This window comes from Orcinus orca, chromosome 17 (assembly GCF_937001465.1).
Source record: "Orcinus orca chromosome 17, mOrcOrc1.1, whole genome shotgun sequence".
Lineage (NCBI taxonomy): Eukaryota > Metazoa > Chordata > Mammalia > Artiodactyla > Delphinidae > Orcinus > Orcinus orca.
This window is the reverse complement of record NC_064575.1, coordinates 41,849,339-41,912,813: the sequence shown is the minus strand read 5'-3', so window position 1 is coordinate 41,912,813 and position 63,475 is coordinate 41,849,339. Positions and strand designations below refer to the sequence as shown.

The 63,475-nt window shown below is 38.6% G+C and overlaps 1 protein-coding gene, 1 long non-coding RNA gene and 1 pseudogene across 10 annotated transcripts; 1 reads left to right on the top strand and 2 right to left on the bottom strand.

Moving 5' to 3' along the window:
- Positions 1-5,804: 5,804 nt before the first annotated feature.
- On the bottom strand, positions 5,805-10,286 carry LOC101275969 (vascular cell adhesion protein 1-like; annotated as a pseudogene).
- Positions 10,287-19,315: 9,029 nt separating this feature from the next.
- Positions 19,316-49,347, bottom strand: LOC125961595 (endoplasmic reticulum transmembrane helix translocase-like). 9 transcript variants are annotated; one of them, XR_007472475.1, is made up of 4 exons: positions 48,879-49,009; positions 33,192-33,326; positions 23,676-24,948; positions 19,316-20,453 (listed from the first exon to the last, which is right to left on the bottom strand). XR_007472475.1 is itself a non-coding variant. In XM_049700300.1 (3 exons), exons 1-2 carry the CDS (start codon positions 49,345-49,347, stop codon positions 33,307-33,309), a joined length of 489 nt encoding a protein of 162 aa, XP_049556257.1. In that variant the 3' UTR covers positions 19,316-20,453; positions 33,192-33,306. The 9 variants fall into 9 exon arrangements, 3 of the variants coding, with proteins under 3 accessions (XP_049556257.1, XP_049556256.1, XP_049556255.1); XR_007472473.1 differs by having other exon boundaries at positions 19,316-23,913; positions 24,748-24,948; XR_007472474.1 differs by having other exon boundaries at positions 19,316-23,856; positions 24,748-24,948.
- On the top strand, positions 48,911-50,249 carry LOC125961602 (uncharacterized). The gene is made up of 2 exons (XR_007472492.1): positions 48,911-49,033; positions 49,069-50,249. It is a non-coding gene; the product is annotated as an uncharacterized LOC125961602 (long non-coding RNA).
- Positions 50,250-63,475: the final 13,226 nt, after the last annotated feature.

Below are 63,475 nucleotides of genomic sequence, written 5' to 3'. Positions count from 1 at the left end.
AACATTTAGCTAGAGTCAACAACAACCAAAAAAGATTCAAATAAATAAAAATCAAAAATGAAAAAGGAGATATTATAACTGATACCACAGAAGTACAGAGGATCATGAGACCAATATGAACAATTATATGCCAAAAAACTGGACAACCTAGAAAAAAATGGATAAATCCCTAGAAACATACAACCTACCAAAACCAAATTATGATGAAATAGAAAATCTAAACTGAACAATAACTAACAAGGAGATTGAATCAGTAATCAAAAACTTCCCAACAAACAAAAGTCAAGAACCGTATGGCTTCCTGGTGAAATTTCACCAAATATTCAAAGAAGAATTAATACCAATTCTCCTCAAACTCTTCCAAAAAATAGAATAGTGGGTAACTCTTCCAAACACATTTTACAAGGCCAGTATAACCTGATGCCAAAACCAGACGAGTTTGCCATACACACACACACACACACACACACAAAGAGAAAATTACAAGCCATTCCTAATGAATATAGATGCAAAAATTCTCAACAAAATATCAGCAAATCAAATTTAACAACACATTAAATGGATCATACATCATGATCAAATGGGATTATTCCCCAGATGCAAGAATAGTTCAACAGCTGCAAATCAATCAGCGTGATACACCACTTTACACCATTAGTAAAGTGAAGGATAAAAATGATATGATCATCTCAATAGATGCAGAAAAAGAATTTGACAAAATTCAACACCCATGTATGATAAAAACTCTCAACAAAGCATGTATAGAGGAAGCATACCTCAATATAATAAAAGCTGAAAGCTTTTCCTCTAAGATTAGGAACAAGACAAGATGTCCACTCTCACCACTTTTATTTAACATAGCATTGAAAGTCCTAGCCAGAGGAATTAGGCAAGAAAAAAAAGGAATTCAAATTGGAAAGTAAGAAGAAACCTGCAGATGACATGATATTATATACACAAAACCCTAAAGACTCCATCAAAACACTATTAGAACTAATAAAGAAATTCAGTAAAGTTTCAGGATACAAAATCAATATACAAAAATATGCTGTGTATGCTTATTAGTGCATGAGCTATCATAAAGAGAAATTAATAATCCCATTTATAATTGCATCAAAAAGAACAAAATACCTAGGAGCAAAGTTAATCAAGGAGGTGAAAGACCTGTATATTAAAAACTAAAAGACATTAATGAAAGAAATTGAAGAAGACACAAATAAATACAAAGATATTCCACGTTCATAGGCTAGAGAAATTAGTTTTGTTAAAATATCCATACTATCCAAAACAATATACAGATTCAGTGTAATTCTTATCAAAATTCCAGTGGTATTTTTCATAGAAAGAGAACAAACAATCCTAAAACTTATATGGAACCACAAAAACCCCAAAGAGCCAAAACAATTTTGAGAAAGAATAAAGCTGAAAGCATCACACTTTCAGATTTCAAACTATATTTTGAAGTTATAGTAATTAAAACAATATAATTTTTGGAATAAAAACAGACACACAGATCAATGGAACAGACTATAGAGCATTTACAACAAAGGAACCAAGAATACACACTGGGAAAGGAGAAGTCTCTTCAATAGATAGTGTTGGGAAAATTGGACAGCCACATGTAAAAGAATGAAACTGGACAGCTATCTTACACAATACACAAAAATTAACTCAAAATGGATTAAAGGCTTGAACATGAGACCTGAAACAATAAAACTCCTAGAAGAAAACATAGTCAGTAAGCTCCTTGACATGGGTCTTGGCAATGATTTTTTTGTATCTGACACCAAAAGTAAAGCAAAAACGCAAAAATAAACAATTGGGAATACACCAAACTAAAAGGTTTCTGCACAGCAAAGGAAAATATCAACAAAATGAAAAGTAAAACTACTGAATGGGAGAAAATAATTGCAAATCATATATCTGATAAGGGGCTAATATCCAAAATATACAAAAAACTCACACAACTCAACAGCAAAAAACAATCCAATTTAAAAAATGGGAAGAACACCTGAATAGACATTTTTCCAAAAAAGACATACAGATGGCCAAAAGGTACATGAAAGATACTCGTCATCATTAATCATCAAGGAACTGCAAATCAAAACCACAATGAGATGCCACATCACACATTTCAGAATGGCTATTATCAAAAAAATAAGAAATAACAAGTGTTGGCAAGGATGTGAAGAAAAGGGAACTCTTGTGTACTGTGGTGGGAATGTAAACTGGTGAAACCACTATGAGAAATGGTATGGAGGTCCCTCAAGTAATTAAAAACCGAACTAGCATATGATCTTGCAATTCCACTTCTGGGTATTTATCCAAAGGGGAAAAAAATCACTACCTTAAAAAGATATATACATGTCCATGTTCACTGCAGCATTATTTACAATAACCAAGATATGGAAACAGCCTAAGTGTCCATTGATGGTGACTAGGTAAAGAAATTGTGGTATATATCTACAATGGAATATTATTCAGCCATAAAAATAATGCAACGTTGCCATTTGCAACAACATGGATGGATCTTGACAGCATTATGCTAAGTGAAATAAGTCAGGCAGGGAAAGACAAATACCATATGATGTCTCTTACATGTGGAATCTTAAAAAAGAATGCTCATAGATACAGAGAACAGACTGGTGGTTGCAAGAGGCCATGGGTGGGTGAATTGTTTTTGTTTTGTTATTTTAGTTTAAATAAATCTAATTTAAATTCTTTAAAAGAATTACAAACAGTATTAGTTAGCAATAATAATTTTAAAAAGAAAATGAAAATAGGCAAGTCAGAACAGATTTGTTTACAACTAAAGACATGTCTCAGGGGAAAAAAATGGTGAAGTTTGCCAGTGAAGCCATCTGGTCCTGGGGTTTTCTGTAGGGAGTTTTGGGGCTTTTTTTATATATATAAGAAAATAATAGATACCACAGAAATTTTACCCAGTATCTCCCAGTGGTAGCATCTTGCATAAGTATAGTACAGTATCAAAACTGGGGATATCACAACTATTGCTACAGTCAAGATATACTACAGTTCTATCACCACAAGGATCCCTCATTTTCCTTTTTCACAGCAACACCCACTTCTCTCCTGTCCCCACCCCCTACTTAATCCTGGCAACCATTAATCTGGTCTTCATTACTATAATTTTGTCATTTCCTTTTTTGGCCGTGCCACACGCCATGTGAGATCATCTTTCCTGACCAGGGATCAAACATACAGTGTTTGATCCCTGCAGTGTTTCAAAAATATTATATAACTCATAGCATTCTGCATGGTGCCCAACTTCAGGAAAGACTGAGACGCCATCCTTGTGGGGAAACACAAGTAAGGCCGGATCCAGGGCTCAAACCAAAGCCTCAGGCAGGGGGTCCACAGCCTGCTTTCTGAACCCCCCAAAATTATGCCCTAGACTCTCAGGAGGCCTGCCATGCAGAAGGCCATGAGTTAGAAGCTGGGGGAAGGAGGGCTTAGAGATGCTTGAGGGACGTCCTTAACCTACGTGAAATGTTGGAAGTTGAGGTGAAAAATATGGCTTTGATATCTTCATGGAAAACTGCATTATTTCAATCCTGAATCTGGTTCAGTTCCCTTACTGACTTATTATTATATTAAAAATATTTATTTAGCAGTGATTGTAAAATGAAAGTAATTAACATGCAATGTTTTTTGTGGGGAGACTAAGGGGAAACAGGTGGTCAGCCTAGAAAAACATTTCTCATTGGATTTCCTGTGAAGTCAGTGTGTCTTGGGTTTAACTTTGAAACAAATTAAAAATTTTTAAAAGTTTAAAAAAAAAGTTATATAAATGAAGCCATACAATATGTAATCTTTTGGCAATGGCTCTATTTCACTCAGAATAATTCTCTGGAGATTCACGCAGACTGTAAATAATTTGAAAAGAATTCAATCTAGTAATGAAGAAAATATAAATGAAGATGATGGTGATACTATTTTGTTAAACCGCCAAAGCTTAAAAAACAAACACACAAACATCCAACATATGTAACATTGCAGGGAAATATACACTTTCGTGAAAAACAACTAAAATAGCTAACATTGATTGAATGCCTATTACTCAGGCAAGGTTCTAAGTATTTTTCTGTTTTAATTTACTAATTCTTACACAACGCTACGAAGTAAGTGCTGCCATTATCTCCATTGTATATATGAGCAAACCAAGCACTGAGATGTTAATTTGCCCAAGGTCATAGAACTAGTAAAGGTCAGAGCCATGACTCAAACATTTATTTCCTGGTTATTTTCAAATAACAGATAAGCATTATTGTAACATCAAAAATTCATCTGCTCACAATTAAAAATCATCACCAAGTGTTCTGGCATCATAATTATTTCAATGCTTCACTTTATCGCCTATGTCCTACAGTGCTAAGCACCAGAGCAACAAATAAAAATTGGTATTATTATCTCTAATACAAATAATAACCAAGTTATTTCTATATTTATAATTTTTTAAATATTTTTTTCTTTTTGACTGTGTCCAAAAGCTCTGAAATCATGATTATCAATACCTAATTTAATAAAATGCTACAACAGTAAGGTGTATTAACATTTTACTCGGTGTTATTTCCAAAGTTCTAAAATATCTGAGGCATCTACAAAAAAATGAAATTTATTTCTTAAAAGGGGGAATTTATTTTAGACATACAGACACAGATATTTAGAAATGAAGGGGAAAGAAATCAATTACCCTGAAAATATCATCACCTAATATAGTGTTTTAAAACTGTAAGCATTCTTTATGGAACCAGAAATCCACATTAACTCAATGGGTTGCAAATAATCAAAGCTATTATGTTTATCTAAATGATTTCTGAGTGTATATAAGTGAAACATAGTAATAATTTACATAGATTATGTTAATCATTTAAATATTGTCTGTCTACTTTTTTTTTTTTTTTGCGGTACGCGGGCCTCTCACTATTGTGGCCTCTCCAGTTGCGGAGCACAGGCTCTGGACGCGCAGGCTCAGCGGCCATGGCTCACGGGCCTAGCCGCTCCCCGGCATGTGGGATCTTCCCGGACCGGGGCACGAACCCGTGCCCCCTGCATCGGCAGGCGGACTCCCAACCACTGCGCAGCCAGGGAAGCCCTGTCTGTCTACTTTTGTAATAAAAAGCTATTTACCATTTTTTCCTCTGATATTTGTTCCACTCTAAAAGTGCTGTTACCATTTTTCAATTTTAAAACTATTCTTTATAAATATATGTACATATACATTAATCAGAGAAAGAAAATTACATAATTATCTTAACATTACTCAGTTAAAAATAAACTATTTTTCTAAACTTAAAACTACCATATTATGATTACTGTGGCTTGTTGCATTTAAGTGGTGATTAAAATTACAACAAAGCATTTATGCTTTCAGGCAAAAGTGTTATATATATGATCAGCTTATTGTCATCATTATACATGTAACTGTGAAGGTATATAGACAATCTACCCAATATTAACACACCAAAACCAAAACAAAACAAATAAAAAGTAGTCACTGAAATGTCTGTGAGCCAGAGCACATTTGCATGTGAAATCCCTTACTTCAGATACACAGACTTATTCTTGTCACTAGAAATAATAACAATAAATGTATCTTTCTTTTGACCCCTGCTCCATTATAAATCAAGGTTGAAAATGTGTTCATTTTGGGGCTTCCCTGGCTGCGCAGTGGTTGGGAGTCCGCCTGCCGATGCAGGGGGCACGGGTTCGTGCCCCGGTCCGGGAAGATCCCACATGCTGGGGAGCCTGTGCTCCACAACGGGAGAGGCCACAACAATGAATGTGTTTATCTTGGATTTTCTCCTTTTTTATGCTTCTTGAGAGTATAAAATACTATCCCATACAAAATTATTGTGTAATTTTGTACAGAGATTCCTTGTAGCAAATTCTCCATAGGTGAAAATATAGAGAACTCAAAATAACTCTCAACAGATTTCAGATATTAATTATATGTTTTAGTGGGAAAAAAGTACCCATTAAATTTGCCCTTCTGCCACGGAACATAAGAATTGGCTAAATGAGATGCTAATTACATGAATGAGATAGAATCTCTGAGAATTAAATTCTATTTAATATTTAAGTATTAACTCTCCTTTCATATTAACAACTATTCAGTTTGATTCACATATTTTGGCTCTTATCAAGGTAAGTAAAATTACTTCTTGACTTCATGAAATTCACATTCAATTTTATAAAGTTTTCAGATAATAATACTTATGCAAAACCCATATTATCTTAGGTTCTTAATGCTCACAATAAGTAATTTAAATGATATTTTCTTTAATGTAGAAAATAGTTTCATTTCTGAAATGGGACTCTGTGTTTAAAATACTGTAAATTAGATCATGTTTGCCCATTGAATTCTACTGTATATCTAGAATTATTCTTTGGGAAAATGTAAGCCACAATCTAGTTTAGATGTGACATGGCTCTTAAGGGCAGAGCATGAAGATTTTGATGGTTATAATGTAGCACTAGCTCTAGTGACCCATTCATCTTATGGGAAGTTTGTGTACCTCTTTACTCCATATGATCTGGCTTACTCATATTCGGATAGTACCAAAGTTTGAGTACAAGGTAACAGCTAACTTTTTTTGAGCTCCTACTGTGTATCAGACATAATTCCAATCACTTTCAGGGATGATCTAACTCTGTGCAGTAGAATTGATTAGCCCCCTTTACAGGTGAGGAAAATGAAAGTCAGAGAGCTCTCATGGCTAAGAAGGGCTTGAGAACACAGTTTGATTTCAGAGATGAGTTTAGGACCACTATGCTATGCTGCCTTCCCATTTTCAAGACTAGAACTTCTCAATCATGAATCGGTAACAAATATGTTCAGATATGGGCCCTCTCAGCCCTTGGGATTGATGGACAGGACCTGGAGCCCAGAACCCTGGTCTGTTCCCATGTCTGTGAGCAGCTTCATTTACTTACACCGGTGCACTACACAAAGATGATTTTCTACATGTGCTATAGTGTGAAAAAGTTTGACAAGCATGCTGCCCTAGAGCAAGGAAAACATTTAGAGATAAATATATTAACTGTGTTCCTAATTTGTAACTGACATTAAATTTTCAGAGTCAGCAATCTTCTGACAAGGGATAATTTATATACCTTATATAATTCTACTTTATGTTGCTTTGCTAATAATTTCCTCCACTGATATTTTGTTATGCTTCATATTAATTCTTAACTGGCAACATTTATCCTGACTAGAGTTACCATGAATTCTTTTTTTTTCAATTCCAGAAATTATCACTTTACTATACAAAAAAACCTAAACATTTACAAAAGAAAATCAAAAGAAGTTGCATTTTTAGACCTCATTGGGAAAGTTACACAAGAGTCTGATGAAAAAACAATATCATAAAACATCTCCGTACCATGTCAGTACCATCCAGAGAAATCCAATCAACCATTATACCATAAATTGAAGTGTTCAGTACCTGAAAGTCAACCCAGTGCCCTCTTAGTTTATCATTTGCCTATAACAATATAAAACTCTAGCATCTTTACAAAACATGGAATTGTTGTCTATGAACTTTATAGGAATAAAATTTTGTTAAAGGAAATAATATAGTACAAAGATGACATGGTTCAGCTGCCAATAAATATTAACAGGAATTAAGTTATAACAGTCAGTCCAAGCAACATTTTAATAATTTTAGAAATGTGACTATAGTGTGCTGATATTCCAAGCAATCTTGCTCTGACATAGTTTTATTTTACATATATACAAGTCATGTTATTGCGTATACACATCAAGAAACTACTCCAGTTATCACATCTCAAAGGTAGTGCCTATTTTTTAGGCCAAAATTTTCCTTTGGCTTCTGGTCACAACAAGGGGCATAGGCAGCCATTTCTTTCCAAGAGTTTACTACATTCAAGGAAGTCTGGACTCCTAGCTTGTTTTCCTCATGGAATGATGAGAAGTACTGAAGATTTGAACATCGTGTCTCTGAGCATTTCAAACATTAGCTACACTTTTGATTTCCTTGCTTCTACAAGACTGTATGACCCTTTCATGTTAGCTTTTCTAGCAAAGTAAATAATCATTCCAATGGCAGGTATTATTAAGGAGGATGCACAATAGAGCATGAGAAGTTCAGGAGAAAAATAGTCCTTGTTACTTTCTCTTCCTTTAACATCAAGTGTTATGCTTGTTAATTGAAAGCCAACTTCATTTTTAGATTCACATTCATATACTCCAGCATCCTCTAACTGGGCCCTGTGGATGGTATATTCACCATCTGTAGACTTAGGCACTATGTAGCCTGACTCTGCTTTTTTCTTCAGGATTATCAAAGTTTGGGGAACATTTCCACATGTACAGGAGATAATGACAGTGTCTCCTTCCTTGACATTCTCAGAAGGAAAAGCTGTTAAGTTGTATATCTTTTGGAGCAACTTGGATAATTAATTTGACTTCTTTTCTGCTTATTCCAACCTGTTTAATGCCTTCACAGACATAAATACCAGAATCTCCCATTTTTGTAGACGTTAAGGTGAGAGTGATATTCTAAGAAAGAGGCTATAGATCCCCATTACTTAGCAGCCTGCTCCACAGAATTTTCAAAGCTGGAAGGCCATCGCTAGAGCATGTCATATTCACAGACCTACCTTCCTCCAGGATGGAGGAGGGGCTGACCAAGAGGGTTGTATCACCAGGAGCAACATTAACATATAGTACCTGTGTACTCTGCCTTTGTTTAGGTTCAAATTCCATTTCATCAATAGGTAACTTAGTCAGACAAACAAGAACTTTTCCAGTATCTTCAGTGGTGGGGATGAAGATCATTTCCAATCTCTTTGTCTCTAGGGATTTCTTACTTACATCTTCCAAAAAGATTTTATTTTTCATAATACTCTCCCCTTTAAGTAATTCAATCTCCAGCCGGTCAAAAGGATACACAACAGGAACCTTGCAGCTTACAGTGACCAGGTTTCCACTCACTAACAGACCACTCATCTCAATTTCTGGATCTCTAGGGAAGGAGTAGAGCTCCACCTGGATTACCTTTTCCAGTTTCTTATGTCCACATGTCACGGTGCACAGGTAAAAATGTTCGTTCTCAAATCTCACAGGGCTCAGGATCAATGTGTACTTGGACCCCTTGCTCCTCACCTTCCCATTCAGAGGGCTGTCTATCTGGGTTCTCCAAGAGAAAGATGGGGACTCGCAACACATGACATCACAGGTCAACACAACTGTGTCGCCAATCTGAGCAGCAATCTGGGATCAAGGAGAGATCTCTACAGTAAACATTTTCTCTTGAACAATTAATTTCACCTCTTTTCTGTCTTTCCCAACCAGGTTAACTCCTTCACACACATAAATTCCAGAATCTTCCATCCTCATAGCAATTAAAGTGAGAGTTGCATTCTCAGAAAGGAGCTGTAGATTCCCATTGTCTAATTTCTTGCTCCAGAAAAATCTGTGGAGCTGGTAGACCTTCACTGGTACATGTCATTGTCATGGAGTCAGCTTCTTGCAGGCTTGTGGAGGGATTCACAGATGTAACTGTGTCCTTGGGTGAGACGTAGACTTGCAGTTTTTTTGTAGTCCCCCGTACTTGGGGTTGAGAATCAATTTCATTAATGTGTACTGTAGCTTGACAAACAAGAGCTTTCCCAATATCCTCATAAACAGGAGTGAAGGTTACTTCCAAACTCTTTGTTTCCTGGGACTTCATTTCTGAAGGCTCCAGAAAGTTCTGTGTCTTCACTGTACGGTTGCCCTTCAGTAATTCTATCTCCAGCTTTTCAAATGGGTAAACAGCAGGGACCAAACACGTGACTGTGACTGGCTTCCCAACTTCCAGGGAGCCACACAAATGAATCTCTGGGTCCTTAGGGAAAGAGTAGATCTCCACTAGGATTCCTTCTTCCAGTTTCTGGGACTCACAAATCACTGTGCACAAGTAATAGTGTTCATTCCCCAGACTAACAGGATCCATGGTCAGCGTGGATTCTGTCCCCTCATTTCTCACCTTCCCTTTCAGTGGACTGTCTGTCTGAGTTTTCCAGGAGAATGATGGGGACTCGCAGTCTGTTGTGCTGCAAGTCAGTGAGATGGAGTCACCAATCTGAGCAATAATTTTGGATTCAGGGAAGATGTTGATTTTAAAAGCTTGAGCTGCTAGTATTGGAGGGTCTCCTGCAGAGGTGGAGGGTGGCTGTGGCTTACCACAGGGACAAGGACACTGGCAGCAGAAGCTCTGGGAACTACTCCTTGGTGTGAGCCCTCCCAGAGTCCGCCATTAGCCCACCAAAGAGCTGGGGAGGCTTCAGTGCTGGGTTTCATCAAGCCAAACAACCACCATGATTTCTTGAAATCATTAAAATGGAATTTTAATTATTCTTGATAAATTATTTTTTACAGTTCATATGGACTGCCTACTTCTCAATCAGAATTGGCAAATATTTTGGCTTGAATGCTGGAGTACCACAAAGTACATGAGGGTGAATAAAGTATTGATAAATAAGGGAATGCTTTCTTCCTTTCTTTTTTTTTTAAGATGGGGGGCAGGCTCCCCAAATCCAAGGAGAAGAGTTGCTCAGGGACTTCGAGGTCCAGGCTTTCTTTCTTGCCACTGAGGATTTCTACTGTGGTCCCCCCACGCTTCTGCAGTCCCAGGCTCGGCTCCATGCCACTTCCCACACCTCAGCCACTGTTCACCTTGACCCACCACTGACCGCCACCTTGACCGGCCCAGATGCCGGGAATGCTTTCTAAAGAAGTGATGCTTGAAAGTTAAAAAAAATATATGGAGAGTCTGTTTCTGTTTTGTAAATAAGTTCATTTGTATCATTTCTTTTTAGATTCTGCATATAAGTGGCATCATACGATATTTCTCTTTCTCTGATTTACTTCACTCTGTATGACAGACTCTAGGTCCATCCACCTTACTACAAATAACTCAGTTTCATTTCTTTTTAAGGCTGAGTAATATTCCATTGTATTTATGTACCACATTTTCTTTATCCATTCCTCTGTCAATGGACATTTAGGTTGCTTCCATGTCTTGGCTGTTGTAAACAGTGGTGCAATGAACACTGGGATGCATGTATCCTTTCAGACCATGTTTTTCTCTGGATATATGTCCAGACTTAGAGAATGACTTATGGTTACCAGAGGGGAAGGATTGGGGGAAGGGATAGTTAGGGAAAGTGGGATTGACATGTACACATTGCTATATTTAAAATGGATAACCAACAAGCGTCTACTGTATAACACAGGGAACTCTGCTCAATATTATGTAACAACCTAAATAGGAAAAGAATTTGAAAAAGAACTGATACATGTATGTGTATAACGGAATCACTTTGCTGTACACCTGAAACTATCACAACATTGTTAACGAACTATACTCCAATATAAAATAAAAAGTTAAAAAATAATGGAGAGAATAGGAGTGCTGTCTTAAAGAGGAAAGCTTGAGCTGTTTAGAAGGCCTTGCACAGCACTGAAGTGAATTTTGAGACTTCACATCACTTCAATGTCAGGATAAAATTAAGACAGAATAGCTTAGAATCCCTGGGACCCTTAGAAACAGCACAGGGAAACCCAACTGGCAATCCCAACTGTCTTAAGTCAACGTGTAGTGATGCATAAACACTTGCACTCAAGTGTTTTCACTGTGTTTAAAATTATTTGTTCAGAACGCATTAACCATGGAAGCTCATCTGGAAGTGTGGTTTGTGGTTTTCCAGATTTTACCTCCATAAAAGTTTTCAGGTAAAGATAAATGTTGCAGGTGAGTCAAAAAGGAAAAAAAATAATTTCCTATTGGTTGCAATAGCCAGAGAATGATTGCCCAATTACACATGTTTCTTCTGGCTTAGAACTTTGGTGGGGGCCATCCTTGGAATTTGGACAGTTTGCCATCTGGTTTAAGTATGTGATTACACGTGAGATACCAGGGAGGGGGAAGGAAAGGTGACTCCAAAGTTGTAAGCCTCACTGATTCAGTAATAATGGGCCATTGTCAAGGAAAGTATTACCAAGAAGAGGAGCTGGTTGGGTGTGTTTGGGGTGGAGAGGATGATGAATTCTTTGGAGAACATGTAGATCTGAAGGAATGAGGAGGAAATCCAAGTGGAGGTTTCATGAAAGCAATTGAAAATGCTTGCCTGGAGTTGTGTGGAGAGATTAGGACTGACGGTTTGTGTTGGAAGTCATCCATTCATAGCCTTAGGAGTGAAAGAGATCTTCTCTCCAAGGAAAAAAGGAAAAAGATAAACTAAAGGGCACATTGCATGGATAACCACCTTCACAGGGGGAGAAAGGTGGAAACAAAGGAGACAGGCCACACTGGCCTCCGTGGTGTCCTTGAACCCACAAAGCATAGCCCCCTGAGAGCTTGCACCTTCCATCCTCAGCCTGGAATACTCTTCCCACAGAGGCAGAGGTGCTTCCTCTGTGCGCCATAATACTCTAAATGTTTCTGATGCTACATTCACCACAGATTATGACTTCTGTTTGTGTTGTCTCACCTGATACATAATAAATATTCAGAGAATGAATGAATGAATGGGAGAAGTGGAATGAGAAGAGATTGCGTTCAGGGCCATATTTCAGAAATGAAGATCTTGGAGTTCTCATAAGTTGGTCAGACAATATGTTATTTCAAGGAAAATATAATCCAGTGCTTATTGTGTGCCAGGCATTCCTGGAACAAAAGCCAGATGTTTTGGGACTTCCCTGGTGGCGCAGTGGTTAAGAATCCACCTGCCACTGCAGGGGATACAGGTTTGATCCCTGGTCCAGGAAGATCCCAAAAGCTGCAGAGCAACTAACCCCGTATGCCACAACTACTGAGCCCGTGTGCTGCAACTACTGAAGCCCATATGCCTAGAGCCCATGCTCCACAAGAAAAGCCACTTCAATGAGACGCCCACACACCGCAACGAAGAGTAGCCCCCGCTTGCTGCAACTAGAGAAAGCCCGCGAGCAGGAATGAAGACCCAATGCAGCCATAAATAAATAAATAAAAGCCAGATATTTTAAAGTAGCGTCAAGACAACTCTCTCCATTTCTTGGCTCTGGTTTTTCTAAGTACCGGCCTCATCTTCAGGCAGGTTCTTTTGAATTGGCAGCAAAGTCAACACTCACTCCTTCAAAATGATTCTGTCTCTGCTGGAGTCATTTGCCTACCTTTGTGAAACTAGGGGAGGTTGGGCCCCTGATGGATTACCCAGGCCAGAGGGGGGACAGTTTTGAGAGCAGAGTATGATATGAGGGCAAAATCAAAAAGTAACAAGTCCATTCTTGAAATCAAAAAAGAGGCCATCTAGTGGCACTGTGATCTGAAACAACAGTAGGGAACAGAAGGGGAAAGAATAAATTCACTCTCCCCCTCCTCCATCTTATTGTCAAAATTACACTGTACTGTCAGAAACAAGGATGGATGCTGTTCCCTGAGATTGCCTCTGTTGTGTGTTTAAAGTTCTGTAGATGAAGGAGAGTTGAAAAAGCATCACCTGAGAATAAAGCCACTTGTTAGTGTTAGAACACTGAGCTTTGATGTTTTTATTTATATAAATCTTGCCTTTGGTATGATATGAAAATATAAATCTAATATAAAAGTTTTATATAAACTTTAAAAAGTTCTCTAAAGTCCCATATATATAATGTTGTATGTATATCATGTGCTTTGTAAATAGACCCAGGTTCAAAGTCTGCTATACCATTTACTATTTGTGTGAAGCCTAGACATATGAATTAAGCTTTTGTGTCTCATTCTCTCTGGTACTTACCTTAAGGGTTAACTAAGAGAGTGCATGAAAAGCATTTAGCACATTGTCCAGTGCACTAGTCAATACTGGTAGGTATTATTGGCATTATTGCTGTGGCTTAAGAATTTTTTATTATGGTAAATAAAATATGCATAAAACATACCATTTTAACCATATGCAGCTAAGTGGCATAAAGTACATTCACATCATTGTACCACCATTACAAATATCCATCTCCAGAATTTTTTCTTCTTCCCAAACTGGAACTCTGTATCTATTAAATAATAACTCCCCATCTCTCCTCTCCTCCCAGACTCTGATAACTACCAAACTTTCTGTCTCTCTGAGTTTGTCTATTCTAGGTTCTTCATGTAAGTGGAATCAGATAAGATTTCTCCTATTGTGTCTGGCTTAATTAAGATTTTTTTTTTAATAACAAAAGCTAAATCCAGACTTTTTAGTCATTGATTCCTAGGGTTCCTGTACTACATAGGCCCCAATAGATGAGCCTAAATTCCACCATCTTGGTGATAGTATCTACTAATTATAGGCACAATCTTAGTAGGTGAGAAATAGTCTCTACAGTGCAGGCTTTAGATACCCAATCTATTTCCACAGCATCACAGAAGCAGAGTTTTTTAGTGTCTATAGAATCTGAAAATATTTCTGAAAGGTAGCTGAAATGCTTGGGTGCTTTAACTGTGGATAAGGATAAAAGTTTTCACAGTTTTTTAGTAATCAGCCTCAGGACCCCTGTCCCAAAGTGACTGTAAATTGTGCAATCAGTAAGCAAAATAGATGACAACGAGGCATAAAACTTTATTATTAAACAATGATATAAGCCTAAATAAGACTGTTCAGAAAAAACTCTATATAAAAATTTTCTCTCACAATCTGTTTCTTTTTATCATATTATGAGCTTAATGAGTTATTTCCCTGCCTGGCAAATCTGCATTCCTTCAGTTTTGCATTTCCTGGACAAAAAGCAAGAACTGTTCAGCCTGTAACCATCAAGTACCAAGCAAGTTGCTTCTGTAGCAACAAATCACCCACATGAAGTCTCTTAGGGTTTTTATCTCTTTACTTCAATGACTTTTCAATGCAAATTTGGCTATTATCAGTCAAGTGGAAGATCCTAAAACTGCTGCTTAAAAATCTGGGAGCAGACTTTCTCCATAGCTCAGCTCCTTTGAGCCTGGTCTCTCTAATGTCCCTGACCCATATTACGATAATCATCACTACAAACAACACATGCCACCACTGACTGTAATTTCTATTTTCTTTGTATAATCTTGGGCAAGCAATTTATAATCTCTGAACTTTAGGGTTTCATCTATAAAATAGGCAGATAAAGACAGTTTGTGAAAATGCCTAGCATGGCATGTGGCATGTGATAATGTACACAGGCAAATATTTAGGAAAGAAGCATGTGTGTATATTGTACTTTCCAGCCCTCTTTCTCCTTGAGACTATTTCTCATTTCTCTCCTAACAACCGTCTCACAGCTTCTTGCTCTAGTATTTAGGAACTGAAATTATCACCTCATTTGCCCTTCTACTAGCAAGACCTGTCCTAGCATAAGCTAAGACTGCCTTAATCATTGCCCTTCCCACTTAATTATGTTTATCTCTTCCACATCCTGGGCCCTCAGCACTCTGCCTGCTGCTTTGCAGAAAGCAAGTTTGATAGCCTGCTATTTCTAGTTTTTAATCTAAATGAAATGGCATTGATTCAGACATTTGAAAGTACACTGTGATAATTAGAAAATCAAAATTTTGTAAGAACAAAAGCTTAAAAAGTGTTTATATTTTATGTTAACCCTGGGCTTTTTGTCAGAAAAGGTGATGCTATGTTCATTGTATACTTCTATTTCTTTGAACAATTATGCTGGTATTTATTGAGTGCTTACTACAGCCCAGGCACTGTGTTAAACACCTCACATACATTATTATTTCATTTAATCCATCCAGCAATCCTAGTAGGTAGGTGTCACTCATACCCATGTTATAGATAAGGAAACAAAGGCTTAGAAAGGTTAAGTATCTTGCCTAATTTCACACAGAGCTGGATCAAAACCAGGCTGACCCAAGAACCCATGGTCTGGCCACCACACCAGGGTTTTCAGTGGTGTGTTCAAATGCAGGTCCTCAGTCCAGAAAAGACAGTACTGAGTTATTTTAAACTAGGAAGCCTCTGGAGGGCCTTAAATGATGGTCCTTTTTACCGCATATTTTTTTTTCCCACTTACCTTCTTTATTTTTCTCTTATTGAGGTCCTTAGGTTTAATTTTTAGTACTAAAATCTATCTGTTCTCTGTTCCTTGCAGTAAGAAACATAAGGCTTCGAGAGCGTCATACAACTTTACAAGTTTGAAATTCCTGTGGCAACATAACACACTGAATCCATTCAAGAGTACATGGTGACCTCAGTGATTCTTGTGGTTGGAATTTTTCTTTTGTAATCAAAATAGTAAGAACACTTGATTAATTTTCTGTGAAAGTGTGCCTGAAATTAAGAATGTTCCCCACATAATATTTTATTTCTTCAAGTAAGAAATATACAGTCCCATGTGCAGAATTTATGAAAAAATGAAAATATGAAAAAAAATCGGAACTCCGATTTTATGTGGGTTATAACAGTTGTCTCCAGGGTGGGTCTTCCAAGTCCCTTGGGAAAGTTCTATTTCTTCTATTAGAATTTTGATTTCTAATTTTTTTCTGCTCAGTATTTTTTAATTTCTATTTTATATATACTTTATAATGTATATACTTTATACAAAATAATTATATACAATTTATTTGAAATTATGTACTATTATGTACATAACATGCAATATATATTCACATGTATTTTTATTCTATATATTCATGTATTTTTGTTCATATATATAAAGTATATGCTGAAAACATTTTATTGATGAAATGAGTCATCAAAATTTTAAGCTTCCAGCAATTCTAAAATATAACAAGAATTTATTTTTTTGTAATCTAAACAATCAGAAATTTTTTTAAAGATACAGTATTTTCATGAGAAGGAGCTAAATCGTAAATAAATACCCCGTGATAAAGTTAAAAGGCCATTTGTAGGATATACCATGTTCATCTAAAGTATAATGATGATTAAAAGCTATAACAATGTTCTTGGGGGTTGCAAAATTCTTAATTATCCTCTAGCTTAAATTGTCTTGTTCTAGTCTAAAAGTAAAATTATATAGAGCCAGTCATTGGTAAGTGATTTTTTTCAAGTTAATTTCTGATACTTGCAGTGGCTCCATTGTCCCTGATGTAACATACAAGATTTTCTAGTATCCTGATGGTGTCCAATCCTATCTCATTGCTCAACATGACTCTCCTCAAGTCTATGCTAAATTCACTTCTCTTTAACAATTCTCTTGCCTTTGGGCACTTGCAGAATCCATTCCCTCTCTGAGAGAGAAACATCCTTCCCTTCTCTTTGCCCGGCTACCCTCTTCCCATCCTTTCAGCCTCAATTAAACTATGTTTCTTTTAAATTCATATTAGTTGCCCCCTCTATGTATTCCAGGGCATCCTATACTCTCCTCTCCTTTAACATTTAACACATTGTATGTCTAGATGTCTGTCTTCCAACCTAAATTTGTAATACTCACCTCACATTTCTGGCAGATTGGACTATTTGGATCCAAGTCTAGGTGGAGAAATAATGGCACATGACTGAAGCCTTCCAACTTGAGTGATACGGAAGTTTCTCTGGCCCTTAAGTGGCACTGCATACCCTCTCTGGTCAGTTGGTTTATACCTTGTGGACTGTTTATTATATGCTTTGATATCTTTACTTAACTCATTCCCTCACTCTTTTTTCTTTTCTCCTTGTCCTCTCTTCTTTTGTTTATTAGACTGACAGGTTAGCCCTGCTAATATTTCTGATTTTCCTCCATATAACTACTGTCTATAGGAAATTAACCCTGCTCATCTAGGCAGTGTTAAAACTTAGGCACTGATCCAGAATGGCCAGTCGAGAAATGCTGCTGAGCAGAGGCAAGAGAATGCACTAGCAGCATGGGGAAGGACAAAGCTGACTTTAGATAATACCAGATTTAGTAGATATTTGACCCTTGATCAACAATCAGTCTTTTAATGCAAATTTTCCCTACTTTGGGGAAAAAGAGGTAGGTTTTTCTTTCTCAGCTCCTAAATCTTTTTTTTTTTTTTTTTAATCACAAAATGCATTTTCTCTATCTTTACATCCACTTGACTCTAGGGCAAGGATAGTTTCTAATTATGCTGTCAGCAAAATTATATTTGATTATGAAGGCAAAAACATTGCTAAATTATTTGAAATTCTATTTCATTTACATTCTAATTCAAATTTGACCTTCCTTGATTTTGTTTGATTGCAATAGTGTATTATAGTCATTTATCAGCCATTTTTCTGGATCATAAACTCAGATTTATATTGTTTGTATTAGTTGATTTGGAAAGTGCTTTCAGTTTTCATTGTATTATTTCTTTGTGGATCTGAATTGTAGATTTGCTCTTCCCACCTCTCATAGTGCTATCATAAGCAAAATAAAGTCTTAAAACCGGCACCATTCTCAAGATTTATTTTTACAATAATTTTGCCTGTAGTGATACTGTTGGCTTTAAAGTCTTCTCAAGATTGTGCCTTACAGCCCTTCTCATGAAGGGATGATGTAGTCAATTTGATTGGAGTAATTTTTTTGGAAATTACTGGCAGGATGGGGAGGTGATACACTGTTTTCTATCAAAACTGCCTTTCTCAGGGAAGCCTTTGCTGCCTGCCTTGCCCATGGGTAACTTACAGACTCGAATACAGATCACTCAGGGAAATAAATTGCAGTATCAATGGAGGGAAAAAAATGCCTTAAATAGAAAATTAATTTGTCAATTTCTTAGTGTCCAAAGTTTTCTTTTAGATTTTGATAAACAGGCAAAATTATTTTAACTAGCTGTAAGTGAAAGTGTGAAACTCTTGTTTAAGGTTATTATTTGCCTTTCAATGGTTGAATACATGATGAAGTAAACATCCTAAGGTTCACATTATTAAAGTTATCACAGTAATTGTCAATAATTAATTCTACTTAAAAGTATAAATGATTAATTGGGAGACCATGTATATGTAGAATCACGTTCTGTTAATAATCATAGATTAAGAATAGGCTGAGTTGGACTTAAACATTATGACATCTGGCCTGAGGAATGAGTCCACATAAGTGACTTTTTAAAAGTTGAACTAGTTACTTAAAAAATTTTAAATATATACATTCTTAAAAATCTTTTTTTCATGTTGCAAGATGTAGAGAATACAGAAAATCAGGTAAACAAAAAGAACATAATTCCCCAAAGTCCAACTACCCAGAGACAACTACTGGTAATATTGTGTGTATGAAACAAGTTTTAAAAAGTGTACAAATAGTGTATATAGCATACCTATTTGTGCAAAATGATAGAAAAAGGCAACTTCTCAGTTCCTGGCTGTTGTTTTGTTTTTTTGTTTTTTTGATAGTACACTTCCTAGTTTTTAATACAGAAATTTTATAGAAAAAATAATATATACATATCTCAACACTTTTTAATAGAGAAAAATAACATATTTACATCACCCAAACTCAGTACAATTTTAAGAAAACAATGCTTGGGAAAGCCTCGAGTTATATTGCAGACACATTGGTAGGTTAAGAATCAAATGTACACGTTTTGGGACGCTCACAAGTGGCAACAAAAGTCATCTGCTTCTCTGAAATCAGTGCCTGAAGATGCCCTAGTCAGGCATACAAAGCAAAGGTTTGTTAGTAAGTCTATTATTGGTGATTAGTAGGTGATGTTTTAAGGAATTTTTATCCTAATATTATAGTATGTTACATATATAAACATTTTACTGTGGTTTATATATGATTTAGGAAATTGGGGGTCTGGGGGTTGACATGACACAAGATGCATTAGAATGATAAAAATAGGCACCTGCTTAACATTCTCTTGCAGATTTTCAGGACTGTATTATTAATGTTAATAACACATTACCATTAATGTGCAGGCATTAACATTAACTATACAGGTGTGTGAGATACCTGTATATGTAATTGTGCATATATAAACAATTTCTGGAAGCATATACCAGAAACTGGTATCACTGACCGTCTCTGGGAAGGGGACTATGTCACTGGGACAGGAATGTCAATTTTGAACCATATGTATATGTTAGCTATCAAAAATGAAATTATATAAGTACAATCAAATATAATGTGAAAAATATACTCATGCCTTTGAATATGACTAGTTTTATCTATTTTCAGTAAAAGCAAACATGATTTAAGACTATGATTCATAGTCTCTATCCGTATTAAATGTGCAATGATTTACTAGGGGCTACTGAGATATGAGGAGATGTTCATATCTATAGTAGACTTAGACTGGTGGTCTTGAAACTCTAGTCAGGTATCCAGTGGACCCTTTAAGGAGCTATTGGGCAAGAGCTGGTATCTCTCATTAAGGAGCACTCTAGGGAAAGAAAGAGAGAGAAAGTGAGGGAAAGAGAGAAAGAAAAAAAGAGGAAGAAGAAGAAAAAAATTGCCCTGAGCACTTCTCACTTTTCTGCTTCTTTTTGCTGGCTGTTATCTGATTCACAATCCATTGCTCCCAACTACAGTCGACCCTCAAAATCCCAGGTTCTGGCTCCCTGGATTCAACCAACTGCAGATTGAAAACATTCAGGAAAAAGAAAAATTCAAGAAAGTTCCAAAAAGCAAAACTTGAATTTACTGTGTGCCAGCAACTATTTACACAGCATTTACATTGTATTTAAATTATTTACACAGCATTTACATATTAGTATTAGGTCCTATAAGTAATCTAGAGATAATTTAAAGTACATGGGAAACTGTGCATAAGTTATATGCAAATGCTACGTACACTATTATACAAAAGGGACTTGAGCATCCTTGGATTTTGGTATTGGGGGTCTTGGAACCCATCCCCCATGGATACAGAGGGACAACTGTACAACTTTTGTTATCTCCACTGATCAGCTCCAAGTGGTTTTTTTTTCCCTTCCAGTTTTATTGAGATATAATTAACATACAGCACTGTTTAAAGTGTACAGCATAATAATTTGACTTATATACAATCATGATTACCACAATAAGTTTAGTGAACACCTATCATCTCATATAGACACAAAATAAAAAGAAAAAAACTTTTCTCCTAGAGATGAGAACTCAGGATTTATTTTCAACAACTTTCATGTATTACATACAGCAGTGTTAATTAATCATGTTGAACATTATATCCCCAGTATTTATTTATCTTATAACTGGAAGTTTGTACCTTTTGACCACCTCCATTCAGTTCTCCCTTCCCCCGCCTCTGGTAACCACAAATCTGATCTCTTATTCCATGAGTTTTTAAAAAATTATTATTATTATTATTATTATTGGCTGTACCACACGGCTTGTGGGATCTTAGTTCCCCGACTAGGGATTGAACCCTGGTTCTTGGCAGTGAAAGCACCAAGTCCTAACCACTGGATCACCAGGGTATTCCCAAGTTTGTTTATTTTTTGGTGTAGAATTGACCTACAATACTATGTTAGTTCCCAGCGTACAACATGACAATTCAATATTTCCATACATTACAAAATGATCACCATGGTAAGTCTAGTCACCATCTGTTATCATACAAAGATATTACATTATTATTGACTACATTCTCCATGTTGTACATTTCACCCTGTGACTCATTTATTTTGTAACTGGAAGTTTATACCTCTCAATCTTCCTCAACTATTTCTTTCCTCTTCCCACTCCTCTCCTCTCTGGCAACCACCTGTCTGTTCTCTGTATCTATGAGTCTGTTTCTGTTTTGTTATGTTTGTTCATTTGTTTTTTCTAGATTCCACAGTAAGTGAAATCATATGGTATTTGTCTTTCTCTGACTTATTTCACTTAGCATAATACCCCCTAGGTCCATCCATGTTGTTGCACATGACAAGATTTCGTTCTGTTTTCATGACTGGGTAATATTTCATTACCCAGTCATGAAAATATACACACACACACACCACATCCTCTTTATCCATTCACCTATGGATGGGCACTTAGGCTGCTTCCATATTTTGGCTATTGTAAATAATGCTGCAATGAACACAGGGGTGCATGTATCTTTTCGAACTAGTTTTGTTTTCTTTGGATAAATACCGAGGAGTGGAATTACTGGATCTGGTAGTTTTATTTTTAAATTTTCTTTTTTTTAATTTTTGGATGTGTTGGGTCTTAGTTGCAACACACGGGATCTTCGTTGAGGCATGCGGGATCTTTTGTTGTGGTGCGCAGGCTCTTCATTGCAGTGTGCAGGTTTTCTCTCTCCAGTTGTAGCACGTGGGCTCCAGGGTGTGTGGGCTCTGTAGTTTGCAAGCATGCAGGCTCTCTAGTGGAGGTGCGCGAGCTCAGTAGTCGTGGCACATGGGCTTAGTTGTCTTGTGGCATGTGGAATTAGTTCCCTGACCAGGGATCGAACCCACGTCCCCTGCACTGTATGGTGGATTCTTTACCACTGGACCACCAGGAAAGTCCCTATTTTTAACTTTTTGAGGAACCTCCACACTGGTTTCCATAGTGGCTGCACCAATTTACATTCCTACCAACAGTGCACAAGAGTTCCCTTTTGTCCATCCAGGTATTTCTTAATGATCTCCCAGATGCTACTTGAGCAAACAAATGAAATCCTGCCTGTAGGAGCAAAGATTAAACTTCTTTCCTGTTCAATGATTTTTGGAAGTGCCCTGTTTAATCCTAGTTCTGGATTTGTCTAGCTCCAGCTGAGTATAGGGACACTGTTAGCTTATGAGGGAAACTCTCAGAGTCCCTGCCCATCTGCAGATTTTTGGAGGCATGTGTTCTAATTGCTCTGACTTATGTCAGAAGTCCAAAGCTAGGTTTCTATTCTCACATGCATTAATCTCAAGATACAGGATCTTCCCACTTAGGAAAAGAATAATGAATGAAATGATTCCTGGCCACCTTTCAGCCTGCTCATCATTTTGCCAAACCCTTCATCCTCCAAATGTTTCCAAAAAAGGCTATTTGAACGCTTTTTTGCTTTTATAACACCCTCCTTAGCTTTGGTAATCAGGCATCCACTCTTTGCCTCATACCATATGTACTGGCTTATTATGGAAGTCTAGTCCTGGCTGAAATAAACTGCATGGTCTGTGGCCATTGAGGGTGGGTATGAACTAGTTTTCATATCAGCTACCTGATAAATCTGGTAGCCTGATAAATCATGGCATCTATCATAGTCATGCTATTAAGGTTTATCAAGGCTTCATGTCACTTCCCCTTGAGGACTCATGACAGTCAAAAGCTGATTACTTTAACATGATTTATTTCCAAACCACCAACAGCTCTTCAAACGACAGAAAGTTATCAGAAGTCTTTCAACAGCCAGCCTGACACTCTGTCCTATAAGCTTTAACTGGCTTTCCTAAGAACATTGTCTCTTAAGCAATTCTTCACTCTATAATTTTTAAGCCACTCAACATAGGCTGTACCAAAACAGCTTTCTCCAAATCCTCAGGTGACTTCAGCTGAACACCCTGTTATTATTACTGAGAATAGGTTCCCTTATTGTCATCCTGCCAAGGAAGTACCAGGTGCATGTGTTACACTTAGGCAATGACGCAGTCCTCTTATTACCCACACAAGCACCCTAATGCAGCCTAAGTTCCTATAAGATACCTCTATCAGTCTGCTTTATCTTCCTCATTACAGTTCTGTCTGCTTCCTGACATCTGCCTCACATCAGTTTGTATATCTCATGACTTTTCAAGTGAAAAATTTAAACTTTTAACGGTATGCAAAGTTCTGTGCTTGCAGACAACAATCCTTGCTCTTTAGGAACTTATATTTAGAAGGATACAGGAGACATATGCCTTAATTACTGTGACGCCAATCAGCTGATTGTGTGATGTATCAGGAGTCCAGGCAAACCACAATAGAAGTTCAGAGGAAGAGATCTCTGTCTGGGGCGGCAGAAGGCTTCATGGTGGAGACAGCATCTGAGCTAAGATGTGAAGGCTGGCTAGGGTTTTAAACCACAACTAAAATGGAAGAGTTGACATTCCAGGAAGAAGAAAATAGTCAAGTAAATAGAACATCTGAAATTATATGTTTAGAAAACAATCAGCAGCCCACTTCTGGCTGAAAAACAGAGTACATGAAAAATAGTAAATCTATACATTTTGGAGTCAACTTGTGGCATGCTTTGATTTTCCAAATTATAGAACTGAATTAATATGTATTAAAAATAAAATGGCAGGATTGGAACAATGTTTTAGAGATGAATTTGATACTGAAATGCAGAGTCAGAAGGATGGAAAAATAGTTAAAAGATTACTGAAACAGTAGTAAAGCTCTCTTAGAAACAGGATTGTAAAATAACTGAGTGCTGTAAGGAATTATAAAATAAGTTATGTGATGAATACTACGAAAAAATAGTATCAATGTATGACAACCAGTTAGCTACTTTAGACCTAATGGATGACTTAGAAAGAAAAGGAATGATAACACACTCCGTTTTTGTATGCTATGCAGCATCTATCATTTTTCTTTGCATATAGTAGGTGTTCTATAAATATGGATTCAGATGCTCTATTTTTAATATCTGATTGCAACATTCAGGATATTTCTAGGTAAGCTAGTCTCAATTTTGTTGTAGCTAATTTAAAATGCTGGATTTATACCTACTAGAAATTGAAGTGCACTATAATACTATTGCTGTATTATCATTGAAATTCTTTGATAATTTATTACAAGTTTCACAGGGTATACCATAAATTTTAATCCTTACATTTTATCTGCAAGAGTAATACATACTTGTAACAAATTCACAGAATATAAGAGCATATGAAATAAAGGAAGCAAATTCCAACGCCCCTGGAAACCTGGCAGGTAACAACACGAGTCAAGTCTGACACAGAGAGGGTACATACCTTTTAAAGGGGGCAGCGTTTATCCAGCTCAAGCCAATTGTTGCCAGGCAGGAATACGGGTCCTGGGTTTCCATATCTTATTTTAAGAGAGCTGGAAGTCCAGGTTTTCTCATGAATTCTTTTGATCTTTAAAACATTCTCTCTCTGTAAAAAATACATCTGCTAGTTGAATCAAGCTGGCAGGTCACCAGTTTGCAGTCTCTGATATGAAGTAAAAAAGTGAAAGTCTTTATGCTCTAGCCTCATTTCATAAAGATGTGCATTGTGGACAATCTGATGCACTATGATATGATGATTATGTCTATTAGTCTATAAATTGGTTTTTGAAATTAACAATAGATTGAGGACATTTTATATGCCAGCCTATGGAGATGCTCTTCTACTTCATCTCTTCCATCTTCCTTCTCTGGGCTCAGTTTTTCATTGTTGGAATTACATAATTAAATTACCTATTTGTACCACTTTAAGGGAAATTTATATTATTTCCCTTTTTAAAAGTTACCATTGGTAACAGATGGACAGCCTTACAGAGGTATCATTCTTCTCTTGTGCTAACATGGATTCTGTGATGTGGTGTTGCTGGGTGAGTGAAAAGGCACGTGCATTTGAGATTTTAATAGATATTTCCAAATAGTACTCCAAAAAGATACCTGGAGTGTTAGAGTGAGCTAGATTTTATCAGCTCTTGTAAATACCAGATAGAACCTTAGACATTTTTCTCAGCCTGATTAGAAATGTTCTATTTGATTATTTTTTACTGGTGAGGCCAAATACCTTTCTCTACACTAATTGGTCATTTGTAGTCTTCAATAAATTGCTTGCTCATAGTTTTTGCTCATTTGTCTACTCAGGTTGTTTGCCTTGGTTACTGATTTGCAGCTTAGTATTTTCTCCCATCCTGTTTGCTCTTGGCTATGGTTCATGTAGTTTACCTTTGGACTTTCTGCCTTTCACTGTATGGAAATGTTAATTTTCTATATAATCAGATAAGATCATCACATCACCAAATATTTCCTATGTGTCTTCTGAGTTCTAGGTCATACTTGGAAATGCCATTTTCTCTTCAAGATTATAAAAGTATTCACCCACATTTTCTTGTACAGTAATATATATATAATATACATAATATGCTTGTATACATATTAAATACTACTATATTGAATTTAGATATTTACTCCATAAGAAATTTATTTTTCTAAATGGTTGGGGTAGGGATCTACCTGGTTTCCTTCAAATGGTCCAACTGTTCAAATATCATTTGTTTGGGTAACTGGACCAGATGATTTTAAGTGTCACCTTTGTTATATATGATTTCCCACACATATGAGTTTGTTTTTGTTCTCTCTATTCTGTACTACTATTTATCTATTCTAGTACCAGTACCAGATTTTTAAATGTCTATAGCATTATACTACATTCTTATATACAGTAGGAAGCTCCTTTTTAAAAAATTTCTTGACTATGCTGAAGCTAAACATCATTTGACAGTGACTTTTCTGATTCGATAATATATCATGTATTACTATTAATCCAAGACTTCTACAATGTTAGTTGAAAAAGTTTGAGTTTATTCCTAGACATTTTATAATCGGGGTTGTTGGTAAATGAGTTTTTGCTTTTTTTTTTATATAACTCATTACTTGGATACAGTTGTCATATAAGAAATCTACAGTTATTTATAGTATCTTTGGGGGGACCATTTTATCTAACTTAACTATTTCTAAGCAGATGATTTTAGTCTCCTGTCCTGTAGGATGTTGAGGAGAAAACGATCAGTGAGTTGAGCTGCCACAGAAGGACACTGAGATTTTGGCAGCCTAGTATGTGTTTCTAAAAGTCTGGAAACTCTCAGGACTAGGTAGTGTTGATAATACACATTCTAAAGGAAATTAACTACTAGTTGAAAATAAATTAAGATGTTAGCATTGCATTCCAAAATAGACAGTGGCACTCAATTTAAAGTTCTAAAGAAAACTGTTATAAATGATTATGCTCAGAGGCATTTGTCTGAAATGTTTGCACAACGATTCAGCACTTTATTAAGGTGAAATTTTAAAAAACTGATCACCAACTTGAGTCAATAAGCATATGTTTTATAAACGGACTTACACTGAAAGGTAAAAAACATCACGTTCTTTTATAAGTGAATCTGACAAATATTTCCTGTAGCAATAGCAACCATTTAAATTTTACAGAGCTTTGTAGTTTACCTGCAATCATTTAATCCTCAGAAAAATTCTATGAGATGGAAAACAAGGCTCTAGTGTTATCCTCACTTTCTCAATGAAGAAACTGAGGTTTAATGAGGTTAAATGAGTTGTCCAAATTTATATAACTCTTAAGTGGTAAAGTCAGGGTTTAGATGCAGATCCCCTGAAGCTTATATCAATATGCACTGCAATCCACACTCCTGCTTCCAAAAGGATCCAGCGTATTGTAAAATGACATATGAAATATCCTGATGATCTTGTCTTTGATCCTTGATTACATGGCTGTGCAATCACACATGCAATCTGTGTGACCCCTATCTGACATTAACATTGCATGGGTACACCAAATTCTCCACCATGCAAGTCTGAATACTGTCTTTCTGCCATGGCCAATGAAAGATTTCATTAAAGCCCTCCAATGTTTTTTTGATATCCATATTGACTTTATGCTAAGCAATTGTGTTCTATATAATAATCAATTACAACGTAATTCCAAAAGAAGTTTTTTAGTATTTACAATCCTAAATTCAATGAGCTCTCTACTCTGCCATTGGCATGACAACTTGATGTTCACAAGGATTTGACATTTTTGAGTTTTAGAATCTAGAATATTTTAAAAAGCATTTCTGAACTTTCCATAACAATTTTTTTCTTCAAATTGTGAGGCTGTAGAACTCCTTGTATATTATTTTTCCTATGTTAAATGCCCTCTTCCCTGGTAGAGAAGGGCTGTAGAGAGGATGGAATATTAATGGATTAAATCTCAATGAATGCCCTATTGATGGCTGGGGAACATACTTTTAAAAATTTAGTTAATTATACACTGAAACTTTCAAAAAAAATTGAGATTTGTTATGATTCTTACTTCTAAAACCCTCACTTCCTCTCTTTTCCATCCCTTTCCTGCCCCACCCTTGTCATATTACTTTTTCCTCAAATTCACCAGATCACCAGGGACTAACACATTTATTCTAAGCCATCTCTATACAGCAAAGTGCTGGATAACAGGTATGAAAAAAAAGAGCCTTTCAAATATTTCTAGTTGAGGAATAATACAGATAAAAGAATATCTTAAGGATTAACTTCTTAGTTCTATTTTGTGTTGGCTCCTGTCAAGCTTCCATAATTTGAACTTTGAATAAAAATACATATGACCTAAAAATTAGTAATCAAAATGAAGTAAAAAAAGTACCTTTCTGTGAAACTCTCAGAAAGTTGTACTTAAACAAGGAGAAGTCAGTATATCATATACTGTATTCAACACTTTTTTCAGCCAAATTATGGCTAGATTAAAACCTCTCTCTAAACCAGTGACTGTAATGAAGACAAGGAATATCACATAAAAATGTTTTCTCTTAAATAAAAAAGTCTATACATAGTGTTCTAACCAAAGCAATCCTTGTTTCATGCTTACAGCTGAACTCCTTATAAAATGGAGATATGCTGTCATGGCATTATATATGTAGCACCTCAGGGAAAATATTGTCAAAGCAATAAACTTATGTAGAAATACATAAAACATTCACAAGTCTTTCCATATAATATTCTAGCATATGTTTAATAATTTTCTCACTTATTTCTATGAGTTGTTCACTGTTTACTTGGCTAAAGAGTAAGATATTACCATAATGAGTCAGAATAGTATATTCCCTAAACAGAAAATTCTCTAAAGGTTTAGTTTCTTAGCATAGCTTTTTGCCTGCTAATAAATGTTTAACAAGAACGCTCAGGTTGCTTGAGTGCAAGAGATATTAGTTATGTACCAAAAAAGTTTTAATTAAATATTAATTTTGATGTGAAGACATACCCTCTATATTCTCCACCAATAAAATAGGGCCAGTAGCCTCTGCAACAGTTAGAATTTTTCTTTATTTTAGAGAAGAGGAAGTTGCTCAAAATAATAATTCCTGAAATATATTGGCATTTGCTATGTGCAGGAACTATGCTAACGATCTAACAGGATAGAAAATGGGTATTTACACCCATTTTTCAGCTAAGAAACCTGAAGTTGTGAAAGTCACTTGTTATAAATGGTAGGGACAGGTCCAGGTCTACTTAAATTTAAAACCTGAAGCTTCAACTAGACATACAGCTACAGAAGAGCACAGGGAATATCTGGCTTCCCCTGAACATATTTTTGAAAAGAATATGCTTTCTTCTTTTTAAGAAGAAAATTAGAACATTATGTTGATACAATGGTTATGATTACAATAGTGGCAGCAGCGTGAAAATAATAATGTCAGATTCTGGCAACAACCCTGCTTTAAATCACTACACTATAGTACTTTCCACGACACTGAGTACTTCATGAGGACTTTTTTTCTTTTTTGTCTGTTTTATCTATTCACCCATTGCCCGATTATTTGTTATTTCCTGGTTACCTTGTCTTCTAGCTTTAGAAATGGCCTAGAAGTCAGACATCATTTTTTTAAAAAACTTCTCAGAGAGGAAATATGTGGTCCTCCTAGAATTCCTGGAAGGACTGGATTATCTTTCTTCTCCCACAATAATAATACTATCTTATGAAGAAAATGTCAGGAGGTCATAAAACAGTTACTTTTCCTGATAGTGGTGGTAACTGCACCTAGATGTAGTCCTACTCTTTCATGTGCCCTAGTGACATATATTTTTAGGACATCTGGTAAGATTCAGTAGGTTAGAGAAGCTTACAAACAATCTTGGGGTAGTGAGTTACAGCTTCAAGGAAAAGAGCATGAATGTATCCACTGAATCATCACTACTAAAAAAAGACTTCAGAATCTCTCATAGTTAGACTTTGATTCATTAGGTTTTCAATAGCAAAGACTTTCTGCACACAAGTAGACAATAGACAGCTTGGTCAGGAATTAAATATGATCCTGGACTTCACAAAGTTTGCTTATGACATTGGACAATGCTACAGTCTATTCAATGAAATGTCCTAGGCCTGAATCTGTGTTGGGACAGGTCATTTGCAACTAAAATATTTATCCCACATCATCTAGGTCTATTATAGGTTGAACTATGTCTCCTACAAATTTATATGTTGAAGATCTAACCTCCAGTAACCTCAGAATGTGACCTTATTTAGAAACAGTCATTGCACATGTAATTAATTAAGATAAAATGAGGTCATATTGCAGTAAGGCGGGCTTCTAATCCAACACAAACTCGTGTCCTTGTAAAAAGGGGAAATTTGGACACAGAGACATGCACACAAGGGTAATACCACGTGAACATGAAGTCAGTTGGAGGTGATACATCTACAAGTCAAGAAATGCCAGATTTCCTGCAAACCACCAGAAGCTAGAAGAAACACATGAAGATTATCCCTCACAGCCTTCATAAGAAACCAATCCTGCCAATATCCTTGATATCAAACTTCTGACAATAAATTTCTGTTTGAGCAGCCTAGTTTGTGGTGCTTTATTATGACGGCCCTAGGAAACTTATACATGGTCCTTCAAGAAAGATCTTCATTGATTTAGGATGAAATATATGTCTCTATGCCTTCAGAGGGTTGATATGAAAAATGCTGTTTAAATAATCCTTTATATTTTATAAAGCTATTGTTAAAATAGCCACACACTATGATAAAGACTATTATAATAAATTCCCATGTGGATTTAGTTGCAAGAAAAGTTTTGCCTTAGTATGCTTTTATGTTTTCCTTTTTAATAGTACCTCAATGTGCTTCTTACTCTAGCACCCAGAAAGCATGGAACCAAGTGTATTGCCCCCAAACTGAACATGTGTATCTGAAAACATTTACTCCTGAAATGAAAACATTTGCAAAACATCCTTTAGATGTTTTCTCTTGTTGTATCCTTACTTGTCTCATCTGAATGTAATTCGTAAGTAGTTTCAAAGCCTTTCAGGAAAGAAAAATCAATTTTTAAACAAAATGATAGCATATGCCCTCTAGAAGTTAGTCATAATTTGTGATAGTGTCAGAAAAATTAGAATTACTAGCTGGAGAACAGCGTTTGGGTAGCCTAACTGAATAGCTATTAATTGGGAAAAAAGTGTTGGGGTGGGGGGGTATGGGCATGGAATCATCCCTTTGAGATCCAGGAAAACTCTTATACAAGAGAAAGCATCAAAGACACAAAGATTTTTCCCATATGGTGTTTCGTCAGTTCATCAATAACATTACTTTCTGTGATTGGTTCATGATGTCTAGAAAAGGCTCACCTTTTTTTTGTAAAAACTGAAACAAGCAGAGGTAGTATATTAATGTCCTAGGAAGAAACAAAAAACAGTTAAGAGGAGGACTGATGGTGGCAAAAGCCTAAGCAGGGAAGTTGAATGATAATTGTGGCAGCAGAGCTGCAAGTAAGCAGGCGTCTTGATGTCAAAATGAAGCGAGTCAATGAGTCAATACCAAATATCAATGAGGTCTGAGTCTGGTGATACAAACTGCAGCTTGCATCCCTGCACTGAAGCCCATTAAGCCAAAGACACAAGAAGTCCAGAAATACAGAGCATCGACAGTGATGCCACAGAACATGTGTGCAGAGAGCATAGCATGAAATTCAAGAATTCACCTTAACCTTAGTAATTCTCCAGATGATGCACAGCAGTATGCCAGGGCACATCAACCAACATATCCAAGCAGCTGGCAAAGTAGGTGGATGTTTACAGTCACTGCATGTAGCTCAATGTTCATAAGCTGTGTCATAGCTCTATGTCATACCCCCTCTCCCTCAGCTACTACTGCATCTGTACCTAGGGCTCCATGAGCAGCCATGAGTTCCAGGCACTCAGATAATTTATGATCTCATGTCATGTTCACAATAACAGTATGAAATAGATTTTTTTAAAAATCTTGCTTTAAGGTAAGGAAACAGAGGATCTGAAACGTTAAGTAATTTGTCCAAGGTAACGCAGCTGATGAATGGCGGAGTGGTATTCAAACTTAGGTCTGTTGGAATTTCAAGTGTTCCTACCCAGCCTTTCCAAAGAATCATTGCTATTGCTAACTCAATCATTGTCACTGCCCAGTTCGGAAATCTCCAGATCAATATTGTCATTTTTCTTCTTTAGGAGAGTATTTCTGGCTTTTCACAAAATGTCTTGCCCCCTTTACAGTCATCCTTGTCATTTCACTAATGTCACTTATTCTTCCCCTCCATAGTGCTGTTGATGGCAGCTTATCTCTGGATACAAGGTCTTTTAGGAGAGGGTGGATAATTGTGTCTACTTGGAATCAGCTGTAAGTATGCCTTCTGATTTCTTCTCAGCATCTCAGAACAATTGATTTTGTCCCTGGTGTGACCCAGTTGTCTTGCCCCTTTACAAAGCTGGAGATCTGGAGTCAAAGTAATTTAAAGTCTGAATTTGCTCTATGGAGAAATTTCAACAGCTCTAGGCTCACACAATGGACAATGACAAGAGGGTCTTAGCATCTGCGGGGCATATGGGTCTGGCCACCACACTATGCCTTCTTTCTTTTAGCTTACATTATAGTATTTAAGTCAAGCAACTTAAATTGACACTCATTGTAGTAGCCTGAATAATGACAAATTATGTCCATTTCCTAATCCCTGAGACTGTGAATGTTACCTTATACAGTAAAAGGGACTTTGCAGTTATGATTAAGGATTTTGACATAGATTATCCTGGATTATCTGGGTGGGTCATAAATATTATTACAACTGTCTTTAAAAGAGACAGAGGGAGATTTGATTGCAAAGGATCAGGTGATGTGATGGATCTGATGATGCCATGAAGCTCTAGCAATAGAGAAGGCAAGGAAAGGGATTCTTCCACCCAGAGTTTCCAAAAGGGAGTACAGCCCTGTTTACATGTTGACTTCAGCCCAGTGAAACCAAATTTCAGACTTCTGACTTTCAGAATTCTAAGTAAATGTATGTTGTTTTAACTACCAAGTGTGTGTTAATTCATTATAGCAACCATAGGAAACCAATGAACACATATTTTTAACCTTAAATGGAATGGGCCCCAAATACTTGAAATGTTACCATCTTCTTTATCAATGTCTTTCAGAAAATAACTCCCTTAGAGATTCCACTCAGTTTTACTAATAAGGGGCTGGAAGTCCTGTAATTAAACTTCAAAAAAATATGCAACCCTTCTTTTCAATAAATGTGTTAATTAATGTGAGCCACAAACTTTGCCTTTTAATATTCTTTGTTCAGCTGGCATAATACAGCTGGGGGTCCTATGCTTAAAAGAAATAGTAGGAAGAGTTCTTGAGTGTCCTTGACTATGCCCCCTCCTCCCCCCACTTACCTTTTAGTGCTGAGGGTCAGGCTGCAGAATGCAAATTTATTTTGTAGATTAGATCTTATTTCTTGTACACCAGGTCTGTGTAGCTGCTTATTTCTAGTATCTGGGTGAAATAAGTCTAGAAAATGCCAAATAGCCCTATGCAAAGGTGAAAGAAATGAAAAATTATCAAAGAATGTCAAATAAATATGCACACTTATTATAGTTATTTTTGTGTTTACCATGTAAAACCGTTAGAATATTACTACCCTTTCTGTGGCTCATATGAATTTATATTGATAACTTCTTATGCTAAATAGACGACATGAAAGACCTTTGGATTCAGCTACTTTCCTTTTCAAATTTCACTCTCAAGAAAGTGAAGACAATGATCATGAATTGGCACAGTGTACATTTTAGACAGATTCTTAGGCTCATGACCCAGTTCTGCTACTGCTCAGATTTCTGACTCCTGCCTGGAGCTCATCCAAAACCACCTAAAAGCCACTTTTTACTTAACCATGGTGATTTCAGGGTCCCATGGATCTGGTTCATCTCAGCAAGGCTAATAATTCACTGAACAACATACCCAGGAAAAGAAAACTTAAAGATGTTTTCTGGCTTTATTTAAAATGACTTAGAGCAAGATGCTATTTTGTTCTTTGTGGCAAGTGTTCCTGTTTTAAAGACACAGTACTCCAGTAAGTCTTCCAATTTTGACCAGGAGTTGCTTTGTGTAATTCAGAAATTACTGATTGAAAATCCTTTAAATCCTTTAAAGTTTTTTCCTCAATATTTCAAATAGGTGAAGATTTACTGTTACCTAAAGCTTTCTAATAGGAACATTTTGATTTAAATGGGATTTGGGGGGCTTCCCTGGTGGCGCAGTGGTTGAGAGTCCACCTGCCGATGCAGGGGACACGGGTTTGCTCCCCGGTCCGGGAAGATCCCACATGCCGCGGAGCGGCTAGGCCCGTGAGCCATGGCAGCTGAGCCTGCACGTCCGGAGCCTGTGCTCCGCAACAGGAGAGGCCACAACAGTGAGAGGCCCGCGTACGGAAAAAAAAAAAGGGATTTTGGTCATATTTGAAACTATCAGTTAAAAATCACTGGACTTCCCTGGCTGTCCAGTGGTTAAGACTCTGTGCTTCCAATGCAGGGGGGATGGGTTTGATCCCTGGTTGAGGAACTAAGATCCTGCCTGTCACACAGTGTGGCCAAAAAAAAAAAAAAAAAAAATCACTTCTTTATAATTCTTAACCAATTGGGTGCTGTTTTTCTTGCACAAATTGACAATTATTGACCTTAGAGAGGAAACTGCATGCCCTGGGTTGGTGATGAGTCCTTTTCATAATTCATTGTACATACTCCAAATCTCGGTGGAAATCTAGAAATACTATGGAGCAAAAGAACAGAGGCTTGCCTAGTGGGCAGAGAAGTTGGGCAAACTTAGGTTATGGGGCAAATGCTTGGGCTAGAAGCATTTGGGAACAATTAGGGAAAGAAACTGAAAAAACAAAAGAAAGAAGGAGGATAGAAGCACAAGGTTGTAAGAGGCAAGAGGGCTCATGGGAGGTTAAACTGTAACAGAGGAAAGGGACGTTCATGAACTTAGAAAAGGGAAAAGTGGGACTAAGTGCTAATTTGTTAAATTTGGAAATGGAAATTGAGGGATGTCAGATGGCATCTATTGTTTCAGTGAGTAAGATAGGAGACTAGAGTTCAAAGAGGGGAAATGTTCAGGATAATATTTGTGAATATGACAGAAAGTCAATTAATGACTGAAAAAATTGTTGAGTGGAATGAAGGCTGGGTTGAGACTGCATATCTTACAAGTCTGTAATAGAACAATCAGCTAGGCTATGCTTTGCAAATTCAGGTACCCTTGGGTCTATCAGCTGTGTGCCTAGAATAAACAAAGCTGTAGGAATAACAGAACATCTTCCTCTAGTATCAGTTTTACTTGAAACATTTGAATGAAATTTTAAGTGCTTAACTGAATGTTTTAAAAATATTTTAATATAGACAGAATGAAAATCAGGGTAAATTTTTTAAGATAAATGAGAAACTTCAAACAAATTAAGTGCTTGTGGTAAGCTGCTCTTGATTATAACCCCCAACATTCTCAGGACTGCTACATGTAACTGTTCATTTTCTTCTACCCTTGGAGGAATGCCTACAGAAAAGTTTCAGATGCTAGGGAGCTGTAGACAACGTAAGCAGGAGCAGAGAAAGCAAGAGGGCTGATTTCTCCCTGGGATTGGCAAGGGCTGGAGGCCAATGAGGTGAGAAATTATAAGGTGCTTGTGCAAGGCATTAAAGGTGGCCTTTTACTCCATAGGATAAAGTGATTCTCCCAATCTGTCTGACATAGATATTATATTTATCTGTTTTACAGATTTGGAAACTAAACCTCAGAGTGGTAAACCATTTGCCTAAGACACATAGTTAATAAGTAACAAGGGAACTAAGTGTGGTCAGAAAGGCTCTGATGGCTTAGGAGACCAAGAGGCAACAGAGGGACTACAGGTCTTGATGACAGTAAAGGCATGGTCAGCAGGGGCAGGGCCTAGGCAAGGTAGAAAGATATCAAAGGGAGGCACTGTATTTATTGGTTGTTTGAAACCAAAACGTCATGGTTTAGATTTAACAAAACTCCGTAAGCACCATTCAAAAAAATCAAATCAGCCTTATATCTCCCACCAGCTATTTAGGGTGGCTGTTCCTCTGCCTCATTTTTCTTTCCTGGAGGACAGAAACTTCAATAAGACTGAAATTTCCTTCTGTTATGCAACAATCACAAATTAAGAAAATGGAGTAAACTACATCGGATTAGTAAGCAGTGAAGTTTTTCTGCACACCATTATTTGGGGAAAAGCACAATCTCTAGCAAATTGTATCTTCTTGCTTCTTAATAACATACATATAGTATGCCAAAGATTTGGGACCTATGAGAGCTTCTGTTCCTCCCAGTTATACACATCATTGTGTTGCCTGTGGTCAGGCTCCCTCATTACTTTAAAAGACTTTTTCCACATTAAGAGCAACCTTTTCAATCTCTTGGGGATTTCAAATTATTATTTTTGTTACTGTTCATTTAATATGTATTTATTGAGCACAAGCTGCATTTTAAACATTGTGCTATTTGGGGGGCAGGGGGCAGCGGAGGGAGGCACCAAGAGACTTGTTTACAACCCAGGACTCATCTTTAACTGCTACCTAGTTTACCTACAAAACAGACTTAAACCTGTTTTCTAACAGATGGAAATCCTAAATTATCAATAGTAAGGTCAAATAAAGGAGTTTGCAGTAGGCCTGGTTGGTCCATTTTGGAGCCTGGTGTTTCCAGAGAAGCAGGATTCCAGAGAGTGAAGAGTCAGGCAGAGGACTTGGGGGACTAGGTATGAAGCAAAATCACTGTGTGCAGCAGAGCTGGAAGGTCACAATAAAATTCCCACAAATTAGGGAGGTTAAAGATGCACTTGGTGTGCTTTAAAATGCATTCATGAGCTGTGTGCCAGACAGGTGAGAATCAACCAGGGCAGCTCCATCCTTACCCATGATCCCCTTCCTCAGTTCAACCCATCAGCAGTAGCAGTTACAGATTAAAAATAGCAACAGTAGCTCTATGTTGGCTAATCCTACTCCAGAGAGGCCACTATGTCTATATACATTAAATGACTTTACCAAAAAATGTCCGTTTGAAATGATGGACAGGAAATGAAATTTCCTGGCAAATGAAGTGGTGAATGCTGATTAGAAGACACTGTCTTTCATGAACTCAGCAGACTAGACTTCTCTATTAAAAACAAGTAGCAATCTTATTGCTTTGTCTGGGAACCAATATTTCCAGATTCTTTTGATATATTTGTCTAAACAGTGGAGGCTGAGTGGAGAAATGTTACTGATTTTCAGATTAGACAAGTTAATTGTTATTACAGAAGCGACTAACTTAACAAGTGTGTATCTGAGTTGACCAGAAGTACCTCACCCCATGCAAATCAGTTTCCCAATTAAAAGAATTTCTGGAGAGCAGGAAGATGGCGGAAGAGTAAGACGCGGAGATCACCTTCCTCCCCACAGATACACCAGAAATACATCTACACGTGGAACAACTCCTACTGAACACCTACTGAAGGCTGGCAGAAGACCTCAGACCTCCCAAAAGGCAAGAAACTCCCCACGTACCTGGGTAGGGCAAAAGAAAAAAAGAAAAAACAGAGACAAAAGAATAGGGACGGCACCTGCACCAGTGGGAGGGAGCTGTGAAGGAGGAAAAGTTTCCACAAACTAGGAAGCCCCTTCGCGGGCGGAGACTGCGGGAGGCGGAGGGGCGAGCTTCGAAGCCGCGGAGGAGTGCACAGCAACGGGTGCGGAGGGCAAAGCGCGGAGATTCCCGCACAGAGGATCGGTGCCGACCGGCACTCACCGGCACTCACCAGCCCGAGAGGCTTGTCTGCTCACCCACCGGGGCGGGCGGGGCTGCGAGCTGAGGCTCTGAGGCTCGGGTTTCGGTTTCGGACAGAGCGCAGGGAGAGGACTGGGGTTGGCGGCTTGAACATAGTCTGAAGGGGTTAGTGCACCACAGCTAGCCGGGAGGGAGTCCGGGGAAAAGTCTGCACCTGCCGAAGAGGCAAGAGACTTTTTCTTCCCTCTTTGTTTCCTGGTGTGTGAGGAGAGGGGTTTAAGAACGCTGCTTAAAGGAACTCCAGAGACGGGCGCGAGCCGCGGCTAAAAGCGCGGACCCCAGAGACGGGCGCGAGCCGCGGCTGAAAGCGCGGACCCCAGAGACGGGCGCGAGCCGCGGCTGAAAGCACGGACCCCAGAGACGGGCGCGAGCCGCGGCTGAAAGCACGGACCCCAGAGACGGGCGCGAGCCGCGGCTAAAAGCGCGGACCCCAGAGGCGGGCGGGAGACGTTAAGGCTGCTGCTGCCGCCACCAAGGGGCCTGTGTGCGAGCACAGGTCACTCTCCACACCCCTCTTCCGCGGAGGCTGTGCAGCCTGCCACTGCCAGGTTCCCGGGATCCAGGGACAACTTCCCCGGGAGAACGCACGGCGGGCCTCAGGCTGGTGCAGGGTCACGCCGGACTTTGCCGCCGCAGGCCCGCCCCGCATTCCGTGCCCCTCCCTCCCCGCCGGCCTCAGTACGCCAGAACCCCCGAATCAGCGGCTCCTTTAACCCCGTCCTGTCTGAGCAAAAAACAGACGCCCTCCAGCGACCTACATGCAGAGGCAGGGCCAAATCCAAAGCTCAGCCCCTGTGAGCTGTGAGAACAAAGAAGAGAAAGGGAAATCTCTCCCAGCAGCCTCAGAAGCAGTGGATTAAAGCTCCACAATCAACTTGATATACCCTGCATCTGTGGAATACATGAATAGACAACCAATCATCCCAAATTAAGGAAGTGGACTTTAGGAGCAAGATCTATGATTTTTTTTTTCCCAATTCCTCTTTTTGTGAATGTATATGTGTATGCTTCTGTGTGAGATCTTGTCTGTATAGTCTTGCTTCCACCATTTGTCCTAGGGTTCTATCCGTCCATGGTTTTTTCTTAAAATTTTTTTCTTAATAATCAATTTTAATTTTAATAACGTTATTATACTTTACCTTCGTCCTTTCTTTCTTTCTTTCCTTCCTTCCTTCCTTTAGACAACGAATCATCCCAAATTGAGGAGGTGGTCTCTGACAGCAAGATTTATGATTTTTCCCCCTTTACCTCTTTTAGTGAGGGTGTATGTGTATGCTTCTGTGTAAGATTTTGTCTGTATAGCTTTGCTTCCAACATTTGTCCTAAGGTTCTAACAGTCCCTTTTTTTTTTCTAAATAAGAATTTTTTAATTCAATAACTTTATTATACTTTATTTTATTTTTACTGTATCTTCTTTCTTTCTGTTTTTCCTTCTTTCCCTCCTTCCTTCCTTCCTCCCTCCCTCCTTTCTTTCCTTCTTGCCTTCTTTCCTTCTTTGCTTCTTTCTTTCTTTCTTCCTTCCTTCCTTCCTTCCCTCCTTTCCTTCTTTCTTTCCTCATACTTCTACTAATTCCCTCTACTTTTTCTCCCTTTATTCTGAGCCGTGTGGATGAAAGGCTCTTGGTGCTCCAGCCAGGAGTCAGGGCTCTGCCTCTGAGGTAAGAGAGCCAACTTCAGGACACTGGTCCACAAGAGACCTCCCAGCTCCACATAATATCAAACGGCGAAAATCTCCCAGAGACCTCCATCTTAACACCAGCACCCAGCTTCACTCAACGACCAGCAAGCCACAGTGCTGGAAACCTATGCCAAACAACTAGCAAAACAGGAACACAACCCCACCCATTAGCAAAGAGGCTGCCTAAAATCATAATAAGGCCACAGACACCCCAAAACACACTACCAGACGTGAACCTGCCCACTAGAAAGACAAGATCCAGCCTCATCCACCACAACAGAGGCACTAGTCCCCTCCACCAGGAAGCCTACACAACCCACTGAACCAACCTTAGCCACTGGAGACAGACATCAAAAACAGCGGGAACTACGAACCTGCAGTCTGCAAAAAGGAGACCCCAAACACAGTAAGATAAGCAAAATGAGAAGACAGAAAAACACATAGCAGATGAAGGAGCAAGATAAAAATGCGCCAGACCTAACAAATGAAGAGGAAATAGCCAGTCTACCTGAAAAAGAATTCAGAATAATGACGGTAAGGATGATCCGAAATCTTGGAAATAGAATGGACAAAATGCAAGAATCAGTTAACAAGGACCTAGAAGAAATAAAGATGAAACAAGCAACGATGAACAACACAATAAATGAAATTAAAAGTACTCTAGATGGGATCAATAGCAGAATAACTGAGGCAGAAGAACGGATAAGTGACCTGGAAGATAAAATAGTGGAAATAACTACTGCAGAGCAGAATAAAGAAAAAAGAATGAAAAGAACTGAGGACAGTCTCAGAGACCTCTGGGACAACATTAAACGCACCAACATTCGAATTATAGGGGTTCCAGAAGAAGAAGAGAAAAAGAAAGGGACTGAGAAAATATTTGAAGAGATTATAGTTGAAAACTTCCCTAATATGGGAAAGGAAATAGTTAATCAAGTCCAGGAAGCACAGAGAGTCCCATACAGGATAAATACAAGGAGAAATACGCCAAGACACATATTAATCAAACTGTCAAAAATTAAATACAAAGAAAGCATATTAAAAGCAGCAAGGGAAAAACAACAAATAACACATAAGGGAATCCCCATAAGGTTAACAGCTGATCTCTCAGCAGAAACCCTACAAGCCAGAAGGGAGTGGCAGGACATACTGAAAGTGATGAAGGAGAAAAACCTGCAGCCAAGACTACTCTACCCAGCAAGGATCTCATTCAGATTTGATGGAGAAATTAAAACCTTTACAGACAAGCAAAAGCTGAGAGAGTTCAGCACCACCAAACCAGCTTTACAACAAATGCTAAAGGATCTTCTCTAGGCAAGAAACACAAGAGAAGGAAAAGACCTATAATAACGAACCCAAAACAATTCAGAAAATGGGAATAGGAACATACATATCGATATTTACCTTAAATGTAAATGGACTAAATGCTCCCACCAAAAGACACAGATTAGCTGAATGGATACAAAAAGAAGACCCAAATATATGCTGTCTACAAGAGACCCACTTCAGACCTAGAGACACATACAGACTGAAAGTAAGGGGATGGAAAAAGATATTCCATGCAAATGGAAACCAAAAGAAAGATGGAGTAGCAATTCTCATATCAGACAAAATAGACTTTAAAATAAGGACTATTAAAAGAGACAAAGAAGGACACTACATAATGATCAAGGGATCGATCCAAGAAGAAGATATAACAATTGTAAATATTTATGCACCCAACATAGGAGCACCTCAATACATAAGGCAAATACTAACAGCCATAAAAGGGGAAATCGACAGTAACACATTCATAGTAGGGGACTTAAACACCCCACTTTCACCAATGGACAGATCCTCCAAAATGAAAATAAATAAGGAAACACAAGCTTTAAATGATACATTAAACAAGATGGACTTAATTGATAATTATAGGACACTCCATCCAAAAACAACAGAATACACATTTTCTCAAGTGCTCATGGAACATTCTCCAGGATAGATCATATCTTAGGTCACAAATCAAGCCTTGGTAAATTTAAGAAAATTGAAATTGTATCAAGTATCTTTTCTGACCACAACGCCATGAGACTAGATATCAATTACAGGAAAAGATCTGTAAAAAATACAAACACATGGAGGCTAAACAATACACTACTTAATAATGAAGTGATCACTGAAGAAATCAAAGAGGAAATCAAAAAATACCTAGAAACAAATGACAATGGAGACACAACGACCCAAAACCTGTGGGATGCAGCAAAAGCAGTTCTAAGGGGGAAGTTTATAGCAATACAAGCCCACCTTAAGAAGCAGGAAACATCTCGAATAAACAACCTAACCTTGCACCTCAAGCAATTAGAGAAAGAAGAACAAAAAAACCCCAAAGCTAGCAGAAGGAAAGAAATCATAAAAATCAGATCAGAAATAAATGAAAAAGAAATGAAGGAAACAATAGCAAAGATAAATAAAACTAAAAGCTGGTTCTTTGAGAAGATAAACAAAATAGATAAACCACTAGCCAGACTCATCCAGAAAAAAGGGAGAAGACTCAAATCAATAGAATTAGAAATGAAAAAGGAGAGGTAACAACTGACACTGCAGAAATAAAAGAGATCATGAGAGATTACTACAAGCAACTCTATGCCAATAAAATGGACAATCTGGAAGAAATGGACAAATTCTCAGAAATGCACAACCTGCCAAGACTGAATCAGGAAGAAATAGAAAATATGAACAGACCAATCACTAGCACTGAAATTGAAACTGTGATTAAAAATCTTCCAACAAAGAAAAGCCCAGGACCAGATGGCTTCACAGGCGAATTCTATCAAACATTTAGAGAAGAGCTAACACCTATCCTTCTCAAACTCTTCCAAAATATAGCAGAGGGAGGAACACTCCCAAACTCCTTCTACGAGGCCACCATCACCTTGATACCAAAACCAGACAAGGATTTCACAAAGAAAGAAAACTACAGGCCAATATCACTGATGAACATAGATGCAAAAATCCTCAACAAAATACTAGCAAACAGAATCCAACAGCACATTCAAAGGATCATACACCATGATCAAGTGGGGTTTATTCCAGGAATGCAAGGATTCTTCAATATACGCAAATCTATCAATGTGATAAACCATATTAACAAATTGAAGGAGAAAAACCATATGATCATCTCAATAGATGCAGAGAAAGCTTTTGACAAAATTCAACACCCATTTATGATAAAAACCCTGCAGAAAGTAGGCATAGACGGAACTTTACTCAACATAATAAAGGCCATATATGACTAGCCCACAGCAAACATCGTCCTCAATGGTGAAAAACTGAAAGCATTTCCACTAAGATCAGGAACAAGACAAGGTTGCCCACTCTCACCACTCTTGTTCAACATAGTTTTGGAAGTTTTAGCCACAGCAATCAGAGAAGAAAAGGAAATAAAAGGAATCCAAATCAGAAAAGAAGAAGTAAAGCTGTCACTGTTTGCAGATGACATGATCCTATACATAGAGAATCCTAAAGATGCTACCAGGAAACTACTAGAGCTAATCAATGAATTTGGTAAAGTGGCAGGATACAAAATTAATGCACAGAAATCTCTGGCATTCCTATATACTAATGATGAAAAATCTGAAAGTGAAATCAAGAAAACACTCCCATTTACCATTGCAACAAAAAGAATAAAATATCTAGGAATAAACCTACCTAAGGATACAAAAGACCTGTATGCAGAAAATTATAAGACACTGATGAAAGAAATTAAAGATGATACAAATAGATGGAGAGATATACCATGTTCTTGGATTGGAAGAATCAACATTGTGAAAATGACTCTACTACCCAAAGCAATCTACAGATTCAATGCAATCCCTATCAAACTACCACTGGCATTTTTCACAGAACTAGAACAAAAAATTTTGCAATTTGTATGGAAACACAAAAGACCCCAAATAGCCAAAGCAATCTTGAGAACGAAAGAAGGAACTGGAGGAATCAGGCTCCCTGACTTCAGACTATACTACAAAGCTACAGTTATCAAGACGGTATGGTACTGGCACAAAAACAGAAAGATAGATCAATGGAACAGGATAGAAAGCCCAGAGATAAACCCATGCACATATGGACACCTTATCTTTGATAAAGGTGGCAGTAATGTACAGTGGAGAAAGGACAGCCTCTTCAATAAGTGGTGCTGGGAAAACTGGACAGGTACATGTAAAAGTATGAGATTAGATCACTCCCTAACACCATACACAAAAATAAGCTCAAAATGGATTAAAGACCTAAATGTAAGGCCAGAAACTATCAAACTCTTAGAGGAAAACATAGGCAGAACACTCTATGACATAAATCACAGCAAGATCCTTTCTGACCCACCTCCTAGAGAAATGGAAATTAAAACAAAGATAAACAAATGGGACCTAATGAAACTTCAAAGCTTTTGCACAGCAAAGGAAACCATAAACAAGACGAAAAGACAACCCTCAGAATGGGAGAAAATATTTGCAAATGAAGCAACCGACAAAGGATTAATCTCCAAAATTTACAAGCAGCTCATGCAGCTCAATAACAAAAAAACAAACAACCCAATCCAAAAATGGGCAAAGACCTAAATAGACATTTCTCCAAAGAAGATATACAGACTGCCAACAAACACATGAAAGAATGCTCAACATCATTAATCATTAGAGAAATGCAAATCAAAACTACAATGAAGTATCATCTCACACCAGTCAGAATGGCCATCATCAAAAAATCTAGAAACAATAAATGCTGGAGAGGGTGTGGAGAAAAGGAAACACTCTTGCACTGCTGGTGGGAATGTGAATTGGTTCAGCCACTATGGAGAACAGTATGGAAGTTCCTTAAAAAACTACAAATAGAACTACCATATGACCCAGCAATCCCACTACTGGGCATATACCCTGAGAAAACCAAAATTCAAAAAGAGTCATGTACCAAAATGTTCATTGCAGCTCTATTTACAATAGCCCGGAGATGGAAACAACCTAAGTGCCCATCATCGGATGAATGGATAAAGAAGATGTGGCACATATATACAATGGAATATTACTCAGCCATAGAAAGAAATGAAATTGAGCTATTTGTAATGAGGTGGATAGACCTAGAGTCTGTCATACAGAGTGAAGTAAGTCAGAAAGAAAAAGACAAATACCATATGCTAACACATATATATGGAATTTAAGGGAAAAAAAATGTCATGAAGAACCTAGGGGTAAGGCAGGAATAAAGACGCAGACCTCCTAGAGAACGGACTTGAGGTGTTGGGGAGGAGGAAGGGTGAGCTGTGACAGGGCGAGAGAGAGTCATGGCCATATACACACTAACAAACGTAGTAAGGTAGATAGCTAGTGGGAAGCAGCCGCATGGCACAGGGATATTGGCTCGGTGCTTTGTGACAGCCTGGAGGGGTGGGATAGGGAGGGTGGGAGGGAGGGAGACGCAAGAGGGAAGACATATGGGAACATATGTTTATGTATGACTGATTCACTTTGTTATAAAGCAGAAACTAACACACCATTGTAAAGCAATTATACCCCAATAAAGATGTTAAAAAAAAAAAATGAATTTCTGAGATCACATCATTTTGTTTAAGGTAAATGGACTAGCTTTTGATGTAAAATACCAAAATCATAATTAAGACTAAGAAATGTGAATGATCCATAATGTATTTTGAAAACCAAGTAGGTAAAAATCCAAAAATTTAATCATTCAAGAGCAGTAATGCAGAAATGTCATGAAAAACATAAATATCAAATTCACAAAATACCATCTGACAGACATTTCAGGTGAATGGTAGCAGTGTGGGTCCAATAACAAGAAAAAGAAACAATTATAAAATCTAGGGGGCCTTCCAGTCCTTTCCATTAGACATTTACATGACAAGTCTGAAGATGTCTTAATAGGAAGTTTGGAGATTTTATCAGAATGACTTTTTCCTTCACAGACTCTAAGGAATGAGACATGTATACCATTGGTGCAGATATTGAGATTAAATATCCTCCATAGGATTGTGCAACATTCATTAAACATTCTGGTGTGCAAACTATGTTTAAGTGTTGGGATAACTCTGAAAAATCTACTTAAGCTATTTTTTAAGCTTTAAGTGGAAAAAAGAGGTGTGGGGAGAGAAGCAGTGTGAAAATGGCACTAAGAGGGATATGCTGGGAAAATACTGGAAAATCAAAAGGGTTTCTGAAAACTTGGGCAAATTTAATAACTATGTTTAGGAGAGGCAATTTAGAAATCACGACTATAGGAGCCCCTGTATTGTGTGAGGTGCCATTGCATGAGCAAGGATGGTGTGAAAAGGGACATCCCAGGCTGCCACCATGGCTGACCTGGGTGGATAACGGAGAATCAGTAAATATTTCTTACAAATCTTCCTATTAGATTGCCAGTTGTGGTAACATATTTGTAATTTTTGAAAAGCAATTAGGTCAGGAAAAGATTTTCGAGTTTCTGAAGGTTTTGGGGTTGAGGATGAGTGCTACCATGACCAGGATGGGGGCTCTGAAGCCCAGCCCTCTCCCCTCCCAGCCTTGTGTCAGCACTGGTGGTTTTGGTGAAGATTAAAGGAGAAGCACATACAGAGCATCTGCATTCTACCTGGTACAAATAAGAGCTATCCTGATCACCAACATCTTTTTCATCATCACTCATAAAGTGCTGGGATATATATGAGATGAATAGTGAAAACTTAATATTTAAACAAAGAATTTAAAATGAAGAGGAGAGTTACAAAAACAACAAGACCAGAATGAGCAGCCAACTCTCAAGAGCCAGGTTCCAATGAAGAGTACACATGCCAAGGGAAAGGGCTCCCAGCCTTTCCTGTCAGCAGGCAAGTTCGGGGGAGAGTAGACTAGAGCACATTTCTCAAAGGGTGCCCACCACATTCACCTGAGATGTTCTGTTGGAAAGGTGGATGTCTTCAAATCACTTCCCAGGCACCCCAACTCAGGAGTGCGACAAAGCACAAATGGGAAAGGAGCCACTGTCAGCAGGGGCAACTCATGGGGATGTCAGGACTCACTTGTTGCTCTCAAACTACTCAGCTTCACAGACCTCTGAGTTTTCCTGAACTTCTCTGTTGCTCTGGTAGTATGAGAACACGTTTCCCAAGGGAAAGGCCTTGTGGAGGGATTGCTTCTTATCCATGGCATGGAGATCTCCTGTCCATCTTTGCCCTGTGGGAGAAGGCTGTGGCAGAGGCCCCTGGCCTGGGGGTTCAGTGCCTGGGAATCCCACTCAAGCCCATGCCAGGGGGGTCTGGCAGGCAGTCCCTACCTCATTGATGTGCAGGGCCACAAGCTCAGTGGAACCATTGTTGGCAGTTGGCACCACCTTCATGAAGCTCACTTTGCTGGGGTCCTACTCCTTTGAGAGGCAAAGTGCTGCTGCTGAACCCTTCTCAAGCCCAGCTCCATGGTCCCCAATGGGGAGGCTGCTGGGGCTGCAGCTCTCGGGACATGTTCTGGAACATGTTCTGGGCTCTAGGTGTTGGTTTGGTCATTCCCCAGTCTGTCACTGGGCCAAGGGACAGCACCATGCTGGACACCTCACCATGCCTCTGGTCCAGCTTATATCAAAACTGGGGTCACAAATAACACCCAATACCCAGAGCTCTGCTGATGACATGAACTCAAACAGGAAGAACAATACCTGGCATGAGGTTCGCTCTCAATCCACATGAGCCCTGTCACAGGCCACCTGGCCTGCTGCCTCTTCCCCCCAACCCATCACTATTCTTCCTTATGTCCTTAAGTAATGACAGACAATGAGACTTGAGGATTGTTCTTAACTCAGCTAAGGGGCTTGGCATGTTCTGTTTTCTCCACCTGGAACAGTCACACAATTGGCTTCAGGCCTTTGCTCAAAGGTCGCCTTCTCAGGAAGTTGCCCCTGGATGCTCCATCTAAAGTTCCCTCACAACATTCCTATCCTTGTCCTGATTTTCTCTCTTTAGCATTGACTGCTGACTACGAGTTCTATCTTCCCCACTAACACCATAAAAGCCATGGGTTTGTCTGTTTTGTTCACTGCTATTTCCCAAGCACCTAACATATGGAGGCATTGAATGGAGTTCAATTAGTGCTCCCTCAATTCTGTGAGATGCATCCATCCCACCCTCTGCTGCCATGGGTGTTTGGGGGATGGGGGTGGGAGGGGAGGCACAGCCCTGATCCTGAGAAGCAAGGCCCTGCCCCTCTGAGAGTTCATGGGCCACCAAAGCAAGCAGAAAATAATGAAAATAGACAAATTTACAAACTCTGGTAACCTATGAAAAAAAGTGCAAAGCACTACATGGGGCCAGCCCCACGGCAGGCCGTTTGCAGAATAATCACAATGGTACTCTGAGGTATGTGTTACAGTTCTCACTAAGGACCCTGGCTAAGATCCCTGATGCAAACCCAGATCTTCCTGTCCTAACCTCACAGTTGATTAGCTCTTCTTTGTTCTTCATCCTTGGAGAGAAGGTTAACAGTCATACTTTTTATTTGCAGGACAACAGGCGGCGCCCCCCCACAACTCCCCTCCATTCTTTTGTCCCTTGCTGGGGTCTTTCATTGTACTGACTTGAAGCCACCAAGCCCAGAAGTTTGAGCCCCTCCCCAGGGATAAGGCTTGCTGGGATAATGGAGATTTCACTCTCTCGGAAGAGAAAGAGGATTCAGTCCACTTTTGAGGGGGTGAGGGATTCCTGTCTTTCTGCAGCCCTTGGTGCTGTTTCCTTTCCCTCTTCTTTCAGCAAACACATGCCTGGGATCTGAGGGGAGGCTGACTAAAGGTTGAACTCAGTGCTCATGGCTCCAAACCTGCTGGTGTCATCTGAGGCAGACCCAGAGGGCCTGATATCAACTGCTGACCCAAGGCAGCTCTCACTCATCCATATTTCAGGGCTAAGGGTCACATGCACTATCTTGCTGTTGTATCCTGATGGCAGTCTTAACTAAATCACTCTCGCCTTGCAGAAAGGCATGAAGACTCCAAGCAGTTAAGTCACTTGCTCACAAATAGCTCCTGCTCCTCCTAAACGCTGCGTTAACTGCATTTCAAACTACCTTTGGTCCACACAGGGTGGGGGAATGAAAGGGTGAGCCTCTGAGCATTGTACAGTAGGACTAATGCTCAATTCTCAAACCAAGTTTCATAGATAGGGAAATCTACCCTGCAGGTCTAGCCTCACAATTTGAAAAGCAAGATAGGAGATAAGACTACAAAGACGACAGGACCGCTTCCAGGAAAAACCAAGTACCCGCTAACATGGGACCTAGCATTAACAAATCCTATCAAACAGCAACATATACCGGGCCCAGCGCTAAACTATCGAATCTAAATGACCACACCAGGAAGGAATTCCAGAGAAGGGAAGTAACCGGCTCCAGGGTGGCACAGCAAGTCAGCAGTGGGGTCGGGATTTAGCCAGCGCAAAAGGGTGGAGAGCACCGCTGGAGACCTAGGCCCAGAAAATGCGAGGCCCAGGCAGGGTTGGGGACGGACACAGCGCAGTGGCAAAGCCCGACCTTGCTAGGGATTGTGCTCGTGCGCAAGCACTTACCGGGGTGCAGCTGAGCGCGCACTGCGCGTGCCCGTACCAATGCGCCGAGAGAACGGTAAGAGCGCGAGGCACATGGTGGCGAGCACGAGCCACATGGCCTCGGGGACCTACGTCCAGCTGCCAGCCCCAGCAACCAGCTGCCGCGGCCAGGCCAGGTAGAGCAGCCCCTCGGCCAGGCCAGCCAGGCCAGGTAGAGCAGCCCCTCGAACGGCAGCACCGTGAGGCGCCGCAGCAGCGCCAGCCACCGGTTCGGCCACAGGGCGGCGACCAACTCACTCACTGTGAGTGCAGGTCCAGCAGCAAGGAGCGCGCGCGCGCGGCAAACAGGGTACGCGGCTGCAACCTGGGCTTGGGCTGCTCGACGGGGTGGGCCAGGCCTAGCAAGGCCGAGCCCCTCAAGACAGGCCGCTGCCCCCGGGCCCAGCCAACATCGCCCCCGTCTTTCCCAGAGCCGCGCTGGTTTCCGCATAGGCACCGCCTCACTTCTGACGTTTTACTTCCGCTGAGCCTTGGGCGCCACAAGAGCATCGCGGAATCAGAACAGCTGGGGACACGTAGTGGGCTGGATCCGGAAGTGGCTACTCAGGGAGACGCCATGACAGGTTGCTGCCAGAAAAATAGGCTGGGCGCCGCCATGACAGAAAGGGCTTGAAGGGCTAAAGGCGGCCTGCCTACCCTGCCACGCCGGACTGAGACCGGAAAAAACGAGGCAAGCCCGGGCGCCGTGACAACCTGAACCGGAATAGGCGAGTCCTCCTCCGAGACTACATGGTACCGGCCTATCTGGTTCACGAAGGACGGAACTTGTACACTTCGGAGGCAGGGCCTGTCAGGGAAAAGCTGGTGTTCAGGGGGCGGGGCTTGCTATGAGGTGGGGCTTGTGTCTCCTGCTGAAAGCCTCCGCCTTCAGGGTCCTGGGGAGGGCTCAAGACTGGCAGGCTTACAAAGCTAACACGGGACACAGCCACACATGACAAGAGCCATCATGCAATAGATAATTACTCACAAAATTACTACTTTAACATAAAATATGAAAAATCGATGTTTATTTGAAATGATGTATTTTTTCTGTATTATTTACTTTCCAGTTACATAAATGCTGTTGTTTGAACAAAACCAAAATAGTATTGTATTACTAATAGAAAAAGGTATATCAATATGTTTATAGTGTTTCTGCCCTCTGATACAGAATTTATGAGCTATATTTTCAACTGTTTATTGGATATTGAATTTTCTGTTACATTGCATGTTCTTAAGATTCTTAAAATACATATGTGTAAGACTTTGCAAAAGGAGAATGTAAATGCAATAGGACTTGGATAATATTCTATATTTAATAAAATAACGATGATGTTTCTTTCTTTCCCGTTACACAGTAGGATATTTTTACTCTTTCACTCTTCTTTTCCAATTATGCTTATATGAACAGACTGCGACCTTTAGAACATCCTTTTCTTTTATGTAGTTATAAAACTAAGGCAAAGATGACATCATTTTGACTTGCTCTTATCAAGTTCACAATTCTTGATTCTTGGTGTCATTCCAATGTGATGACATCAAGCTAAATATCCTCTCAACTAAAGCCTTTCTTTACTTACTAACAGCAACAAGCTTTTTGACTTGTAGGACTTTGTTTCTAGTTCTCCAAAGCAGGTTTGTTTTGTAGACCAGCTTATTTATCAATCAAGCCTTTGCATCTATAAATTCATCATATGCTGCTATCGGTGTCCAAAATGTTTGTAGATTTTTGAACACTCAGAAGCACGTGGGATATCAACATACATTAAACCTCCCTTTCTCCGGGAGAATGGTTTTAAAGCATAGAGGTAATTTGAAGTTGTGAAATCAGAGTTGGATTCCAAATAGTTACATTTTTAGGAAAGAAACTGAGAATTTTTTGTTTAGTTTGACTGCCCTTTCCTGGTGACATTTTGAATTCTAAAGCAGGCTTATTTCAAAAAATGAGTAATTTTTTGCCATATGAATTTTTGTCACAACCTACACATAGTGTTCAACAACTTAGGGGCAATTGGTTCATCCTTGTCTTGTGCTTTTGGTGTCATATGCAAGAAATTGCTACCAAGACCAATATCAAGGAGCTTATTCTCTCTGTTTTCTTCTAGGGTTTTTACAGTTTCAGGTCTTATGTTCAAGTCCTTAATCCATTTCAAGTTAATTTTTGTGAGTGGTATAAGATAGAAGTTCAATTTCATTCTTTTGCTTTTGGTATTCAGTTTTCCCAACACCATTTGTTGAAGAGACTACCTTTCCCCATTGGGTATTCTTAGCTCCCATGTCAAATATTTGTTGACCATATATGCATGGGGTTTTTTCTGGGTGCTGGTGGCCTTATGGAATGAGTTAGGAAGAATTCCCTCTGCTTCTGTTTTCTGAAAGAGACGTAGATGTAATAATTGGTATACTTTCTTCCTTATAGGTTTGGTAGATTTTACCAGTGAACTTGTCTCGGTCTGGTGCTTTCTGTTTTGGAAGGTTGTTCATTATTGATTCAATTTCTGTAATAGATAAATGCCCATTCAGATTGTCTGTTTCTTCTTGTGTGAGTCTTGGCAGATTATGTCTTTCAAGGAATTGGTTCATTTCATTCAGCTTATCAAATTTGGGGGCATAGAGTTGTTCATAGCATTCCTCTATTATCCTTGTAATATCTATGAGATCTGTAGTGATGTTCCCTCTCTCACTTCTGATGTTAGTAATTTGTGTCCTCTTTCTTTTTTATCAGTTAGCTGGCTAGAAGCTTATCAATTTGATTGATCTTTTTCAAAGAACCAGCTTTTGGTTTTGTTAATATTCTTTATTGATTTCCTGTTTTCAACTTCATTGATTTCTGCTCTAATTGTTATTTCTGCTTACTTTGGATTTATTTTGCTGTTCTTTTTCTAGTTTCCTAAGGTGGAAACTTAGGTTACTGATTTTAGATCTTTCTTCTTTTCTAATATATACATTTATGTATAAAAATTTTCTCTAAGCACTACTTTTGCTGCATTGTAACAATTTTGATATCTTGTTTTTTTTCATTTTCTTCTAGTTCAAAATATTGGGTTGGCCAGAAAGTTCATTTGATTAATGAATATGTTCAATAAAATTATTGGTGAAAATGAAAAATGTGTCTTTTACACACACTTACTAGAGAATGGACTTGAGGATATGGGGAGGGGGAAGGGTAAACTGTGACAAAGCGAGAGAGAGGCATGGACATATATACACTACCAAACGTAAGGTAGATAGCTAGTGGGAAGCAGCCGCATAGCACAGGGAGATCAGCTCGGTGCTTTGTGACCACCTGGAGGGGTGGGATAGGGAGGGTGGGAGGGAGGGAGACGCAAGCGGGAAGAGATATGGGAACATATGTATATATATAACTGATTCATTTTGTTGTGAAGCAGAAACTAACACACCGTTGTAAAGCAATTATACTCCAATAAAGATGTTTAAAAAAATGTGTCTTTTACTTTTACTTAAAACATAATGAACTTTTTGGCTAACTCAATGTTTTAAAATTTCTCTTGAGATTTCTTCTCTGACCCATATGTCCTTTAGAAGTATGTTGTTTAATCTCTGTGTTTTTGGATTTTTTCAGTTATCTCTCTGTTATTGATTTCTAATTTAATTCCATTTTGGTCTGAGAGAAGACAATATGTGATTTCTATTTTTATAAATTTTTAAGGTGTGTTTTTTGGCCCCAAATGTAGTCTATTTTGTTGAAATGGTCCCTGTGAGCTTTAGAAGAATTGTAATCAGTTGTTGTTGGATGAAGTAATCTATACATATCTATTATAACCAGTTGACTGGATATGCATCTCTTCCAACTGGCTGTTCCTGAGTTATATCTTTTTTAAAAAAACTGGTAACCTAGTAAGTAAACTGTTTTTCTGAATTCTGTGAGCTGCTCTAGAAAATTAATTGAACCTGAGGAGGAAGTTGGAGAAACCTCTGATTTATAGCCTGTAGGTCAGAAGTACAGGTAACAACCTGGAATTGTAATTGACCTCTGAAGTGAGTGGGAGAAATCATGTGAGACTGAGCTCTTAACCTGTGAGATTTGATGTTATCTCCAGGTAGATAGCATCAGAATTGAGTTAATTGCTTGGTTTTGTTGGAAAAACAAAACAAAAAACACATACCAGAGTGTTTGACATTAGTTGGGGGGAAATTCTCAGTCATTAACGTTTCAAATGTTTCTTCTGGTCCTTTTTCTCTTCTCCTTCTGATATTATTATTATATGTAAACTACACTTTTTGCATTTGTCCCACTGTACTTGGATAGCTGTGGTTTTTTGTTTTTCTTCTCTTTGTTTTTTTATTTTTGGAGATTTCTATTAACATATCTTCAAGCTCTGAGATTCTTCCCTCAGCCATGTCCCGTCTACTAATAAGCTCATCAAAGGCATTCTTCAATTCTGTTACAGTGTTTCTGATCTTGTGAAAGAATTTTAATCTAAAATACAACCAGAGGATATAAAATGGAGAATCTCACACATGTGCCCTCAGGAAGACAAAACTTAAGGACTAAGAGAAAGGTTTCCCATAAATGCCTGCTTTACAGAAAACTGATAGTGTCAGAATTTTCTCAGATGATAGGGATTGATCAAAGCTGTCTTATACCAATTTTGGAAAGTTTTGCTGGAGACGTGAATAGGTGATAACCCAGGTTGTGTTGATCTCACAAAGTGGGCTGAATTGAGCTTGGTTTGTGTGACTGGACTGATTTTGTCAGCTCAGTAAGTTTTCATGGCTAGTATATATTCTTTATTTTAACGGACTCTAACTGAACTTTCTCTTCTTTACATTCCCTTTGCATAAATACAGCCTACTCCAAGCCCTCAATGGGCTCACCTGTAGCTTGCTACACTTTGCTTGCCCTGACTTGCAATTCCTCTAACTATTCCTGCACAAACTCACCTTTTCGAGCTTACCTCAGTTTATATCTTTATTGTCAACAAACTCTAACATTTCTATTTTGTTATTTCTTAGGATTTTCATCTCACTGTTTACACTGCCCATCTGTTCTTGCATGCCATCTACTTTATCCACTGAAGCCCTTAGTATGTTAATTATAGTTGTTTTAAATTCCTGGTCTGATAATTTCAACATCCCTGTCATGTTTGGTTTTGATGCTTGCTCTGACCCTTGAAATTATGTTTTATGCCTTTTGGTATACCTTGTAATTTTTTCTTGATAGCCAAGCATGAGGTACTGTGTTAAAAAAAAAAAAACAACTACTGTAAATAGGCCTTTAGTCATGTGTGGTGAGGTTTCAGGAGCAGGGAAGCAATTTATAGTCCTATGAATAGGTCTCAGTCTTTTAGTGGGCCTGTGTCTCTAGGCTCTCCCTTAAGTGGGAGAGAATGGCTAGAGTTGACTGGAATTAGTATTTCCCTTCCCTCAGGTCAGGTAGGCTCTGATAATACCCCAGCAAATTAGGCTTTGGTTAACTAGTTTCCCCTGAGGACAGGCCTTGTTAAGAATAGTTCTATGACATTTATCAAAATGGTTCCTTTTTGGAGGGGGATGGGGAAGATGACAGAATAGGAGGTTGTGGAATTTACTTCCTCCCACAAAAACATCAAAAATACATCTACATGTGGGACAATTCTCAAAGAAAACTAACTGGAAACTGGCAGGTCTATACAACCAAAGCTGCAAGAAGGATCTCTACATAACTGGGTAGGATGGGGGAAAAAAGCCATCACATCAGGACCAGCACCCCTGGGAGGGATCTGTAAGGAAGAGAAGGCCCACAGATGAACACTCAACCTGTGGAGCCCTCTTCCTGCTGAGAAATCTTCTGATACTGATTAGCCTAGACTCTACTCATGAGGAGTGTGCGTGTGCTGGCTTGCTAACAATCAGTGCAGAGAAAGACTTGCACTGGCAGCTACTGCCTCACTGCACTTCCCAATCCAAAGGGGTTAATGCCCCAGCCCTGCTTACTCCCCACCACAGCCTGACATGAGAACAGGACAAAGATTTGGTCTAGCTGTGCAGAGACACAGGTGGGGGAGCCTGGGGTGTTATTTTTGCAAAACTACAGAGACCACTGTCAGTGCGTGCACAGGGGTTGTGGGTAAAACCGGGCAGACATATTCAGCATGCACACCAGGCAGTGCCACAAGAACGCCAGCAGCTAAGTGTTAAATCTCAGGGTAGACAGTCCCTGGGGAAGGATCTAGCTATGCAGAGACAGACTGGAGTTTCTGGGGTGTGATCCAGGTGAAGCCGCAGAGCCCATTATTAGTGTGTGCACAGAGGCGGCAGCTGTAGCCACAGAGTTCATTGTCAGCAAGTGCACAGTGGTGACAGGTTCAACTGTGGCAGACATTGTCAGTGTGTACACCAGGTGGTGCCACATGAATGCTCAGGGCCTAGGTGCTAAATCTCATGTGGTCAGGCCCTGGGCAGGAGTATGTGGTGATATATTTCCTGGAGGAAGCAGCCCAGCTCTACCCACTCCACACCACAGCTTAGCACCAGATCTGGGGTGGACAGGTCCTGGGAGAGTTCTGCCATAGAGGCAGCCCAGGTCCCAGGCAGAAGAACAGCCACCTAGATTCCTGCAGCCACAATGCCCTGATCCCCAGGCCCAGCCTGCTACACACCACAACCTTGCATTAGATCTGGGATGGACACAATGGAGAAAGGGACACAACCTTGGAATGCTTCTGTGCAGAACCACAGACACCTACACAGGCAGTGCATAGGTTCACTGTGCCTGGACATGCCTCACTTGCTTCAGCAATCACATTCTTTGGGACAGGGCATGCACTTAAGGGAGATGGAGCCTGATAGAACCTGGCCCTAAGGGCCACTGTTCCATCCACTGGGGATCAGACCCACATCAACAGTGTGATGAGAGCCAGAGAGTGAAGAGAAGGCCCTACCACACATCCAGCACAGACTCTGGACCCCCCAAAAAAGTCACACTCCCTTTCAAGTGTATAACAACCAGCACACTCTGAGGAAAGATGTGGCTGGCATCCATACCAAAACCAGCCCTCCCACCAAAAATATTTGATGCGCAGTTTACACAGGAACACTCCTACATAAAATCACCACTTCAAGACCACAATAGATAACTGTTTCTCCTAAATTCATAGACACAGAGAAAGTCAAGTAAAATGATAAGGCAGAGGCACTACTCCCAAATAAAAGTACAAGAGAAATCTTCTGAAAGAACAAACCTCAGTCTACTAGACCTCAAGTTCAAAAAGGAGGTAATAAAAATGTTGAAAGAATGGTCATAGAAATGCAGATAACTGTAACAAGGACCAGAAATTATAAAGATGACCCAATCAAAATTTGACAATTCAAGTTCCAAGGTAAAAGTAAATCTAGAAACAATGAATAGCAGGCTAGTGACCCAGAAGAACAAGTAAGTGATATGGAATATAGAATAATAGAAATCACCCAATCAGAACAGCAGACAGAAAGACAAATGAAAAAACTTTGCAGGCCAGAAGGGAGTGGCATGATATATTCAAAGTCCTGAGAGGGAAAAACCTGCAACCTAGGATACTCAACCCAGAAAAATTATCATTTAGAATAGGGTAGATAAAGGATTTCTCAGATAAACAAAAACTAAAAGAATTCACCAGTACTAAACCTACCCTAGAAGAAATGTTGAGAGATCTTCTGTAAAAGAAGCAAGAATCTATAGGAAAGGGAAAATCCCAACAGGAAAGGCAAATATATAGTAAGTATTGAAGATCATTTAAACAAGCAAGTATGTGGATTAAAAAAACAAACAAAAAATGTAAAAGCAACCATAACTGCAATAAGCAGTAAAGGAATAAGCATGAAGATGTAAAATATGACATCAAAATTACAAAATGTGGTGGAAGGGAGTATAAAAATGTAGATTTTTAAGAACGTTTTTGAACTTGTAGGACTATCAGTTTAAAGCATGTAGCTATTGTTATGGATTAAAATACTTGAACTCCATGGTAACCACAAATCAAAAACCTATAGTAGGTACACAAAAACCAAAAGCAAATTAACTCAAGCATACTACAAAAGAAAATCATCAAACCACAAAAGGAAAAACAAAAAGAAGAAGAAATGAACAAAGAAGAACTAGAAAGACAACTGGAAAACAAGGTTTAAAATGGCAATGAGTACATACATATCAATAATTACTTTAAATGTCAATGGACTAACTGCTCCAATCAAAAGACACAGACTGGCAAATTGGATAAAAAAACAAGAACCTACAATATGCTTCCAATCAGAGCCTCACTTCAGGATGAAAGACACACACAGACTGAAAGTGATAGGAAGGAAAAAGATGTTTCATGAAAATCAAAACAATAACAGTGGAGGTAGCAATACTCAGACAAAATAGACTTATAAACAAGGGCTATAAAGAAAGACAAGGAAGGACATTATATAATGATAAAGGGATCAATACAAAAAGAGGATAGTAAAAAAAAAAGGGGGTGGGGGACTTCCCTGGAGGTCCAGTGGTTAATACTTTGCCTTCCAATTCAGGGGGTGCTGGTTCAATCCCTGGTCAGGGAGCTAAGATCCCACATGCCTCACGGCCAAAAAACCAAGACATAAAAGAGAAGCAATATTGAAACAAATTCAATAAAAATTTCTAAAATGGTCCACATCAAAAAAAGAGAGGATATTACAATTGTTAACATATATGTACCTTATATAGGAGAATCTAAATGTATAAAACAAATGCTAACAGACATAAAAGGAGAAATTGACAAGAATACAGTGATAGCAGGAGACTTTAATTCTCCATTAACATCAATGGACAGATCATCCAGGCAGAAAATCAATAAGGCAACAAAGGTCATAATTGACACCATAGACCAGTTGGACTTAATTTATATCTACAGGACACTACACCAAAAGAATCAGAATACACATTTTTTTTCAAGTGCACATGGAAGATTCTCTAGGATAGACCTCATACTAGGTCACAAAACAAGCCCCAACAAATTTAAGAGCATAGAAATTATTTCAAGCATCTTTTCTGACCACAAGGGTATGAAACTAGAAATCAACACAGAAAGGAAAATGGGAAAAGAAGTAAAACATGGAGACTAAAAAACAGGTTACAAATAAATAAATAAATATATAAAACAGGTCAATAACGAAATCAAAGAAGAAATCAGAAAATACCCCAAGACAAATTGAAATAAAAATAAAACCATGCAGTTTTAAGAGGGAAGTTAATAGAAATACAGGCCTTCCTCAAAAAATAAGAAAAAATCTCAAATAAATAACCTAATCCACCACCTAAAATAACTAGAAAAAGAAAAACAAAACCCAAAGTCAGCAGAAGGAAGGAAATAATAAAGATTAGAGAGAAATTTTTAAAAATAGAAATAAAAAATAATAGAAAATATCAATAAAACCAAGAGCTGGTTTTTGAAAAAATAAACAAAATCTATAAACCTCTAGACAAGCTCACCAAGAAGAAAAGCAAAAGGACCCAAATAATCAAAATAATAAATGAAAGAGGAGAAATAACAAAACTGATACTGCAGAAATACAAAAAATCATAAGAGATTACTATGAACAGTTACAGGGCAACAATTTGGACAACATAGAAGAAATGAACAAGTTTCTAGAAACATACAGCCTTCCAAGACTGAGTCAAGAAGAAACAGATAATTTGAACAATGAAATAGAATCTGTAATAAACTCTCAGCAAACAAAAGTCTAGGGCTGGACAACTTCAATGGGGAATTCTACCAAACATACAAAAAAGAACTTATACCTATACTTCTCAAACTATTCAAAGAAATTGAAGATGAGGGAACACTCCCAAATTCAATCTATGAGGCCAGCATCACCCTGATACCAAAACCAGACAAAAGCTCTACAAAAAAAAGAAAATTACACACCAGTATCTTCGATGAATATAGATATAAGAATTCTTAACAAAGTATTAGCAAACTGAATCCAACAATACATAAAAAGGATGCATGATCAAGTTGTATTCATTCCAGAGTTGCAAGGATGGTTCAACATTTGCAAATCAATCAATGTGATACACCACATTAACAAAAGGAAGGACAAAAACCAAATGATCCATTCAATAGGTGCAGAAAAAGCATTTGACAATATTCAACATTTATTCGTGATAAAACTCTTACCAAAATGGGTGTAGAAGGAACATATCTCAACATAATAAAAGCCATTTACAACAAACCCACAGCCAACAACTATCACCACTTCTATTCAACATAATATTGGAAGTCCTACCCACAGCAATCAAAAAAGAAAAAAATAATCAAAAGATATCTAAATTGGATGGGAAGAGGTAAAACTGCCACTATTTTCAGATGATCTGATACTCTATATAGAGAACCCTAAAGTCTCCACATAAAACTATTAGAACTAATAAATGAATTCAGCAAGACTGCATGATATAAGATTAGTATACAGAAATCTGTTGTGTTTCTATACACTAAAAATGAAATATCAGAAAGAGAGAAAGTAAAAAAGAAAATGGCTTTTAAAACTGTGTGGAAGGGGCTTCCCTGGTGGTGCAGTGGTTAAGAATCTGCCTGCCAATGCAGGGAACACGGGTTCAAGCCCTGGTCCAGGAAGATCCCACATGCCATGGAGCAACTAAGTCCATGTGCCATAACTACTGAGCCTGTGCTCTAGATCCTATGAGCCACAACTACTGAGCCCATATGCCACAACTACTGAAGCCCATGCACCTAGAGGCCATGCTCCACAACAAGCCCCAGCAATGAGAGCCCGCACACCACAACGAAGAGTAGCCCCTGCTTACCACAACTAGAGAAAGCTCACATGCAGCAATGAAGACCCAATGCAGCCAAAAATAAATAAATTAAAAACAAACAAACAGTCTGGAAAATAATACAATACCTATGTAACTTAACCAAGGAGGTGAAAGGCCTATACACTGAAAACTATAAAACACTGATGAAGGAAACTGAAGATGATTCAAAAAGAAATAGAAAGATATCCTGTGCTCTTGGGATGAAAAGTTAATATTACTAAAATCACCATACTACCCAAAGCAATCTACAGATTTGATACAATCCCTATCAAAATACAGAGGTGAATTGTGTGAACATTTAGAATAGAACTAACACCTATCCTTCTCAAACTCTTTCAAAATAGAGCAGAGGGAGGAACACTCCCAAATTCATTTTACAAGGCCACTGTCACCCTGATACCAAAACCAGAAAAAGATGTCCCCAAAAGAAAACTACAGGCTAATATCACTGATGAACATAGCTACAAAAATCCTCAACAAAATACTAGCAAACAGAATGCAACAGCACATTAAAAGGTTCATTCACCATGATCAAGTGGGGTTTATCCCAGGAATGCAAGCATTCTTCAGCCTATGCAAATTAATCAATGTGAAACACCATATTAACAAACTGAAAGATAAAAACCATATGATCATCTCAATAGATGCAAAAAAGCTTTCAATAAAATTCAACACCCATTTATGGTAAAAACTCTCCAGAAAATGGGCATAGATGGAATTTGCTGCAACATAATAAAGGCCATATATGACAAAACCCACAGCCGACATCATTCTCAATGGTGAAAACATGAAAATATTTCCTCTAAGATCAGGAAAAAGATAAAGTTGCCCACTCTCATCACTATTATTCAACATAGTTTTGGAAGTTTTAACAAGGGCAATCAGAAAAGAAAGAGAAATAAAAGGAATCCAAATTAGAAAAGAAGTAAAACTGTCACTGTTTACAGATAACCTGATACTGTACATAGAGCATCCTAAAGATGCTACCAGAGCATCTAGATGCTACTAGAGCTAATCAATGAATGTGGTAGAGTAGTAGGATACAAAATTAATGCACAGAAATCTCTCGCATTTCTATATACTAACAACAGAAAAATCTGAAAGAGAAATTAAGGAAACACTCCCATTTACCATTGCAAAAACAGAATATAATACCTAGAAATAAACCTACTGAAGGAGACAAAACACCTGTATGCAGAAAACTATAAGACACTACTGAAAGAAATTAAAGATGATACAAACAGATAGAGAGATATACCATGTTCTTGCACTGAAAGAATCAACACTGTGAAAATGACTATACTACCCAAAACAAACTACAGATTCAATGCAATCCCTATCAGGCTGCCAACGGCATTTTTCACAGACCTAGAAGAAAAAAAATCACAATTAATATGGAAACACAAAATACCCCAAATAGATAAAGCAATCCTGAGAAAAAAAAATGGAGCTGGAGGAATCAGGCTCCCTGACTTCAGACTATACTACAAAGCTACAGTAATCAAGACAGTATGGTACTGACACAAAAACAGAAAGATAGATCAATGGAACAGGATAGAAAGCCCAGAGATAAACCCACGCATATATGGTCACCTTATCTTTGATAATAGAGGCAAGATTATACAATGGGGAAAGACAGCTTCTTCAATAAGTGGTGCTGGGAAAACTGGACAGCTGCATGTGAAAGAATGAAATTAGAACACTTCCTAACACCACACACAAAAATAAACTCAAAATGGAATAAAGACTTAAATGTAAGGCAAGACACTACAAAACTCTTTGAGGAAAACATAGGCAGAACACTCTATGACATAAATCACAGCAAGACCCTTCTTGACCCACCTCCTAGAGAAATAGATATAAAAACAAAAATAAACAAATGGGACCTAATGAAACAATAACTTTTGCACAGCAAAGGAAGCCATAAACAAGAGTGAAAGACAGCCCTTAGAATGGAGGGGCTTCCCTGGTGGCGCAGTGGTTGAGAATCCGCCTGCTAATGCAGGGGACACGGGTTCGAGCCCTGGTCTGGGAAGATCCCACATGCTGTAGAGAAACTAGGCCTGTGAGCCACAACTACTGAGCCTGCATGTCTGGAGCCTGTGGTCCGCAACAAGAGAGGCCACGACAGTGAGAGGCCTGCACATGGCTATGAAGAATGGCCCCCGCTCTCCGCAACTGGAGAAAGCCCTCACACAGAAACAAAGACCCAACACAGCCAAAAATAAATAAATTTATAGAATGGAGAAAATATTTGCAAATGAATCAATGGACAAAGGATAAATCTCCAAAGTATACAAGCAGCACACGCAGCTCAATATCAAAAAAGCAAAGGACCCAATCCAAAAATGAACAGAAGACATAAATAGACATTTCTACAAAGAAGATATACAGACTGCCAAGAAACACAGGAAAGGATGCTCAACATCACTAACCATTAGAGAAATGCAAATCAAAACTACAATGAGGTATCACCTCACACTGGTCAGAATGGCCATCATGAAAAAATGTATAAAAAATAAATGCTGGAGAGGATGTGGAGAAAAGGGAACCCTCTTGCACTGTTGGTGGGAATGTAAGTTGATACAGCTACGATGGAAAACAGTATGGACGTTCCTTAAAAAACTAAAAATAGAACTACCATATGACCCAGCAATCGCACTACTGGACATATACCCTGAGAATACCATAATTTGAAAAGAGACATGTACCACAATGTTCATGGAAGCACTATTTACAATAGCCAGGACATGGAAGCAACCTAAGTGTCCATCGACAGATGAATGGATAAAGAAGATGTGGTACATATATACAATGGAATATTACTCAGCCATAAAAGGAAATGAAATTGAATTATTTGTAGTGAGGTGGATGGACCTAGAGTCTGTCATACAGAGTGAAGTAAGTCAGAAAGTGAAAAACAAATACCATATGCTAACACATATAGATGGAATCTAAAAAAAAAAAAAAAAAGTTTCTGACGAACCCAGGACAGGAATAAAGACACAGACGTAGAGAATGGACTTGAGGACATGGGGAGGGGGAAGGGTAAGCTGGGACGATGTGAGAGGATAGCATTGACATATATACACTACTAAATGTAAAATACATAGCTATTGGGAAGCAGCTGCATAGCTCAGGGAGATCAGTTCTGTGTTTTGTGACCACCTAGAGAGGTGGAATAAGGAGGGTGGGAGGGAGGTGAAAGAGGGAGGGGATATGGGGATATATGTATACATATAACTGATTCACTTTTTTTAACATCTTTATTGGAGTATAATTGCTTTAAAATGGTGTGCTTCTGCTTTATAAAAAAGTGAATCAGTTATACATATACATATGTTCCCATACCTCTTCCCTCTTGCGTCTCCCTCCCTCCCACTCTCCCAATCCCACCCCTCTAGGAGGTCACAAAGCACCGAGCTGATCTCCCTGTGCTATGTGGCTGCTTCTCACAAGCTATTTATTTTACGATTGGTAGTGTATATATGTCCATGCCTCTCTCTCTCTTTGTCACAGCTTATCCTTCCCCTTCCTCATATCCTCAAGTCCATTCTCTAGTAGGTCTGTGTCTTTATTCCTGTCTTACCCCTAGGTTCTTCATGACATTTTTTTTTCTTAAATTCCATATATATGTGTTAGCATACAGTATTTTTCTTTCTCTTTCTGACTTACTTATCTCGGTATGTCAGACTCTACCTCTACCCACCTCATTACAAATAGCTCAATTTCATCTCTTTTTATGGCCGAGTAATATTCCATTGTATATACGTGCCACATCTATTTTATCCACTCATCCGAT

Excerpts from the sequence above, each read along its gene's own strand:
- LOC125961595 (XM_049700298.1), bottom strand. The coding sequence starts at position 49,347 with ATGCGGAAACCAGCGCGGCTCTGGGAAAGACGGGGGCGATGTTGGCTG. Across the intron at positions 46,507-48,878 it reads GCGCGCTCAGCTGCACCCCG|GGCAAAGATGGACAGGAGAT; the intron begins GTAAGTGCTTGC and ends CTTCTCCCACAG.